Source organism: Lepus europaeus, chromosome 17 (assembly GCF_033115175.1).
Source record: "Lepus europaeus isolate LE1 chromosome 17, mLepTim1.pri, whole genome shotgun sequence".
Classification (NCBI taxonomy): Eukaryota; Metazoa; Chordata; class Mammalia; order Lagomorpha; family Leporidae; genus Lepus; species Lepus europaeus.
Window position 1 is genome coordinate 68,480,792 of NC_084843.1, and position 70,260 is coordinate 68,551,051.

Below are 70,260 nucleotides of genomic sequence, written 5' to 3' on the forward strand. Positions count from 1 at the left end.
ACTGCAGCTGCCCAGCATCAGGAGGGAAACTTGGAGGAAAAAAAACCTCAAAACTCAAAATGCAGAGTTCAGTTCCTACTGAATGTGTATCCCTTTCACACCATCATAAAATTGAAGTCATAAATTAACCTGCCATACGACAGAATCTCACTGTCATAGCAATGAGAAAGGACCAATAATCACAAAGATTGCAAGAATTTTAAGATAACACAGTCCCCTCCTTGTTGGCGCTGATTCAGATTGAAAGGGGGCCAGGGTTGAGGGATCTGGCACGCCCTCCCACTCCTCTCTTGCTTTTGCTCTGTGTTGTGGAGTTGGATTCTATACCTCTTGCCCTGAAGTTCTGGGTGGTTTACGGCTCCCTGGCTAGGCAGAAGAAGGATAGCACGCTTTTCCCCTGCCCTAGGATTTAGCCTAGAGCCTTGGTACATTAGTCAGCATTAGTCAGTCATATAGGGGAGTGTGTGATGCTCAGCCATCTCTACTCACTTTCCCACTTCATCCGGGCGCTTCCACCTCTGGACTCCCCAGTGCCTTTTGCATAGTGAATCCAAAATTCTCGCCGCCTTTTCTGATTCCTGCCTTTGCAGCCCAGGGGCATCAGAGTCCACTCACACAGAGACGATCACCCAGGGCTGCTCCCACACAGGAGCCTCTCAGCGAGGCGAGCTGGGCTCTCCAGAGGATGTTTTCACCAGGGAAAGCTCTCACCTACAACTCAGTGTGTCTGGGAGCTAGTTGATTAGCTGTGCTCGCCTCTGACATGGGCGAGAAGAGGGGTAAGGTGTGTGCTAATGTTTGGCCAGAGGGAGCCCAACAAGGAGGATGTTGTCCCTGAGCTCCATCCATGAGCCCAGCAAAGCAGCTTCAGGGATCTCTGCAAGAACCCTGGTGTTTCAGCAGCTGGGAACATGATACAGGATGGTGCTGTACCACAGGCTGACAGCTGGTGGCGCAACCACGTCTTCTCCACTGGGACCTGCAAGCGACCTCCACCCCACTCCGTGCACTGCAGCCTCTGTGGCTGGCCTTGGTGTCTTGAGTTACAGATCCCCTTTGTACTTTCGAGAGGATGTGTGTGACACCATCACAAAGATGGTAAGTCAACCGTACAGTCTTCCCAAAGCAACTGCTTCAGAGAAAAGTCCAGTCTTTCCCTGCTGATGATGAGAGAAGAAAAAAAAAAAAAAAAGATTGCATTTTGGAGATTCCCCTAGAGGGAGCCCAGTGAGAAGCCCTGTGGTGAGGGAATCCTGAAATCCCCCTGGGCGCAGAGATCTGTGAGGGGCAGACAAGGAGGAGGTTGGGGGTGGAACGCACAGGTCAGGTTTGGCAGGAGCAGAGGATCCCACCAGCACCAGGGGCTTCCTGGACGGCGAGGACTGCGGGATTCGGCCCTTGGTCACCCAGGAGTAGCGTGCATCTGTTCCTGGCCCTTCAGGGTGGGGCACAATCCAAATGGGCATAACCACCAGAGCAAAAATAGAGAGGAAAGCAGGTGTGTCCCAAGTGGCAAAGGGTCTCGTGCATGGAGTCTCTCTGATGACAACCAGCAGAGGGCAGCAAAGGCCACAGTATCTGGCACACTAGGGCCAGGGATCCCCAGAAACCCATATGAGATTCACTGCTTATGTCTTGGATCCAACCTCAGATTCCATGGTCAGATAAGGAGTGGCGATGGTGACCTCTAATCTGAGCCTTGCCAAGGGAGAAGGAGAGCATTAGTGCCCAACAGTCTTTGTGGAGCCCCAGTGTCCTAGAACGCAGCCCAGGGCCATTTGGGGTCATTTGCTGCATGGACAAGCACCTACACTCCTCACCCAGAGGCCCTGGAAACACCTACTGGCCAGCAGAGTTGTGCAGCAAGTCCCAGGCTAAGGAGGTGGGGTCCAGGGACTGCGCCCTCCCCCAACAGCGGGACGCTGTGACTCAGGCACCAGGCCTGCTGGTGTGCATACAGACCCTCAGCACCTGCTCAAACACGCAGAAGGGTATAGGCCAACAGCCCCAGGTCCACACTCACGGTTCCCCTGTCAGCTTCTCATAACCCAGCACCTTCCACGCTCTACCACTCCTCGGAGCCAGTCCAATCTCGGCTCTGCTCGCTAAAGACATGGGAGGTGGTAAGACCCTGGAAATGTATAGAGAAGGATTTGAGTCAGCAGGTAGGCTTTGTTGTTGTTGGAGAGACAGAGAACTCCTATCCACTCCCCAGATGCCCACAACAGCCCCAGGCCTGGAGTTGAAGCCAGCAGCCAGGAGCTCCATCTAGGTCTCGAACCTGAGTAGCAGAAGCCCAGCTGAGCCATCATCATTGCCCCTCAGGGATTGCACTGGCAGAAATATGGATTAAGGCGAGGAGCTGGGTATTGCACCTCGGTGCTCCAGTATGGGATGCAGGCCTCTTTGCCCCTAGGCCGAATGCACTCCCAGCAGTTACTGGCCAGTCGAGGGAAGCTACTTGGGGTCTGATGGTATAGAGTTAAGCAGGACCCTCTTCACTTTATATGGGGCCTACCAGGGGTGGCGAGAGACAGGCAAACAGCTACCATAGTGACTGGCTTCCCAGGGCTGTGGTTTCCAAAACCGGCCAGACATCTGGGTCACACGAGAACCCCCATGAAATGACAAATTTCAGTCATTTGTAATCCACTGAGACCAAGACCCTAATGATTTTATAAGTCATCCCAGGCAATTCTCTGAGGAGCCTCATGAGAGACCAGCTCTCTGTCTCTCAGGGCAGGGCAGGGTGGACCATGCAGTGGGCTAGCCTTGTCCATAGCATTTGTTGAGTTAATAAAGGGACTACTTGGACCTGAATTTCTTGGAAGTAAATCACCCGTGTTTGCCTGGGCAAACCACTGGCTCCTAGTTGGATGCACTGCGAACACAACCTCACCAAATAGGCGGCCAGAGGGGGTGGGCACCCCCATCCAGGTGGACCCATGCCCTGAGCACCTCCTCTCTACCAGCCACTCAGGATTGCTATGACAACATCACCTTACCAAATCCACTTCCTGGCACTCCAGCCCAGGCCCCTTGATGACATCTGATTCTTTCTTGGGTAATAGAAAAAAAAATCCCTTATCCCTGGCAATTTCCAAAGTACAGGTCACTTACACAATCACAAGTACGGGGCCTTCCGGATCACAGGCCCTGCCATGGCACACCGGCCTGACCCTGGACACTGACCCATCTCTGGGAGCCACAGAGAAGGAAGACGGGCTGGGCCCAGGTGGGAAGCCCGTTGGATGGATGTGAATGCTGAGCTGGGACCCTGAGCCCCGGGTCCCTGAGGTATGAACGTGGCTTAAAGTGACAGCAGCAGAGCTGAGGACAGCAAATAGTGGCTGTCCTATAGGAACCAGCTGCTGCAGTCCAGGGTCCAGACCCAGGGCGGAACGTGGGCCTCGAGTGCCGCAAGCTTTGGTAGGTGTTTTCCGTCTGGCACAGGAAGCAGACGGCGCTCACACTGGCTGCTGTCTACTTCCACAGGAGAACGACTGCTTGCAGACTTTAATCCAAAGTCCCCGGGGCCGGCGCTGTGGCGTAGCGGGTAAAGCCGCTGCCTGCAGCGCCGGCATCCCATATGGGTGCCAGTTCGAGTCCCGGCTGCTCCACTTCCGATCCAGCTCTCTGCTGTGGCCTGGGATAGCAGTAGAAGATGGTCCAAATTCTTGGGCCCCTGTGCCTGTGTGGGAGACCCGGAAGAAGCTCCTGGCTTCGGATCGGCACAACTCCAGCAGTTGTGGTCATCTGGGGGGTGAACCAGTGGATGGAAGACCTCTCTCTCTCTCTCCACTTTCTCTCTGCCTCTCCTTCTCTCTCTGTGTAACTCTGACCTGCAAATAAATAAATACATTTTTTAAAAAAAAATCTACAGTCCGCATCCTGTTGCAAGTTACATTTGTCATTCTAACTTACCCAGACTGGCATTCCACAAAATTTAGAAGTAGCTGATGTGTATTTAACTCCCCAATTAGTTGATTTGTTTGGATCAGCTGACAACAAACAATTGTTGCATCCACTCATCAGCTAAAACAAAATGGTACAAAAACCAGTGACAGTCACACATGAATTTCATTGAAAATGAGAAGCAAATGAGAGACAAATGAGAGGCAAGGTAACCAGTTGGGACCGGCCACCGATCGGGACTGACACTCCTTACCACAGTGCGGCCCCCAACAGCGGGTTACACAGCTTTTTATAGTATTCTGTCCACTAGGGCCCACAATTTCAAACTGGGCCCCTGGTATGCAGGGAACAATAAAAAGAAAACCCCAATGCGGTTGTAAGATAACAGTTAACAACAACAAACCCAGTAACAGATACAAGATATGGTTGTAAGATAACAGTCAAGGACACATTTCAGTCAAACCAGTTCCTGGGAATTTGGGCCACGTAGTTTCACAAGATCCGCCCTTAGCCATTATCAAGCAAAGCTAATTTGTACAGAAGCGAGAGATCTGCAACTAGCTGTTAGCCACACTCACTCCATTTTGGTTCTGATTTTACACTATGAAGGCGGTTCACAGATCCTCTAGCTTTGCTCCTAAAATGTGCCCTGCCGTGTGGCTTTCCCTGACTACGGATTCATCCAGATTAGAAGACAGAACCCTTCAGAGGCCAATTTACAGGGGAAACTGTGGCCCTGGAAGCCAACCTGCCACTCAGGTTGGCATTGGCAGGGAGCTAACTTCAATGTGCAGTCGCCTGATTCTCAAAGCTGGACACCCCACTCCCCCACGCCACGTCTACTGCAGTCCTAAAGACCCGGGCCCTCTTCCCCTGGGCATGGCCTCCGAGCCAGAGCCCAGGTCGCAGGGGGGTTCGGAACTGCGGCTCCTCTTCCTGGAATGCTGTGAAGAACGCCCTTTCGGGTCTCCCTCAGTGGGGTAGTACAAAGCGTTTTGGTGCATCCCGTGAACGGCCTGAAGCAACAGCCAGGTCACAGACAGGCTGGGCCGCCCTGGGACATTGCTTAGGCCAGCAGGCTCGGCATCCGATAGTGGCAGCCCTTGGAGCCACGGAATTGAGTCTCCTGGTGCCTGAGATCTAGTACCTTCCCTGTTGCAGGTGTGGCCTCCGTGGCTCACCCCCACGGGCCTGGTGTCCTCTCTGTCAAAGGAGAGGACTTAGGCCTGGTGCTGTGGCATAGTAGGTTAAGCTTCCGCCTGTAGCGCCGGCATCCCATATGGGTGCTAGTTCAAGTCCCTGCTGCTCCTCTTCTGATCCAGCTCTCTGCTGTGGCCTGGCAAAGCAGTAGAAGATGGCCCAAGTCCTTGGGTTCCTGCACCCACATTAGAGATCCAGAGGAAGCTCCTGGCTCCTGGCTCTGGATTGGCCCAGCTCTGGCCATTGAGGCCATCTAGGGAGTGAACCAGCAGATGGAAGACCTCTCTTTGTCTCTCCCTCTCTCTATCTGTAATTCTCTCTCTCAAGTAAATAAATTAAAAAAAAAAAACTTAAAAATAAGTAAATAAATAAAGGAGAGGGCATGGCTTGGTCCTTTCCAAGGCCTGACTGACTCTGTGTTGTGTTCCCTGCAGGGCAGAAGTTTTACCCAGGAAAGACCCAATTCTTTTCTATTTTATTTTATTTTTATTTTTCTCTTATGTATTTATTTGAAAGGCAGGGTTACAGTGAGAGAGAGACAGCGAGTCAGACACAGAGATCTTTCACCTGCTGGTTCACTCCCCAATTGGCTGCAATGGCCAGAGCTGTGCTGATTCGAAGCCAGGAGCCAGGAGCTTCCTCCAGGTCTCCCACATGGGTGCAGGGGCCCAAGGACTTGGGCCATTTTCTACTGCTTTCCCAGGCCATAGCAGAGAGCTGGATTGGGAGTAGAGCAGCTGGGACTTGAACCGGCGCCCATATGGGATGCCAGTGCCGCAGGCGACAGCTTTACCCGCTACACCACAGCGCCAGCTCCTCATGCTACTCTTATGACCGACACCAGGAGCCACGGCTGGCCTGCCTCAGCTGATGAAATCCAGGTCCCATTTCGGACAGAGGCCTGCCCAGGCAGACCCTGCTGGACTGAGCGCCTGTGCTCAGGCCCCAGGGAATGCTGAGAGGGCCACAGGCAACGCAAGGCAGAGCTGTGCGTTTTCTGGTTAGGCGGGGGTGGGGTGTGGGGTGTGCTCCTTCCTTGTGGACCCCCAATTCCCAGTGCCGCCAGGTCCCCTCAGCCCGGACCACGCCGGCACATGCGTCTTACCTGAATTGGCTCTGCCATCTCCCTTTTGGCCTTTTGGTCCTGGAATTCCAGGAGCCCCTGTCGCCCCGGCTTCCCTGGGGGGCCCTGTGGGCCTCTGAGTCCTCGACCTGGTGGAGAACAAGGACAGTCCCAGGGGCTGTCACTTGTTCTCTTGCTCCTAAAGCTCAATTCTTGGTTGACACTGGTCCCAGGGAGCTGGTGGTGGCCCAGAGGAAGTTCTGTCCTGGGGGCCCGGGGTCTCTTCACTACTGACAACCTCACATCACAGGTGTGGACATGTGGAACCCTAGGGTGCCACAGGGCACCTATTTTTTTTTTAAAGATTTATTTATTTATCTGAAAGTCAGAGTTACACAGAGAGAAAAGGTGAGGCAGAGAGAGAGAGAGGTCTTCCATCCTCTGGTTCATTCCTCAGATGGCTACAATGGCTGAAGCCAGGAGCCAGGAGCTTCTTTTGGGTCTCCCATGCGGGTGCAGAGTCTGAAGGACTTGGACCATCTCCTACTGCTTTCCCAGGCCATAGCAGAGAGCTGGATGGGAAGTGGAGCAGCTGGGTCTAGAACCGGTGCCCATATGGGATTCTGATGCTTCAGGCCAGGGCCACAGCACCGGCCCCTGCAGTGGGGGAAATTAAAGACTGACACCACTGCCCCACGGGCCTCCTTTCTCGTTCAGAACATTTACCAAATGGCATCCTTGGGTATGTCCCAGAGCTGGGGAGGAACTGTTTGTAGACAAATTTAAAGCTGACTGTGGGCGTTTGCACAGCTGTTCCCTTAGCCAGCCCAGATGCTCCCTCTCCGACTTTGCGTGGCTGTCATCACTCAGATTTCAGCTAAAACATTATCTCAGGAGAAATGGCTTGCCTGACCATTTAATTTTTTTAAAAAAATTATTTATTAATTTATTAGAAAGGCAGAGTGCCGGCCCCCTGACCATTTAATTTTAAGGAGCCATCCTGTAGCTAAATTCTGATTTTCTGATCTGCTTTCCTAAGTGAAAGTGTTTTACTTGGTTTTATATTTATTTATCACCTCAAACCTTTAGAATGAGAACTTGAGGAGAACAGGGCTCCTGTTCTCCAGTGGTGATAAGCTCACCTAGAAAAGTCCTTGATACCAGAGTCAACGTCGGATGAAGATTTTTGGAGGGGCCAGCGCTGTGGTGTATCGGTAAGGCCACCGCCTGCAGTGCCGGCATCCCATATAGGCACCAGTTTTAGTCCCGAATGCTCCACTTCCAATCCAGCTCTCTGCTATGGCTTGGGAAAGCAGCAGAAGACAGCACAAGTCCTTGGGCCCCTGCACCTGCGTGAGAGACCCAGAAGAAGCTCCAGGCTCCTGGCTTCAGATCAGCACAGCTCCAGCCATTGCAGCCAACTAGGGAGTGAACCAGCAGATGGAAGACCTCTCTCTCTCTCTCTCTCTCTCTCTGCCTCTCCTTCTCTGTATAACTCTGACTTTCAAATAAATAAAGAAATCTTTAAAAAAACTTTATGGAGCAGGTGAATTTTCCAGCGTCATGTCCTCAAAGCACCCTCCTTCCTTTTCTCTGGCTAAAGCTCACATCTCTGCCTGTTTCCCCAGCGTTTTCAATCTCCCGAAGGCAGGAGATGTGTTCCCGTCACTTCCTTGTCCCCAAGGGTGTAAGCCAGGGCTGGGCTCGCAGAAAGGATCTGCTGAGAGTGAGGAGAGGAGCCCACACCTGGGCCAGAGGAAGAGCCCAGACCAGTCCATGGCTCCTCCAGGCCTGGGTGTCCAGGAGCGCCCATGGCTGTCGCCTGCGCCTGATCAAGTGGCCCAAGTCCCCGAGGTGACCTGCCTTCCCACGTTCCTGCTCCTCAAACCACTTCATCTCACCCAGCAACTCGAGAGCTTTATTTGCCCCTGGCGAGAAGCGGGCTGAGTCACTTCCCTTTGATGCTGTGTATGATTGACAGATCAGCATCTTGAGGGTTGCCGACTCAAGTCACCAGGCCCACTCCCACTGCAGGGAAACTTGGCCAGGAGCCCAGGGGGACCCCATCTAAAGACAACCCTTCTCAGAGCTGTGTTTCCTGGTGCCATTGACATGACTGTGAAAGGCCTGTGGGCTCAGAGGGCAAAGGCATAGAGCCCTCACAGCAACCAGGCAGAGCTCCCAGAAACACGGGGATTTATATAAAGCCAGGACCCCAGCTTTGCTATAGACTTACAGGAGGCGTGGCCTGGGGGGAGCAGAAGGGGAAAGAGAAAGACACCTGTGAGCAACAGCACAAGGCGAAGGACGTGAGTCTAGGGCGGAAAGATTCTCCGTTAGGGAGGTCTGCTGTCTCAGAGCTGGGGTTTGAATTTGTGCTGCTGCCGCCATCATCATCAGCATCATTGATGCTATTTATACGAAGGTGAAGCATTGTATTTCAAGTGTCCCAGCTCATCACAGCCCAGTGCACTGTGGAGTGTGAAAGCAATGGAGAGCTTCACCCCTAACCCCAGACAGCCCAGGATTTTGTCAGATGGAGATCGGGTAGATTGGAATTCACCTTATAAATATTACCAGACACAAATGGAAATAAGAAGAGAGTGGACAGAAAGAACACACCTCAGATTCCACCGAGGATTGTGAATGGCACACTACAGATAAATGAGCAGACAGTCAGCTCTCTGTATCCAGAGGTTCAACCAAGTGCAAATCAAAGACACGAGTACGGCCGGGCCCGTGGTGACTACATCTGCACTGAACAGGTATAGACTGTTTTTCTTATCATTATTCCCTAAACAATAGAGCATAACTATTATACGGCATTTAGGTTGTACTGGTACTGCAGGTAATCTAGGGATTATTTAAGGTATTTAGGAGGATGTGTGCACCTAGCACACCATTTTCTACAAGGGATAAGAGCATCTGCAGACTCTGGTATCCACAAGCGGTCATGGACGCAATCCCCCGAGGACCCTGAGGGAGGGACGAGTGAATATTTTAAAAGATGCTATCATTGGGGTCCATGTGGTGGCCCAGTCGGTTAAGCTGCCACTCCCATGTCGGAGTTCTAGTTTGAGTCCCCACTGCTCCACTTTTGATCCACCTCCCTGCCAATGTGCCTGGGAAAGCAGGGAACGATTACCCAAGTGTTTGAGACCTGGATGGAGTTCCAGGCTCCTGGCTTCAGCCTAGACCAGCCTTGGCTATTTTAGCTATTTGGGGAGTGAACCAGTGGATAGAAGGTCTCTCTGTCTGTCTTTCCCTCTCAGTCTGTCACTCTGCCTTTCAAATAAATAAGTAAATTTTTAAAGGGAAAAAAAAGATGCTATAATTAAGAAATAAATAGGCCAGCACCATGGCTCATTTGGCCAATCCTCTGCTTGTGGTGCCAGCACCCCGGGTTCTAGTCCAGGTTGGGGTGCTGGATTCTGTCCCGGTTGCTCCTCTTTCAGTCCAGCTCTCTGCTGTGGCCTGGGAGGGCAGCAGAGGATGGCCCAAGTGCTTGGGTCCCTGCACCCGCATGGGAGACCAGGAGGAAGTACCCGGCTCCTGGCTTCGGATCAGTGCAGCGCTGGCCATAGTGGCCATTGGGGAAGTGAACCAACAGAAGGAAGACCTTTCTCTCTCTCTCTCTCTCTCTCTCTCTCTCTCAGTGTCTATAACTCTCTCTCTCACTAACTCTGCCTGGCAAAAAAAAAAAAAGAAAAGAAAAGAAAAGAAAGAAAAAATCAATTAATGAACTAGACATAACATTCAATTAATGAACTAAGGACACAACTATACAACCAGTAATAATAATATAATAATACCCTGGTTCTTTGCAAGAAAATATTAATTTATCAATATGACTGTGGTAGTTTGAGGTTTCTGATTTTTTACTTCCTCCTCATTAACAATTATATAACCATGCTCTTTGCCAAAGTACTTTCCAGAGGCTCCCATTACAATGTGTGGAGTAAACACCCCAGCCCCTGTGACACCAGGCTGAGCCATGTGACTGGGGCGGACAGAAAGGCAGTAGCAGCTTTCCAAGAGCCTGACAAGGCCTCTCGTGTTTGTTTCCCCATCGCGGGGAGGGGTGGTGGAATATGTCCCTGGTAAACACCAGCGTCAGGACTATTACAAGATCCGGAACAGCGACAATCTTGCCTGAAAGCCCGAAGTCCATTCACTGCCGCCGAGTCCAGGTGACCTCGGCAGAGACCAGCAAAGCTCAGCAAACCCGAAGACCCAGAGCAAGTCACGACCCTCTGTTGCTGTAAGCACCTGACGGCGATTTATTGCTGTACCAGCCGATCCATGTGATAGCGATAAGAATATGAAATATATAAGAAATAAGCAGACCAGGAAGGAAAATGGAAACTTACACCTACATGGACAGTACTGACATTATAAAGTCACATTATGCAATGGTTTATTTGAGAATTAGAGGAATAGGTAATGTCAGAAGGCACTTTGGCATTATGTAAGTTGTCTGAAGCTACTATGTCATTAGTCGTAAAGTACTGAAGGTGGACACTGGCTCAGAGGTCAAGATGTCCACGTCCAATATCAGAGTGCCCGGTTTTAATACCTGCCCCTGGCTCCGTCTAGCTTCCTCCTGATAATGCCGACTCTGGGAGGCCGTGGGTGGTGGCTCAAGTGCCACCCACATGGGAGACCTGGATTGAGTGCCTGGCCCCTGGCTTCAGCCCAGTCCAGTCCTGGTCCTTGTGAGCATTTGGGGAGTTGATCAGCTGGTGAGGGAGTTCTGTTTGTGCATGTGTTTGTGGGCGTGTAAGTGTGTGTACCATGTTTTATTTTTTAACATTTTATTTCAGAATAGTTTTAAATTTACAAAGCAAAAGTCGTGAGGCAGTTATACAAAGAGTTTCCTTATACCCATCACCTCATTTCCCTTGTTAATATCTCCTATCTTTGTCACAATCAATGAGCCACACCCAGCTTCCCCTGTTATTTAAATTCAAGCACCTCTTATCACTTCTGTAACATGACACACAGCTCCTGTATATAAATATACATGGAAGCAAAAAATTATTAACTATTCCCACAGAAAAGATGGTTTTAAGGTGAGTTTTGCCAAATCTTCAGAAAAAAGACAATTCTTTTTATTCTTTAAAGATGTGTTTATCTGTTTATTTATTTGAGAGATAGAGTTACAGAGAGAGGGAGAGACAAGAGGGAGAGACAAAGGTCTTCCATCTGCTGGTTCACTCTCCAAATGGCCGCGATAGCTGGGCTCGGACCAGGTCAAAGCCAGGGGCCAGGACCTTTTGCCCAGGTCTCCCACGAGGGTTCAGGGGCCAAGCACTTCGGCCATCATTCTCTCTGCTTTCCCAGGCGCATTAGCAGGGAGCTGGATCGGAAATGGAGCAGCCGGGTCTCGAACCGGTGCCCAAATGCGAGGCCAGCGTTGCAGGCGTTGGCTTTACCTGCTACGCCACAGTGCTGGCACCTCTTGCTTTCTTTTAATTAGGAGGAAGAATTAATCATTTGTGTGCCGAGTCCCAGGCACTCGCGGCAGAGAAATCAGATGAAGAACTGGCACGCATGAAAAACTGAGAACCACTTCTTGTCATTCCTATGTGGGTTTCTGGGTTTTGAGCCAGAGCTTCCTTTAGCCCAAGAAAAGAAGTGAAACTGGTGAGGAGAGCGCTTGAAGGCGTGAAGGTAGGAGGAGTGGGGCTTCCCTGGGGGTTGCGTCCTAAGGAGGCACACAGGCCCATCCCCACACACCCCTAGAGTACACAGCCTGGTCCCATCTGAAGCAGACCTGGGACTGGGGGCCTGACAGGGACCTGGGACTGAACCCCGAGGGGCACGTCCCATTGTTGAGCAGAACACACCCAGGTGGCTGAGTGGGGGTGGAAGCCATAACATCACCCCCACGAACACACCATAAGCGCCCAGCCCAGGAATTACCTGGGCGCCAGCCAGCAACACTGATGGCCAGATAGTCTCCCAAGTGTCTGTGTAGCTCCCATCGCTATATGCACCCGAGGGAGGAGAACGGGACACCCTTCCCTCTGGACAAAGCGAGCACACACTGAGGTCGACTTTCCCCATTCCTCAGGCTAGCAGCGGCTCGGAGCCGTCGTGAGTCTGAGCTATAGAAATACAGGCACGTGGTGCTTCTTGGAACACATTCACGATTTATTACCCTTGAGTCATCTCTGTCCAGCCCGAGGATGGGGTGGTTAGGAGCATGAGCTCCAGGTCAGGGTAGGGAGTCTTGAACTGATGCTCTACCACCTGCTCTCCATAACAACATTCAGAACCTTTAACTCCTTGAAGCTCCAGCATCATCAGATTTTTTAAGTGGGGAAAATAGCACTGGCCCTGTGGCATTGTGAAAAGATTTCATAATATTTGATACGATGCCTGTGAAGGTGGCTTAGTGAGTGCAGTGAACGGCCTCTTTCGGTAGCAGTATTTATGGCAGTGGGGGGACAGTGATCACTACAAGAGCAAAGAGTATTTTATCCCCGTTTGGTAGACGAACAAACAGGTTCAGGGCAAACAACTACCTGCAGGTGCCTTATCCACCCCAAGACTCGGCCTGACACTCATTATGATATTGTAGTGAAACATCGGGCTGAATGAATTTATGAACAGAGGACGCAGAGCCGGTGGCGTGGTGAGGGCCGTGACTACCTCACCAAGGTCTGGAGAGGGTCGGGGGTTATGTTCGTAAGCAGGAAGTCGCCCAGGTTATATGAAGGTGAGCGGACACGTTCTTGCCCCAGAGGCCTTGGCTGGCTGCTTTTAGGTCCAGGGAGTGAGATCCAATACAAGATCCAATCCAAAGACTCAGGGGACTGGGTTGCACCTGCCAATCACTAGGGGTGAGCTGGCCACCACTTTGCTGGGGAAGAGCCTGGGCAGAGGGTGTGCCACCGAGGAGGAGTAGAGGGGATGGAGGCAGGCAGTCTCTGTGTGGCTTTCCAGGGCCCTCCATCCGGGACCTCACTGCTGCCATGTGTAGGTGAAGGAACTGGACAAGGTGAGGACTCTGTCTCAAGCCAAGGCCAAGGTTAGTGACTGCCTCAAGTTCAGTGCTAAGACTGGGCTCAAGGGAGTGTTAAGGCTGATTGGTGATTGTGGGGGAGCAGCCAGAGCTCATCCGGGGCTCCAAGTGGTTAAGGATGCTTCCAAGTCTAAGAACCACAAATAGACTTCGTTTATAAGGAGTTACAGCATCTTGTAGACCAAGGGGCCCCTTGGGAGGGAGGTGGAAAAGCAAGACAGGATTCTGTCTATCTTGTGGCCCAAGTGCTGGCTCAGAACTCACAGATGACCAGCCGGTACTGCAGGCAGTTCTTGTCATTCCACTTCCCATCTGTGTACATCTCCACGCATTTCTCTCTGCCTTGACCTCTGGGCTCCCCTGGGTACCAGTTGGTGTAGTTCACAGGGTGCCCATCCAGGTAGTAGAAGTCTCCAGCAGTGGGGCCCTCGGCCAGGCCCAGGTAGGCATAGGTGTTACGCTCCTTCACGATGCTTGCAATGGCCTCATTCTCCTCTGTACTCCTCGGGACGGCAATGCGGCCACCTGCTCTGGCGCATATCTCTCTGATGGCATCAAAATTGACCGACTGCCCATTGGTGGAGAAGATCTTCTCTCCCACTGCCTTCATGGACCCCTGCAAGCTGAGGACTGCAAGGACAGACGTCTGCATCGGGCCACTGATGGCTTTGTCCCCAGGCCCATCTCCCTAATGAGGCTCTGTGCCAGCAGGTTCTCTCCAACCTCTCTGTCTCCGCCTCTCTCTGTGTCGTTCCCTCCTGCTCCCAACCCTGCCCTTCTAGTCTCATCTCTGCTTTCATCTAGACAGCTGTTCATCCCCTGAACAATCATTGCCAGGAACCGAGATCCAATGCAAGCACGATAGGCAGAGAATTTGCTATCCTAGGACATTGGGACTGAATCCGTCTTTGTCTCCTCTGGACCAAAGACACAAGAAAAGAAAGCACCCTTTCCTTCCCCAGGACCTGCGTGTCCACATTTGTAAGGGTCCTGGAGGCTGCTGCTGAGGATGAGGGAAACTTGTGGGATTCCCCCACCCCACGAGACCCCAAGGGGGTCCTCCTTACCTCCTATTGACTGCAGGGTGTGGTGTCTTAGTTCATGGAGTGTGGCTTGGAGCTCCTCGTCTAGGTAAGCTGGAAACCCTGTGGAGAGACCCCGCCCCCACCCAGGATGAGGGGCCAGCCTACAAATACCCCTGCTCGCTGCTGAGAAGACGTTTTGCCATCTGCAAGCTTGAACTCCACCTTCAACTGTCCAGACCCAGTGCCCAGACCCCAAGGTGCAAGGGTCCCCAAAGCTGGAGTGCTTCCCCACTCCCTCCTCACACTCCCTTCGATGCAGCCTTGCACCTGCGAAGCCCGCTCCTGCCCTCCTTCCCTGCTATAGCCATGGAACGACTCTGGGGTTTTCTGACTTAGGGGCCAGGCCCCAGTAGCCCCTCTATCAAGGGCAAATGGGATTATCTCTGCACTCTCTTGGTAGACATTGCGTACTCCTCTGAGAGTCAGAGAAGCCCAGCACACGATCTGCCTGGACCCCTAACCCACCTACCCCAGTGCCTCTGCCCCCAGAAAGCGCCTCCTCTGCCTCCCAGTGCTGCCCCTCTCCCCACACCTGTCACCCTGTATCTGCCCATCAGCAGCTGTGATGCATGGATCGCTTTCTACCCTGTGCACACTGCTCAGACACACCTGATTTCCAGCCCCCCGGCCCCAGCATTGTAGTTCACTTAGACTGGAGGCCTCTGTGGCTTGTCCAGTCCCCCAGGCCCCGTGTAGCTGACTGCACGCGCACTGCGCCCGTGTCACCACTGCCCATATGCCCCTCACCCTACTCACCTGGAGGACCCCTCTCCCCAGGCTCACCCTTGTCTCCACGCTCCCCAGGAACACCCGGGGCTCCAGGCAGTCCGTCACGCCCAGGGAGACCCGGCATTCCTCCAGGGGGGCCCATGGGGCCTGTGGGGAGAAGGGGGCACAGATGTGTGGGCCCCCATTATTAGCCAGACCCACCCCTCTCTCACTCCACGGGCACCTTGAGGCTAGATTTTCCAGGAGACTCCAACCCAAGGGCCCCGGGAAATACCTTCCAAGCCCCGTCCAGCTGGCTCTTGGGCCCAACCAGATGGGCCTCCTCCAAATGGACTTCAGTCTGTCCTGACACCGTACCTGGGGGCCCAGGGTCTCCTTTGACACCATCTCTCCCATCTCTGCCGGGCAGGCCATGGGTTCCGGGAGTTCCCGGGATGCCAGGGCTTCCAATGCAAACATCCTTTGTGTCGCGCACGAAGTCAGAGGCTGCCGCTGAGATCAGGGTGAGGGCCAGGGAGAGCAGCAACATGGCGCCTGCTCCGGCAGCGTCTCCTGCGTGGAGGAAGGGCCACGAGCTGTTGGCAGCACCGACTTTGCCAGGACGCAGGAACATGGCAGAGCCTGAGGGCGTGTCCGGGTCCACACTAGAGTGCTGGGAAGACCCAAACTATCCAGGGAAAGTCCCAGCATCCCCCGGGGCCAAACAGAGGCCCCTGTCCCCTCCCCCCGGCTTGAGGTGGGATGGTCCCAGTGCAGGTGAGCAGGAGTAAGGAGCCCTGGCGGGTCAGGGGTCTGGGTTCTCCGGAGTCTTCTGTGTGACACCTCACTGTGTGGCCCTGAGTGATTCGCCTCACCTCTCCGGCCTCAGCCGAGTCCCTTGTGCCCTGTGCAGTCCTGACCCCTCCTTGGCAGACTGATAGGAGGAGGAAGGACATGGTAACTCCCTCGCTGACTCACTCACTCTATCTCTCTCTCGGTCACCTGAGATGAGCAGAGATGTCCAGGACCCACGGCCTAGCCGCTGCTTCTCCCCCACAAAGTGGTCAGTGATGGGGAGTCCTCCCCTTCTCAGCCCAGCTCTTAGTTGGGCCTGTGGCCACTAGGCTGTCTCTCACTGCCTATACTCGATGCACTGGAGACTACACAGGGGTTGGGGTGAAACTCACCTGCACACAGACCCTCCAGGCTATGTGGATCTCTCTCTATCCCCAAGCCAGAGTGGACAGTGGACAGGACCATATATAGGATGCGGGCTCCCAAGCTTCCTCCCTACCCCTGCGGGTCCCCTGTCACGAGGGCCTCTACCCTGGAGCGGGCTGGGCAGGAAGCTGCCTTCTTGTTTGCACAGCACATTTCCCCATAGAGCACTCAGGCTGAAGAGTCACTTAGGACCCTTGAAGAGAGCATGGAACCTGCCAAAGAGGAACTGCAGGTGTGTAGGAAGGGGACGCTCCCCCCCACCTCCCCGGGCTGAGGTCACTCGCTCTCCTCCCAACAAGTTTCTCTGCAGTGAAGGGTGGCCGCCCTCCCCGGTGCGGCCGTGTAGGGCCACATGGGCCACGTGGGCCCCATGGGCCCTGCACAGCCTCCCCCAGCCGGCCATGGGGGGCCATGTGGGCCCCGGTTGGGTTTTGTCATGGTGCAGAGGCTGTGACTCAAGCTCAGTGGTCCAGGTTGAGCCGGAGCAAACTGTCCATCCCAGGACTTGGCTCATGGCTGACCACCCCCCTCCCTGGGCTTCCTAACCCCTGCCTCTGGGACCTGCAGTGGAGTGACTGGGCCCATGGGGAGGAGGACAGGAGACATGTCACACGTTCCATTTCCCCCCATTCTGGCAGCTTCTGATGCAAGGAGGCTGCAGGGCAGTGCCTGGGAGGTCACAGGAGAGCAGTGGTTGCTGCCTTCCGTCATGGATGAAGTCTGGTGGCCTGCAATGGTGATTGTGTGAGGCTGTTAAAAGAAGACAAAGTCTTGATTGATGAGATCACCTATTGAAGCCACTCAGTTCTGAGGGAATTTCTAACTGTGGAGATGGTAACCAAGATTAAAAAAACAAACAAAAAAAAAAAAACAAAAAAAACGCCCCCATGACTACTTCTAAGTGGTTTGAAAAACCCTGTGATCCTGTGGTGTGTGGAGACCTTCTAGGGAGTGGATGCTCAGCCCATGGGAGCCCACTCGCAGGGGCAGTGCTGTTTGGAGCACTGAGTGGTTACAGCTGCCCGGATGCTCCACCTGCCAAACACCCCTGATGTCGGTTCTGGGCCCAGTGTGGGATGGAGGCCCAGAAGGAATACTGTCTAGCTCTTTCTGCAAGGCGAGCATTAGCCTAATACCAAAGGCAGAATAAGAAAGAAAACTATAGGCCAGCTTCTCTCATGAATAACAACACAAAAATCCTCCACAAGGGGTGGGCCTTTGCCCAGCAGTTCACATAACAATTAGGGCTCCCACACCCCATATCAGCGCGCTCTGCCCCTTCCTCCAGCTCCCTGCTAATGCCCCAGGAGGCAGCAGCGGTTACTCAAGTACTCGGGTTTCTGCCACCCATGGAGGAGACCTGGGTTGAATTCCTGGCTCACAGGTTAAGCACCACAGTCATTGTTGGCACTTGGAGAGTGACAGGTGGATAGGCATGCCCTTGCTCTATCTCCTTCCCTCCCTCCTCAAATAATTTTGAATATTCAACAAAAGTGTATCAAGTTATCTAACAGTGTGTAAAATGAGTTATACACCCTGGCCAAGTGGTATGTATCCCAGGTATATAAGGCTGGCTCAACATTTGAAAATCAACTGGGGGCCAGCATTGAGGCTCAGTGGGTTAAAGCTACAGTCAAAAGCTCTGGCATCCCATATGGGTGCCAGTTCGAGTCCTGGCTGCTCCATTTCTGATCCAGCTCTCTGCTATGGCCTGGAAAGGCAGTGGAAGATGGCCCAAGTCCTTGGGCCCCTGTACCTGCATGGGAGACCCAGAAGAAGCTCCTGGCTTTGATCAGCCCAGCTCCAGTCGTTGCAGCCATTTGGGGAGTGAGCCAGCAGAGTGAAGACCTCTCTCTCTCTCTCTCTGCCTCTGCCTCTCTGTAACTCTGTCTTTCAAATAAATAAATAAATCTTAAAAAAAAAAAAAAAGAGGCCAGCATTGTGGCACAGCGGGTTAATGCCCTGGCCTGAAGTGCCAGCATCCCATATGGGTGCCGGTTCGGGGCCTGGTTGCTCCACTTCCGATCCAGCTCTCTGCTTTGGCCTGGGAAAGCAGTAGAGGATGGCCTAGGTCCTTGGGCCCCTGCACCCATGTGGGAGATCTGGAGGAAGCTCCTGGCTCCTAGCTTCAGATTGGCGCAGCTCCGGCCGTTGCAGCCATCTGGGGAGTGAACAAGTGGATGGAGGACCTCTCTCTCTCTCTCTCTCTCTGCCTCTCCTCTCTCTGTATAACTCTCTGACTTTCAAATAAATAAATAAATCTTTAAAAAAAAGAAAGAAAGAAAGAAAGAAAATGAAGAAGTGGGAGTAATCTATCCAGTCTTAAGACTTGTAGAGCTAATTGTGTTTCTGTGTGGGTGCAAACTGATGAAATCTTTACTTAGTATATACTGAATCGATCTTCTGTATATAAAGATAATTGAAAATGAAAAAAAAAAACAACCCTGGTGTTAAATTGGAAATTGCATAGAAAATTAATTAATTTTTAAAAAATATCATGTAGGATCTCTGTCTTTAATGTGCTGTACACTGTTATTTAATGCTATAACTAGTACTCCAACAGTATTTTTTCACTTTGTGTTGCTATGTGGGGGCAAACTGTTGAAATCTTTACTTAATATATACTAAACTGATCTTCTGTATATAAAGAGAATTGAAAATGAATCTTGATGTGAATGGAAGGGGAGAGGGAGCGGGAAAGGGGAGGGTTGCGGGTGGGAGGGAAGTTATGGGGGGGGAAGCCATTGTAATCCATAAGCTGTACTTTGGAAATTTATATTCATTAAATAAAAGTTACTTGAAAAAAAAAAAAAAGACTTGTAGAGCTAAAATGACCAAAACGGTGCGGTATTGTACTACTGTGAGAATAGTAATGACCCTGTGTTGTTTTCCTGAAAATTGCTAAGAGAGTAGATTTGCAGTGTTCTCAGCACAAAAACACATACGTAATATGTCAGCTACGCTTCTCGGCCTTTCGGCTAAGACCAAGTGAAGTGTGTCAGCTAACGCATTAGCTCACTGTGGCTCTTCCCCAGTGGAAGGGACACACATGTACACGCACCACGCCGCCCTCTGCAGGTGGAGGAGGAAGTGCTCCTGGGCTTGTGAGCCCTGTGCAGGCCACACCTGCATCTGCATGATGTCAGAGTAACCCCTGGCCCCTGGTGTGTAAGGGATGATTTTGAGTCTACTAACAACGGAGGGCTTGTGGGTGCATCCGGGGTATGTTGCTCACGGATGCAGGACTATGAACAATAAAGACTCCAAGTTCAGGGGGCAGGTGTTCAGCCAGAGGTGCCAGTCGATATTCCTGTATCCCACATCAGCGTACATGGGTTCAATTCCTGGCTCTGACTTGGGGCTCCAGCTTCCTGTGAATACACACTCTGGGAGGCAGCGGTGACATCTCAGCAGTGATGCCACCCACATTCAGGTGGAAACCTGAATTTAAGTTCCTGAGGCCTGGCTCTGGCCCAGCCCAGCCTTGGCTGCTGCAGGCTTTTGAGGAGTGAACCAGAAGGTGGGAGTGCTCTCTCTTTATCTTCTCCTCTCTCTCCCTCTAAAACAATTAAACTACGTTTTTTTTTTTTTTTAATTTACTTATTTATTTGAGAGGTAGAGTTACAGACACAGAGAGGGAGAGAGACAGATTTTCCATCCACTGGTTCACTCCCCAAATGGCCACAACAGCCACAGCTGGGCTGATCCAAAGCCAGGAGCTTCTCCTGGGTCTCTCACATGGGTACAGGGACACAGGACTTGGGCCATCTTCCACTGCTTTCCCAGGCCATAGCAGAGAGCTGGATCGGAAGTGGAGCAGCTGGGACTCGAACCAGCACTCATATGGGATGCTGGCACTGCAGGTGGCAGCTTTACCCACTCCACCACAGTGGCCGGTCATTTCTGCACACCAGCTCCCTCCTACCTAATCCATAAAGCTCTCCCCATTCACGAAAGCAGGTTGGAGACACACTTCTCCTGCCTCCTTATTCATGAGTGAGACTGCGGAGTGAGGTGTGGGAGGCCCCTGAGCGTCCAGCGAACCCAGTCGTGTGGAGGAGGCTGGTGAGGCGGGAATGGGCAGTTATTAAAAGTAAATAGAGCAGAGTCCCACCCCAGCCATCATCCTTCAGTACACCCAGGACACTCAGAATAGGACTCAGAGTGGATGACAGGGCTACCATAACTCTGCATACCTGCCTAGGGCCCACCTGTCTGCGCTCCGTACTCCTGAGTCCTCGAACAGTCTCGCAAAGCCTGACTGGCAGTGGCAGGCAGAGGGACCCTATGACAGCAAAAGGCCTCACAGCCCAGAGACCGTGCGACTCTCATTCTGTGCCTGGGTCCTATCTGTTCCTCTGAAGTTCCCACTCCATGCCTTTAATCCCTGCTATCCCCTGCTGGGCTGTCTTTTCCCCTGGGTCCCCGCCTACTACTCTCTCCTCCATCTGCTACCAGACCCAATACCTGACAGCTTTCAGACCAAATTCCCACCTCCTGATTGCCTGCTCCACATCTGGGGAAATGAGGGCTGTGTTGAAACTACTCAGACGCCTAAATCCGCACAGTCGTGGTGCTGTGCTCCTAACAGGTGCTTTATAAAGCAAATCTGTTGAATGATTGCAGTTTTCATCTCTAGCACCTGTGCCTGGCAGCAGGCAGGCAGAATCCTCCCAGCTTTCAGAACCCCTCTGGCTGGTGCTGAGGCCTGGTAGGTTATGGGTGCCAGTTCAAGTCCCAGATGCTCCACTTCTGATCCAGCTCCCTGCTAGTGTGCCTGGGAGAGCAGTGGAAGATGGCCCGTGTGCTGGGGCCCCTGAACCCAAATGAGAGACCTGGGTGAAACTCCTGGCTCCTGGCTTCGGACAAGGCAGGAGAGATGGACACATCTTGGATTCATTTTCTGATGCAACCAGTGCTGCAGCCCGCACTGGAGCCAGGCATGAAACGGCAAACAAAGCAGACAAGGCCAGACCCCAGGAGTGCCCAGTCCCAGGGAGGCGACAGGCATTAACATGCAAGTGTGGGCATCTGTGAAGAATTAGAAGCTTTGAGGGGCCGGCGCTGTGGCGTATCAGGTAAAGCCACTGCCTGCAGTGCTGGCATCCCATATGGGTGCAGGTTCAAGTCCTGGCTGCTCCACTTCCGATCCAGCTCTCTGCTATGGCCTGGGGAAGCAGTGGAAGATGGCCCAAGTCGTTGGGCCCCTGCACCCACGTGGGAGACCCAGAGGAAGCTCCTGGCTCCTGGCTTCGGATCTGCACAGCTCCAGTCGTTGCGGCCAACTGAGGAGTGAACCAACGGAAGGAAGACCTCTCTCTCTCTCTCTCTGCCTCTCCTCTGTCTGTGTAACTCTTTCAAATAAATAAATAAATAAAAGATCCTGTCAGACACAGCCATTTTCCTGGCTCACCATATGATCCTTCCTTTAAATAAATAAAAAATAAAAAAGCAGCTTTGAGTATCACTCTATGTGATGACAGATGCATTCATAAACTTCCCTGAGGCGATGACCACACAGCTGTGCACGGGTCAACTCATCACACTGCACACCTTGAGTGGGTACGGCTTTCATTGGTCAATGATACCTCAGAGAAGCTCGGAGAAAGGAAAGCTCTGTGATTTGGATTGATTCAGGGTAAGAGCTGTAGAATAATTGTTGCCTTAAAATAACTAATCATCATAGAAAGATTTGTTTAATAAAAAAGAATACAATCTTTGATTATCCAGAACCCAACAACAGCAGTTTGGGGACGTAATTTAGAAGATGTTTGGTGGATCTTTCCAGAGGTTGTTTGTAAGCTGAGCCTGGAAGGACCCAAGGGAACCACTGTTGTGTGGAGAAAGGGGGCAGACAGGTGCCGGAGGAGCCCCTGCACCCACCGGGGAGAACTGGAGGAAGCTCCTGACTCCTGGCTTCGGAGTGGGGCTACACTCAGACACACGTGCTGGCACCCTGTATTAAACACTGAGCAAGAAGCTAAACATGGAATGGAGTAGAAAAGAGAGGTTGAAAAGGAAAGGAGCCAGCGCCGTGGCTTAACAGGCTAATCCTCTGCCTTGTGGCGCCAGCACACCGGGTTCTAGTCCCGGTTGGGGTGCCAGATTCTATCCCGGTTGCCCCTCTTCCAGGCCAGCTCTCTGCTATGGCCGGGGAAGGCAGTGGAGGATGGCCCAAGTGCTTGGGCCCTGCACCCGCATGGGAGACCAGGAGAAGCACCTGGCTCCTGGCTTCGGATCAGCGAGATGTGCCGGCCGCAGCAGCCATTGGAGGGTGAACCAACGGCAAAAAGGAAGACCTTTTTCTCTGTCTCTCTCTCTCACTGTCCACTCTGCCTGTCAAAAAAAAAAAAAAAAAAAAAAAAGAAAGGACTTCTGAGAAACAGAACTTTCATCTACAGTCTACAGGATGAGCTGGAGCATTCATGACAGGAGGGATAGGTGCCAAAGTCTTGGGGCAAGAATCAGGTAGGCCTGTTGGGGGAAGCCAAAGCTTCCTGTTGGGGGTCTAGAGTGTGGTAGACGGTGGGGGTGGGGAGCCAGAGCCCAGGAGGAGGGAGGGCAGGCAGGGGTGCAGGGCGGTGGTAGTCTAGTCAGCCCCTGTGAACTGTGTTCCAAGGGCACTGATATACTAAAGGATGATGCGTGGGATGGCAATCTGGCCATGGTTACTTCTAATAACCCTGCCTTTTCCCACGTCAACAGCAACCTCCATGTGGCTGAACTTCCTGGACACTCGCAGGCCTCCCCTCCCCTCACTCACCAGTCTGATTTCTGATTTCACAGTCGATCCCCCCTTTGTCTTGGGAGCACTGTCTTCACTCGGCTTCCCGGGGCACCCCAGTCTTCCGGGTTTGCTCCTACCCTGCTGGGCACTCCTTTACTACTTCCACATGTCCCTTAGTGTTGGACATTTGCCTCGGACGTTGGTTCTCATTCTTGCTTTCTCTATTTTGTATTTTACACCCAAAGAGCCCTTAATCCACAGGCAAGTGCTCCAACGCATTTCCGTGTCTTTCTGTTCAGACAGGTTCTCACAATAATTGTGTTCTCTGTAATGCATGCTATTCCATCGCCTACCCCATCGAGTGGCTCCTCTGGGCCTGACGTCTGTCGCAGACAAGACTGTGAGACAATTCTGCCTTAGCCATTTCCTCTTCCCTCCTCTCCGCCGCGCCCTTACATCTCCCCTCCATCTCTGCCCTTCCTGGCACCCAGAGCAGTCTGCTCAGTCAGCGAGAGGGAGGAGCCGCCCAGCCTGCACCGCGACAGCCCCACAGCTGACTCCTGCCCACACTGCCCACAGGGAGGGGACTGTGCAGGTCCCACCTCCCCACCAGCTTCAACCAAGTGCTCTGGGACCATAACCCTAAAGACCACTGCAGAGAGAGCCTTCTAATGAAGTCTCACACTCAAAACCATGTGAGAGAGAAATGTACATCCACTTAAAGGTTTGGCTCCTCTCTCTCCAGACCAGACTCCCTCCCTTTCCCTCCACTCAGCCTCAATCACGTATTCAGCCATTTGACAAACACGGTGCGAGTGCTCATCTCATACAGTTTCGCCGTGGACGAGGTGTGGAGAGGGACTGGTGAGTAAGAGACAAGGAACAGAGCAGCAGGGCCCGTGGCTCATTTCTGACCCTCTGTGGTCCCAAGGGCCTGTGTGAATGGGTTTCCTAAGAATCCCTAGCTCAGTGAGATGTGGTGAAGCCCAAGTACAGCAGTACAGTGGCTCAGCGCAGGAGCGGTGGGTCGGGGGAGCCTCGGTGCCACAGTGGAGCATGCCATGTGGACAGGAATGGAGGGGCACTTCCCTGGGCACCTCATAACCCTGGGGGCGGGGGAACCCAGGTACTGTGCACACAGAGGGGGCATTTCGGGGTTTGGCAGACAAAAAAAAACCGAAGTGGCTCCTTGAGTTTTTATTCACTATTCCAGCAGAAATTAACAACAAAAAGGCTTTAGTTTCATATAAACGGTGGTGACCAAAAAAGACCTTGTTTCTCTCTAGGGGGTAGGGAAAGTATAAAATTCCAAATTTTCACTTCCAATATGGCCCAAGTTACAGGAACTCGGCCACCTGCAAACCCATCACTCCCTCTGCTGGAAGGAGTTTGAAGTCTCCTAGCAGCCAAGAGCCCCGTGGACAGATCCAAGCACTCATGTCACAACCAAGATCTGGGTGTCACGGCAACTCGGGCTTGCTTTGCCACCGTGAAGAGTGTTTTCTCTGATGGACAGAGAAAGCCTAGGGCAGTTGTCATAAAGGCCAAGGCACAGAGGGACGCTGCCTGCTCCCAAAATCAGGCTTTCCGGGCTGCCTCTCCCAGCCAGAATCAGCCCCGTGAGCCACGGAGAGCAGCTCCATCCCCAGTGCACTCCTGGAGCCCCTGGCCCTCCCAGTCTGAGCCTTTGGTCCTGGGAGCTGGGGACAAGGTAGAGATGCTGTCGTGAGGGGCCCGGGCTGGGGAACAGGAGCCGTAGGTGGCACTGGCTAGGGGTGGGAAGGCAGGGGTGCGTACAGCTTCCGAGAGCCTCAGATGCCAAGGACCACTCAGGATCCGGGAGCAGATGTGCCCCTCAAAAGCCAGCTGGCGGGGCAGAATGTCCTCGTGCCACCTCTGCCAGCGCGTCTGCCACCAGGAGGCGAGCCCAGCACCTGGGCACTATTTAACACTACGGATCTGGGCCGGAGGACCCTGGAAGGGGCATCCAAGGGACCTGCCCACTTATCCCAAGAGATTCACCCTCCATGTGGTACAAGGAGCCAAAGAAAGAGAAAGGACGAAGGACCCGGGATTCCAATCCCTTGTCTAAAGTGCCGGCTGCCTGTGCTATGAAGAGTTACTGTCCCTGCTCCAGGAGGCCCAGGTGTGACTGAACTTGACTTGGAGTACCTCCACCAAAGTTCCAAAATCCCAGCCCTGCATGTCTCTGGGTGGCCACAGGGCTGGGACTGTAGGCCACTGCTGCTCATCCCCAGCCCTAGCCCAGCCTCCCGGGCCAGGATGCCCAGCTCGCCCTGAACCACCTTGCAGGACAAATGTGGCCCACGGAAAGGTCCTCCGGCTCACGGCCGGAGACCGTGACCATGGCCCAGGGTTCCCTGAGAGCCGCCAGGTTAATCCCATGACTCCCAGCAACCCCAGGCCTTCAGGACAGAGTCCACAGCCTCATCTCACTGTGTGTGTTACAGCTCACGCCTGTTTCTGGCAGAAGAGGGGGCACGCGGGCTCCTGCCCTGGTTCATGTCTGGCCTCTGATACCTGTGGCCGTGGGACCTTGTGAGAGTTACCCAGTTGCTCTGTGCCTCAGTTTCCCTCATTTACAAACAGGGACAGTGAAAGTGCTGCCTCAGCCTGTTGCCGTGAAGAAATGCGATCAGTAATGTGTCAGGGGCCCTGCGCGCTGTGAATGCTTAGCAGACTTTGGCCCTGTCCTGTCTCTGCCAGACGCCGGGCCTGGGAGGGGCTGTGCACCAAACTTTGGCTCAGAGGCACCGGCCACAGGCGTGAAGGGGATGCCCAGCTCCCCCGCACCAACCTGGGCATGCGCCAGGGGAGGGAGGAGGAGCTGGTCGGTGTCCTGGCCCGAGCAGGAGGTGAGAGGGGGAATCTCCTCCTGAGAGGGGTGGTTTGACCGCTGAATGGACCGTGGCCTGGCCTGAGGGAGAGGTGGGGGACATGGCGACTGTCCTGGGCTGACACCAGGAAGTCACCTGCCTCCTGTCCCTCATGGCCACAACAGGACAGCGTGGAATTTAATGGGCCCCGGGGAAGGTGAAGGCGGGTGAACAAGGCACATCCTGGGAGGAGGCACTGGGGGGATCTGGGGGGGGGTGGATCCTGGAGAGGGGAGCACGGCGCCCTGGATGCGTCTGGGCCCAGACCGGGCCTGGCCGCCCCCAGCTCTAAAACACAAGCTTCTTGGGGACTTCCCAGGGGAACTCGCTCCTCCCAAAGTGGCCGTAGCATGCCGTCTTCTGGTAGATGGGCTTCTTCAAATCCAGATCCCTGCGTGTTCGGCAGAAGAAAAGCTCACTTTAGGATGGGAACGGAGCGGGGTTGCCTGGGCCGCACCACCGTCCAGGCTTATGGCTCAGGAAGCTGAGGCTCACAGACACGCCAGGAAACAGGACGAACCCCGCTCTTACAGCGGCTCCCTCCTCCCCAGTCCTCTGGCCTGGCCACTGAGTTCCAGAGAACAGGGCCATGGGAAGAGACAGCTCCCAGCCACCTGGCCTTGTAATTACTGATCTCAGGTCCCCCTGCCACTCTGACAGCCCCGCTGGAGCCAGGGTCTGCTGGGCCCACAGGGATCAGGTGTAGCCTCCTCCAACCAGGAAATGAGACCCTTCTGTTGTGACTGGCACTGCGCACGGCCAAGGGCGGCCCCCTGCCCCCAGCCCCTGACTCTGAGAGGCTGGCGAGTGCTTTCTGTGGCTCCTCAGGTGAGCTGAGCGGCGGGGAGCTGGCAGGGAAAGGGCAGGATGGCGACATCTCACCTGACGATCACTCCTGGCCGGAGGTCGAAGTTCTTGTTCACCACATCCAGCAGCTCTTGCTCTGTCTTCTGAGAGGTCCCGTAGGTGAAGAGGGAAATGGACAGCGGCTCAGCCACACCGATGGCGTAGGAAACCTTCCAGAGAGCACCAGAGTCAGGAGCCGTGCAGGGGCCGCCCTCAGAGACCTTGGCGTCCCCAGGAAGGGGCAGCAGGGACCGTGCACGCCTTGCCAACATCCTCTCTGCACCTGGTCTGCCTAGGGAGCCCTACTGTCTTCCCAGGGCAGCTTTTTGGGTTGTTTTAGTATGCACCTCTCTCCCTGGCCACAGTGTCCAACACAACACAAGCAATCACGTTTGGCAAAGTAGGTGGCTTTCCCATCATGCCAGTTTCTCCTTAACTCAAGGCAGCGCTGGGCTGAGGCCCTTGGCTAGCCAAGAGGGCAGGGGGATGGGGAGGGGGTCACCTACCTGGACGAGAACTCTGCGGCAGAGCCCTGCTTTCACCAGGGACTTGGCTACCCAGCGGGCAGCATAAGCCGCTGAGCGGTCCACCTTGGTGTAGTCCTTCCCCGAGAAGGCCCCTCCACCGTGAGCTCCCCAGCCGCCATAGGTGTCCACAATGATCTTACGGCCAGTGACGCCTGCATCCCCCTGCAGAGGGGAAGAAACGAGAGGAGATGAGACCCAGAGCCCCCAGATCGCTGGGGAAGCGCCATGAGGGCTGCTGGACTACAACTAAGAAAGGCTGCCCCAGGCTGCCTGCAGGCATTTCACAGAGTGCCCTCTGCTGGGAGTCAGCCAGAAGCCCTGGGTTCTGATCCCTGCTCAGCCCCTAGCCAGCTGCAGGAAGCAGGCAGCCTCACTGGGAAATGCAGAAGATGGGCCAGAAGCTCTCTGGGGAGCCAATCATTTTCTAATATCTGGTTTCGAGTCTGCAATACTGGAGAAATCCAACTGCAGATGGAAATTCTAGTGAATAATTATAATTTGGGGCTGTGGCTCTGGCTAGTTCCACCTAGGAAACACCATGATGCTCACTCTCCAAGTGTGCTCTGGGCGACATCAAGCTGTAAGAGACATCTCAAAAGGGTGGAGGATTTGGGGGAAGTCTGCTTACCCGATCCCCGCTTCTAGAGACGCACAGTTCACACTGGTATGGCTAGACTTTGAGAAGCTCTGCGAGAGCCAATAGTGAGCTTTGCCTTTCGTTCACCCGTGTTTCTACATAACACTTGCTCACAACGCCCATTATGAGGCTCAAGCTGTGGCAAGGCTTCCACAGCTGAGGTCCCCTGGCAGCTCTGCCAATCTCTACCTCCCCACTCCTGCCGGACAAGACAAAGTAGGCAGCAGGGGTCTCCATATTAAAAATCCCTCCCCACTCGGTGCCCACAGGAGCCCAAAGCAGCCTGTGGCAAAGACCTGGCAAGCAAGACTTGGAACGGTCAGCCACAAGCAAATGCCGCAGTGGGAGTGAGCACCTGACCAGGGCACGGCAACGTGGCCATGGGAGATGGCCAGAGTGGAAGGCCAGGCAAAGCTAAGTGGGGGAATCCCGGGAGCACGTCCCCAGTTCCTCGCGTACTGACAAACACCAAGCAAGCCTCCCAGAGAGTGCACTAGAGGTATGGGATCCAAAGTGCAGACTTCACATTTGGTCACTGGCCAGTCCCAGCTGAGCCACCCAAAGCTCCCTCTTGTGGTCTGTGTGCTTTGAGACACAAGCAAGCCCAGCCACCGAAACAAACTGGGGTCTTCTTCAGAGACCAGGGCGCACCTGGGGACCTCCAATGACGAACCGCCCGCTGGGCTGCAGGTGGTAAATAGTGTCTTCATCCAGGTACTTGGCGGGCACCACGGCCTTGATCACCTGCTCCTTCAGGGCCCTACGCATGTCCTCCAGGGTTACGTCTTCATCGTGCTGCACGGAGATGACGATGGTGTGGATGCGCACAGGGATGACCGCACCGTTGTCCTGCACGTACTGAACTGTCACCTGTCCATCAGAAGGGCAAGGAGACACGGTGATGCTGAGGCCCGAGGTGAAGGCACTTCCCTGCCAGGCCCTGGGTAGGAACCAGTCCCGAGCCTGCTGGCCAGCGTGCCTATTGGACCCCAGATCCCCAGGAGGCAGACAGGGCTCCCAGGAGCCAAGTGGGGCCTCACTCATCAAGGGATCTTCAGAAAATTAAGCTCACACATTATTAGACTTGGAAAGCTTCTCCATGCTGTGGGATGACTTGGGCATTAGGCATAACTATTCGCATGTGTGGCCACAACTTGGGTTTCTTTTTGATTGGGAACCCACGAGGCTCCTCCCTTCTTCCTCAGAGGTATCTGGGTGCAGACCGATGTGCCCCTGGACAAAGCCCTCTCCTATCCCTCCTCGCCCCAAGGTACCCCTGCTCTTGCCAATGACCCAGGAATCCACGAGCCACATGCAACTGACAAAAGCAAGGTTATCTTGCCAAACAGAAGGCTTTAGCCTAACGGATATTTGTTGGCATCAGAATCCTCTGAGAGAGAAGGGGAGGAGCCCAGGAGGTGGTCTTAGCACCCTCAGTGGAGCACCCCATGGTACATGGGACCTTGGACAGGGTAAGAGGGACCCAGCCAGCGTGGTTGAATTAGAGCAGAGAGTACCTGAGGGAGGGAACCTGCTGCACTGCCCTGCCAGGTCAGGCCACACGTCTGCGTCTACACTCACTCCCACCTCCGGGGGCCAGTTCTACACCCAGTCTACTCGTTACCCATTAGTATATAAGACACCACTTTACAAATGTGAAAACCAAAGTGCTGGGAGGCAAAGCCACACAGCACAGAGAACCAATCCCTGCTCGGCCTGACCCAAGAGCTGCCACTCCCACTGCAGCGCAGACAAGACGCTGTCCGTTACTGACACACTGGCGAGTGCAGGAGTCCGACGCACGGACTGATCTGCTTTGGTAACCAAGGGAAGCAGCCCAGGCACTTTGGGTCTGTGGAACAAACAGGAAAGAGCTGGTGAGGATGGCAGATGAGGCTGGGAAGAGAGTGCGCTGGTTGAGCATGCCAGAGAAGAGAAGCTGAGGTTCCAGGAAGTTAATGGCTTGGTGGAGATCACACAGCCAGAAGAGCTGGATCTGACTGGGAGCTGTATGGCCTGATGGCCAGGGACCCTGTCCCACAAGAGCCAGAGGGCTGTGCTGGGCCGCAGGCCTGGTGCTGCCGGATGCGGTGCGGATCCACCATGGGAGTGCCCAGAGGGTCTTAGGGGCATGCAAGGGTACAACGATACCAGGTGGTCCAATAGGCACGCTGGCCAGCAGGCTCAGGACTGGTTCCTACCCAGGGCCTGGACAGGACCAGGGGACAGCAAGCAGGGCTTCCCTGGGGCTGTGCCTGCAGCAAAGTCTCTGCCCACCAGAGCCCTCAGAGAGCCAACAGGCACTGGGTCTGTATCAGAGCGCTCCTCTGTCTTTCTTGGTCCAAAGAGCAAGGAGGTATGGTTCAGAAGCAGGCAGAGAGCGAGCCCCAGCCAGGAAATGCCTCACCCTGGCAAGATGGGCAGAGGAACACGGACATTGCTGTTAGGAGCTATCCTCAAGTGCTGGGCTGTGTACCCATGGGATCCCATGAGAGGCTGTGAAATGGGGGCAGGGTAGGGGTGGTGGGCCAAGAGGGGAGTTCCCAAAGGGGACACCCTGGGCAGGCCCTGGGACCCGTCGTGCCACGTGGGGGCTCAAGAGAAGGCTCCCCTGGAGACTCCCCACTCCACGGCAGCCAGTCCAACGCAGCGTCCTTGTGGGGCTATGGAAGTGGGTGGCAGAGCAAAGGGCTCTTATCTCGTCACGTCAGCAAGATGTGGGGAAAAACACACCATGGAAAACATGGCTCCGACCAGGTACAAAAATAGCCACCCAGTTCTTGGTATCAGCAGCGAGAATTTGTTCAGGTGGAAAGACCCATCCTGTTCACAGTCCGCACCCTGGCGAGAGGACGAGAATCCTTCACAAACAGGGCTGGACGAGAAGGCCCTAGCGGTCATTCCTGGCACACCGCCCCTTGCACAGACGTGGCGCGGGGAGTGAGCCAGGCTGCCCCACAGCCTGTGGCCGGGAGGCAGGGCACGGCATGGCAGCTGCCTTAGCACTTCTCAGAGAATTCTGCAGGAAGGGAAGCCTTGAGGGCGCTCACCTTCTCCTCCTCCCTTTACTGCCTCCCAGTCGGAAACCTCCCATTCCCCATCTAAGCAAAATGCAGCTTAGGCCACAGGGGGATCCTCCACTCCCCGCCGCCGCACAAGGAAAAGCAGAGTTCCAGCAGCTGCCCTGTCCCAGGAGCACCTTTTCTGGAATCTCCACCCTGTCTCTGCATCTCCGCACTGCCCCAGGACACGGTAGGGCAGGGCAGGCCGACTCGTGCGTGCCCCTTCTTTTGGCGCCACCACAATCTCTGTACTTAGCTCCCCTGCCCCACAGCCTCCACGGACACGCACGGAACGCTGATGACTCCACTGCCCATCCAGCGGGTCACGTGGACAACGGCAGGAAGCCTCAAGGGAGGCTCCCGTTAGGCCATGAGCACACTCCCCTCGCTCCACGCACAACCGGCACACAAGCTGGGCTCTGTGCACTTGGTGTGAGAAGGGCGTGCCTCAGAGTCCCACGCACCATGCTGAGATCTAAAAAAAAAAAAAAAAAAAAGATGCCGAATTCCGAGTGCGGGAGCCAGAGAAGAGGCTGCAGGTGGTGGCCAAGGAAGGCACCTGTGAGGAGGTGGGAGCTCTGCTGAGCACTCATGGAGAGGCGAGGACCAGGGAAGGACCCCTCGTCTGATGAAGCGCACGAACACAAACCTGCGGCACTGAGAGTGGGCTGGTGTTGGTCTGCAGAGCTCAGGGGCAGGGGTGCCGGCAGAGCAAGGTGCAGCTGGAAGGCCACAAAAGGCTTCGAACGCCAGAGGACCAGGCGGGCAAATGTCTCCCTCCCCACCCTCCCGCCCCGCCCTGAAATCAAGTATGAAGTCAGCCTGAAGGAAATGAACTGGGGTGCTCGGGGGCGGGGGTGAGCCAGCCCGGCAGGGTGGCAGGGTGGCAGCGCTGGGCTGGGCTGGAATAAGAAAGACATCTGACCGGAAGATGTGGGGCACAGGCAGGCTGGGGACAGAGACGGCGCAGGTTGGGACCAGGGGGGGCTGGCACTCCACCTACTCCCTTAGCCCAGCGCAGAGGTGAGGGAGCAATGGGGCTCATCGCTTAGAGCCCCACAGGCGGGAGATTGGGGAGCTGCGTGTGTGACCGTGGACATGGGATCCGCAAGCATGGACAGAAGGAAGGGTCGTGTGCAGGACCAAGGACCAAGAACTGGAGCTCTGGGAGGGGGCGTGGGGCAGGAGGCTGTGAGGAGAAGAGCCATCAGGATCATGGGCGTTAGCCAGGGAGAGGACGTTTGGGGAGTGAAGGCCACAGGAGGCCTCCATGTGTGTGAATGCTTGCGTCACCACTGGCTTTCGGATACAGGCTCCAGGACAGATTTCAACACTGCGGGGAGCCAAGAGGTCAGGGCCCGTGGGGATGGAGCTGGACACGACCACGTTAAGGCCTTTCTATGAGAAACAAAAATAAGAGAAAGGGCCACGGCAGGACACACACACAGCCTGTGTGTGAGGACGGGCACGGAGCACGCCGTCTGAAACCGGCTCAGAAGTGTTTGGCAGGAACTGGGAAAGTAGCAGAGTTGGGGAATGGTAATGTGACAAGAGAGCAGAACCGCTCTTTCAACTTTTCTGCTTGTGTGTTTGCTGTTAATTTTTTATGATATAATATGGGGAGTATGTGGGGGGGGGCGGCTAGAGCTGAAGATTTCTCAAATAAACAGCTCCTTTCAAAATGGACGATTCTGGGGGCCGGCACTGTGGCGTAGCAGGTAAAGCCTGGCTGCTCCACTTCCCATCCAGCTCTCTGCTGTGGCCTGGGAAAGCAGTGGAGGATGGCCCAGGTCCTTGGGTCCCTGCACCTGCATGGGAGACCTGGAAGAAGCTCCTGGCTCCTGGCTTCAGATCAGTCCAGCTCCAGCCACTGTGGCCATTTAGGGAGTGAACCAGTGGATAGAAGACCTCTCCCTCTGCCTCTGCCTCTCTGTAACTTTGCCTTTCAAATAAATTAATTAATCTTTAAAAAACAAACAAACAAACAAACAAACAGATGATTCTGTGAGTGCCTGGGCAGAACATTTTCCAGGTGGAAAAAAAAAATGAGAAACAAGAGTCAGGAGGGTTGTGGCGCAAGCTGGGCAGGTGCTGCGGAGGCGGCTCACCTGGGTCTTAGAGTCGGGCCTGAGCCAGGGCAGGACGCCGGTGCGCCGCAGATCCGCCATCCGGGCGTTGAGTCTGTGCGCCAGGATGATGGTAAGGGGCATGCACTCCTCTGTCTCGTCAGTGGCATAGCCGAACATCAGACCCTGGGGCCAGGAGACAGCACCTGAGCAACACCCAACCACACAGCGGCGCGCTGCGGTCCAGCACCGAATCGCTGCCCATTGCTGCCTCAGTGCCTCTCGGCTGCTTCTTCCAGGGAACGCTTTGCACTGGACATGTGTCCCTGGCCCCCAGCACTGCAGGAGTGGGGGACAAGCAACCACAGCACTCCACCACACAGCCATGCCCTAAAGTCACTGCCAGCTCACTCCAGGCACGTCCCCCACCCCACCTGCCATGCTAGGGCGACGGGACTGCCCCACAGGGCGAGCCGGCTGTGACACACCAGCATGCCTCACTCACGCTCCAGCCTGGGCTGGGGCCCAGGTGGAGACGGGCTGCCCTGCAGCGGGGCCCATGCAGTCCCGCCCATAGTGCCAAGATACCTGGTCTCCTGCACCAACGTCCTCTTCATTTCTGTCCAGGTGGACGCACTGGGCGATGTCTGGGGACTGCTGCTCCAAAGCCACCAGCACGTTGCAGGTCTTGAAGTCAAAGCCTAGGCCGAAGGGAAAGCGTGTCTGAGCCGAGCAGGGCTGCCCATCACACAGGGGTATTTAGCGCGGGGCTGGGTGGCCTCTAACCAGCTGGGGGGGGGGGTCTGTTTAGGCCCCCCGCTGAGGCCCAGATTTCCCAGCTGAATGTCTATCACGTGGAACTCTTTGGTCAAAGAAAAACCTCCATGGTGCATTTCACTGGACTCAAGTGTGTCTTGGTTAGGAAAACGCATCCATCTTACACAGAATTGCAGGGTGAAAACCCAGGAAGGCCACAGCTGCTCTGGCTGATGAGCAGGTGGCCGACTCGTGGTCCTGGCTCTTTAGACTCTCCCCGAGGCACCTCCCAGAACCCCGAGTGAGGATCACTGCACTGAGGGACAACCAAGGGCCCTGCCAATGCTGTCATTCAGAAGCCCAGCCGCACGCCCCACCTAAGTACTGAATATACTGAACACGCACAGCACACATGAACTCTGGAGAGACTCCCGGGACCAGAGACCTCCCATCCTGCGACATGCACTGGCCTGAGGCAAGGGGTCAAGGCCTCCATCAGCAAAGCGGAGGCACAGAGGTGGAGAGCCGCTACTCCTCAGCATGCTGGCCGCTGGTCCCAGGGATGTCTCGGCTGACGGCAGTCCCATGAGGAGGGGCCTTCCCCCTGCCAGCCCTCACCAGCTGCACTGGGACCAGTTACGCGGCCTGTGAGAACCGGAGCTGGCATTCGGTGCAGCGGTGAAGACCTTGCTGGGGACGCCTGCATCCCATGTCCCATGTCGGGTGCCTGGGTCTGAGTCTCAGCTCTGCTCTGGAGTCCAGCTTCCTGCTCAGGGACACCCTGAGAGGTAGTGGTGATGGCTCAAGGATCTGGGCCCTTGCCACCCACATGGAAGACCTGTTTTCCTGGCTCCTGGCCCAGCACAGTCCTAGCCACCGTGGGCCATTTAAGGAGTGTTCTAGCAGATGGGAACTTCCTCTCTCCCTCCCTTCCCCACCTCCCCTCTCCTTGTCTCTCATATAAATCACACAAATCATTTTACAAATAGGGGTCAGTGTTGTGGCACAGCAGGTCAAGCTACCCCTTGAGATGCTGGTATCCCATACGGAAGTGCCAGTTCAAATCCCTGCTGCTCCACTTCCAAACCAGCTCCCTGCCAATGGGCCTAGGGAAGCAGAGGAAAAATGACTCAATACTTGGGCCCATACCAGCTACATGGTAGACCTGGATGGAGTTCACGGCTTCTGGTTTTGGCTTGGCCGAGCCCCAGCTGTTGCAGCCATTTGGGGAAAGAACCAGAGAATGACGATCGATCTGTCTCTTTCTCTCTCTGTCACTCTGCCTTTCAAATCAATCAATCAATCAATGTCCCCACCCCAGGGTTCAGTGTAGTGACAAACTCACCAACCTTCCTCCTGAATCCCAACAGCCTCCCTCTTTCGGCCTAGGCTCCGCCCAGCACGCCCAGGATGGGCTTATGGACAAACGCGCACACGCACAATCTGTTGTTCAGGAATGAGCTTCAGGTGGGGATCTCTTGCCGAAGACAGCCACTCTCAGGTTGACACAGCCCTTGCTGTGCGAACTTCTTTAGCCAATGGGAACTCAGGATGGGTCTTAAGCGCATTCTATCTCTACTAGGCCTCTCTGCCTAGGACATGCCTCCTCCGGCTCCCCACCTTGTACGCCCACACCCGGCTTGCTTGTTGTAAGAGCCCCTGGATGTTAATTTTGGCTCCTTCAGCACTGGACACCTCTCATTGTGCCATCCACAGCCAGTCCCTCCACCCCAGGAGCATCAGGTCACCTTTGCACACACACACACACACACACCCATGCCCGCTGAGTCCCAGGGAATGTTCTGGAATGTGCAAATCAATAAGCTGGCTTTAGAGAGCTGCCGAATAGCTCTCCTGTTCTGCATTAAAGATTTCACATTTCACCTAATCACTTTCTTTCTAAATAATGGATTTTCCCAGAGCTGAAAACCAAGCAGCACTCCAAATGATTTGGAAAAACAGAAGTCAGGGACCAAGTCAAGAGGTGCAGCGCTTAGAAAGCACAGAGATCCCAATGACTCTGCAGCAAAGAGAAAGAAGTGTCCCTGGGCCCCAGGCCTTGCCTGGGCAGGCATCACTGCCCCTGGCAGTCCACGTGGTGCAGATCTACTGACAAGCATGGGCACAGGGAAACTCTGCCAACTGAGCCCCATCCAACCAGAGCTGAGCTCTCTCTCAATTCTACCTCTAGGGGATGTTACCTCCTGGAAAATGTCTCTGCGGAGCAAGGTCTGAACGTACATAAACAAATTAGCTTTTCCTGGAAGAACAGGGCCGGGGCGGGGGGGGGGGGGGAGAGGCTCTTCGTGGAAGGAAGCTGCTGCCTGTGGCCAGCACACACCACCATGTCCTGACTGGGAGGATTAACTTGCACTCACTGCTCTTCCTCCCAGTGATTCTTGGCACACACCCCAAAATACCTCTCATGTACTGAAGTGACTAACTGCTTGTGAGTGCTCTGGGCCAAGTCAGACCGTGGCTGACTGTGCTTTTGCATGTCTGTGCCATCACACTGCGGTTCATGTCACTCAAGTGGGACACCTGGGCTCTCTCACTTACAAAGTTGAGGCACAAGGCTGGCACTGTGGCACAGCAGGTAAAGCCGCCACCTGCAGTGCTAGCATCCCATTTGGGTACCAGTTTGAGTCCCGGTTGCTCTACTTCCAATCCAGTTCTCTGCTATGGCTTGGGAAAACAGTAGAAGATGGCCCAAGTCCTAGGGCCCTGTACCCACGTGAGAGACCTGGAGGAAGCTCCTCGCTTCAGATAGGCGGAGCTCTGGCTATTGAGGCCAACTGGGGAGTGAACCAGCAGGTGGAAGGCCTCTCTCTTTCTCTGCTTCTCCTTCTCTCTCTGTGTGTAACTCTGACTTTCAAATAAATAAAATAAATCTTTTTTTTTTTTGATAGGCAGAGTGGACAGTGAGAGAGAGACAGAGAGAAAGGTCTTCCTTTTTGCCGTTGGTTCACCCTCCAATGGCCGCCGCAGTAGGTGCGCTGCTGCCGGCGCACCACGCTGATCCGATGGCAGGAGCCAGGTGCTTATCCTGGTCTCCCATGGGGTGCAGGGCCCAAGCACTTGGGCCATCCTCCACTTCACTCCCTGGCCACAGCAGAGAGCTGGCCTGGAAGAGGGGCAACCGGGACAGGATCGGTGCCCCGACCGGGACTAGAACCTGGTGTGCCGGTGCCGCAAGGCGGAGGATTAGCCTAGTGAGCCGCGGCGCCGGCTAATAAAATAAATCTTTAAAAAATTAAAATAAAAAAGGTAGAGCACAGACATCTTTGCCTACCATGAACCACAGAGGTGCCACACATCACCTCCAAACTACTGATATGTACCCCAGGAAGAAATGGCACCTTCTAGTAGTCATGGTCCTATTTGTGAGCCTTGCTTACAAGGTAGATATAGAAGTAGACCTTGCAATTATGTTAGGTTACTACATCTCTCAGACATCTCAAGGAATTAGGAGAGAGCCAGCAGAGACCCTAAGGGGAGTTCTCATTAGAAATTGGAACTGCAGGGCAGGCGTTTAGCCTGGGGGTTAAGATGCCCCACGACCCACATCAGCCTGGTTCGATACCCAGCTTTGGCTCCTGACTCCATCTTTTCACTAATGTAGATCGTGAGAGGCAGCAGGTGATAGATCGGGCAATTGAGATCAAGATTAAGTTCTGAGCTCCCATCTTCAGCCAGGCCTGGCCCAAGATGTTTCAGGCACTTAGGGAGTGAACTAGCAGATAACAATATTCTCATTCTACTTCTCTGTATCTATCTACCTGTCTGTCTATATATCTCTATATCTCTCTCCCTTCCAAATTGAATAGATATTTAGATAGATAGATAGATAGATAGAGATTTAGATAGAGATATAGATAACTGGAGTTGCCTGAATACTGCTAGATAGCATCACAGAACCTTTAGGGGCCAGAGCCTTCCCAAGGAAGGCAGTGTGGATAAAGGGCCCTGAACCTCCCATGGAATGGCACTATACCCAGGCCCTCAGCGCCTGGCTCTCAAAGCCCTGGCCTCTGGATGTCTCTCCAGGCTGTGCTGCTTGCTGGCCTGCCCAGTGTTGGAAGCTTCGATCTGCTTCAGTCCTTCAGTCCTTCCAGCTCTCACGGTCGCCTGGTTATGCTGGCACTTCTCCTTGATTCCCTGCAAGGCCTGTGCCTCACCTCTTCCCGGGGTTTTAGCCACCATGCCACCTGGCACCAAAACTAGCCTGGGCCAGCCTCGCTCCTTCACTGGCTGTGGGCGCCAGCTTTGCAGTGAGTCGCTTTTTCCCATGTCTATAATGGGAAGCAGCACAGTTTGGTGGAAGCCACTCACTGGCTGGGTGGGCGCCTATGCACGTGTCCCTTGCCAAGCCTCCACCCACCTCCTCATCTGCTTAAGAACCATGTCAGTTTCTGAAAGGACTACGACCAGCACAAAGGCACCAGTACCATGTCTGGCAGTGTGTCCCCAAGAGAGGGCAAACTCCCCTAATCAGGTGCTTCTTTTTTTTCCAGAACCTTTGCCAGCACCAAGAAGGCAGTGCCTTAGCCAAAACCTGTCAACAACAAAAGGACGCAGGCTGGTTCACCTGTGCCCAGCCACCCGACTGCCTTACTCCTCCCCGCGCCTTTGACCTGGGGACCCGACAGACAGGTCTAGGACTGTGTTTTTTCTCCCTGCAGGGTTTGTCCTTCCAAAAGACTGAAAGCTCAGGGCCGGCCCAGCACAGCGGGGAAGGCACTCCCAGCAAAGGCCCCTGTGTACCCCAGGCCCAGACCATCTCCCTCACCCTTGGCAGAGTCATCGTAGCCAATGTGCTTGATGGCGTCTCTCACTACTCGCTGGTAGTCCACCATGGCCACGGAGGTGATCTCCCCGCACAGCAGCACCATGCCCGTCTTGCACACGGTCTCTGCAAGGGAAGAAGGAAGAGGTAGTGGCCCCAGTCAAGGGAAGCGCAAACACTTAGGCCTCTCCTGCTGCAGACGGAAGGACTCTCAGGGGCCTGATGAGGAACAGAATCCGGGAGGGTACTAACGCCAACCTAAGGGGTGATGCCGGAGCCGAGCACTGAAAAACCTGTTGTCGAGTGCTTTTGGAAGGAATCAGTCACACTGGGGTTTGACGCCAGCTACTCACTGCTTATGTCATCTTGGAAAACTTACTTCACCTACATTCAGTTTGCTCAACCATTCAGTGGATTTAATAACACGACTGCTACATGGGCTCAGATGAGACAATGGCTGTATAAAGGTGTCTCTCTCATACACACACACACACCCCCACCAGCTGCCAAGTCGCTACTGCAGGCTGTGGGAAGGGGGATCCCAATCAAAGGGTCGAGGCAGACCAGCCTTCTCTCCAGCTATTTACAAGGTCATCTGAAGTCTCCCCTAAGATGCCACCAGAGAGGGAAGGGCAGGGCTGTGCAGTGGACAGCATACGGCGCTGACAGTGAGGAGCGTGGGGCTCTGGTCTCCGTGCTGGGCCACCCTTACTCCCGGGCTTTGACAAAGACCCGTTGCAGCTGGCGTTGCAATGCCATAAGTAATGTGAGCACACTACACCTGGGACCCTCCAGGCTCTGCCGCTGTGCCAAAGGTTTTTGTCCTGCAAGACCCTCTGCCTACATGAGCCTCCAGGAAACAATGAATGATGCAAATGTAAAGGAGGGCTTCAGTGCCGGAGTTCGGCAGTAATGTCCCTTAGGAAAGCTGTTGGTTTGATTGAGGATAAATCGATGAAGATGCTGCCCTCCTGTCTGCTGTCAGATGGAAGGCATAAAGTTTTTTAAAATCTGAATAATATCACAAAGAGGGAGGAAAATGAGGGGAAATCCAGACATCTACGGGCCCGGGCTGTCACAGGCCCCTGTGGAGAGGCTGTAGTCCAGGACCACCCAGGCAGCTGCCTGCTTCCAGCTCTTTCATCTCATTTGCAAGTCACATCTCAGAGCTGTGACCAAGGCATCAGGGAGGCCCTGTACCCCAGCCAATGCCCTGACACTTACGGTGGCCAAGATATCGCAGGACAACTTCTTGCGGGAATGAATTACCAAGCTGTCTTGTGGTAGAAACGCTTTTCCTCCCTGCTTCCTACACAGGGCAGGTCACATAGTGAGGAAACACTGCAGACCGGAGGACAGTGACTCTGAAACTGAGGACCAAGACTGCACTGAGCGTCCCAGCCCAGCAGGAAGGGACTGCTCTTACCGCAGGCCACTTTGGCGTTGGGGTCTTGCTTGAGATGGGCATCGAGCACGGCATCGCTGATCTGGTCACAGATCTTATCTGCAAACATGGATTGGAGCCACATAAATACGAGGTGCAACAAAACTGAGATGGTACAATAGACATTTCTGTCAGCTTACGTATCGAATATGCATTCCTAAGAGGGTATTTTTTTTAAACGTGAGAAACCAGAAATATTTTTGAATTTCCATTTTTTCCCATAAATGTCTAATTTTGGATGACATACATAATACAAAGTCACAGCATTCCCTCCCCCTGACAAAAAAAAAAAAAAGAAGAAATGCAAAGGAGTCTTCAAAAAGTTCATAGAATTTGAGTATTTTGAGAAAAAAATCATGCATGAATTTCAAAACTATTTGTACCAAAACAAGCCTTTTCTTTTCTTTTCATTTATTTATTTATTTATTTATTTATTTATTTATTTATTTATTTTGACAGGCAGAGTTAGACAGTGAGAGAGAGACAGAGAGAAAGGTCTTCCTTCCTTCTGTTGGTTCATCCCCCAAATGGCCGCTACCGCCGGTGCGCTGTGCCTATCCGAAGCCAGGAGCCAGGTGCTTCCTTCTGGTCTCCTATCTGGGTGCAGGGCCCAAGCACTTGGGCCATCCTTCACTGCACTCCTGGGCCACAGCAGAGAGCTAGACTGGAAGAGGAGCAACCGGGACAGAACTGGCGCCCCAACCAGGACTAGAACCCGGTGTGCCAGCACCGCAGGCGGAGGATTAGCCTAGTGAGCCGCGGTGCTGACCAACAAGCTTTTTTTTTAATCCCATCTTCTGTGAACCTTTAAAAGTACTCCCGGGTACCTTTACATTAGCTCAGCGTCTAAAACAACTCATGGACACATTCTTCAACCTAAGAAGTCTCTTATTCCAAAACATAGTCCCTTTAATTCTACCAACTAGAAAAGTCCTGGAAATTGAAGTTAAGATAGTAAGCAGTAAGATTCAGTGCCAGGACGTAAAATCAGATGGGACAAACAGCTGTACTGGCCTGCAGATTCCACAAGATACAATGCACCTATAGCAAGTGCGAGACTCCACCCATAATAGTTCTCCCAGGAAAACCTCCACAATGAACACTGCTTTGCATGGACATCTCTCTGATGGTTTCCCGCTGTCACTCAGCCTCCCCAAGGCTAGAGGTCCTAACAGCTGGGTTTGAAGCCTTGCAGTCAAGGTGGGATTGACAAGGGTTCAACGTGAGCTGGGATTTGATCGTAGACTTTTATTTGCCTTTTACCCATTACTTGGTCTCCCAAGTAGACCACTCAGTGGAATTGTGGAAAAATCCACTCTTGCTTTGGGATTATGCAAAGGGAAAATACTCACAAATTAAGAAATAAAAATGACCTCTATTTAGATATACTGCAGCTCATTTAGTGTCCAAAATACCCATAGTCTGCTCTCTTTTTAAAAATATTTGTTTCATGTATTTTAAAGGTAGAGCAACAGAGAGGGAGACACTGAGAGAGAAAGAGATCTTCCACAGGATAGCTCATCCCCCAAATGGCTGTTACAGCCAGGACTGGGCCAAGCCAAAGACAGTAGCCAGGAACTCCATCCAGGTCTCCCACATTGGTGACAGGGGCCAAAGTATTAGGACTATCATCAGCTGCCTTCCCAGGCACATTAGCAGGGAGTAGGACCTGAAGTAGAGCACCTGGCACTCAAACTGGTGCTCTGACAATGGGCTGTGGGTGTTGCTAGCTGTAGCTTAACGTGTTGTACCACTCCACCAGCCCCTACAGTCTGCTCTTAATAGATTAATATTTTTAAATTTCTATTTATTTTCCTTTTTAAAAAAATGCAGAGAGAGACAGAGAATGATGTTTCATTTGCTAGTTCATTTCTCAAACGCTGTAAATAGCCAGGACTGGGCCATGCCAAAGCCAGGAGCCAGGAACTCAATCTGGGTCTCCTATAGGGATGGCAGGGACCCAAGTACTTGAGCTACTTCCTTCCAGAGTGTGCATAAGCACAAAGCTGGAATTGGAAGCAGAACCAGGACTCAAACCAGAGCACTCAGATAACAGGATGCAGAGTCCTAAGCAATGTGTTAGTTACTGTGTCAAATGCCTGTCCCGATTAATATGTTTTCAGTTAAGAATCCAGATCCAGAATCAAGCAGTTCAGTTCTTAAAAGCAGATAGTATAAAAATAAAGATATTAGCTAATCTACCATTAAAGGCAAACTCTCTAGGGGCTGGTGCTGTTGCACAGTAGGTTAAGCCTCCATGTGTGGCACCAGCATCCCATATGGGCACTGGTTCGGGTCCCGACTGCTCCTCTTTCAATCCAGCTCCCTGCTAATGGTCTAGGAAAGCAGAAGAAGATGGCCCAAGTGCTTCAGCCCTTGCACCCATGTGGGAGATCTGGAAGAAGCCCCTGGCTTCAAATTGGCTCAGCTCTAGACATTGTGGCCTTTTGGGGAGTGAACCAGTGGATGGAAGATCTTTCTCTGTGTCTCTCCCTCTCTCTCTCTCTCTTTGTAATTCTACCTTTCAAATAAAGAAATAAATAAAAAAATTGTTTAAATAAAAGGTGAACTCTCTAATTGTTCTTTCAGAAACTACTACTAAACACATGGTTGCCTTTTTTTAAATCTATGCTCCTGCCAGTGGCAGATCCTGATTGTAAATCAAAGTTTGTCTGAGTCCACACCCCTTCCAATGAATGTCTCCTGTTACTAAAATACCCTAGCATAAACGTGTGATGGCCACTGTGCACCTACCCATCATGAGTCTTAGGGGGTATTCCCATGAGGACCATGAGTGTCTGCTCATTTCTGGACCCAGTTCACAGGCCCCCACCCTGCATAGGAGAAGGGGATGGTCATTAGGGACAAAGCCAGAGCTGAGCGAGGCGTCAAGACTGTGCATGGGCCAAGATCATGCCTGAGGCGGTCCTTTCTGAACTTCCAGGCTTCTAAAATTTCTGCCGATATCATTGCTAGGCTTAAGTTAGCCAGTAGGTGATTTTCGTGGAAGCTGAAGAAAATAACACTAATTTTGCCTTTCTGGTGGAGAATCATAAATCAAGGTGTTACAACAGAATGGCAAGCCAGAGGTCACCATGCCTTACAAGAAGCTGATTTACTTAGACAGTTATAGTGACAGGTGAAAGGGGAATCAGACAAACTCATGGGTGGCCATTAAATAGACCAAAAAAAAAAAAAAAAAACCTGATTGGCTGGGATTTTCATTCTCTGTCCCCTGAGCACATTGCTGTCCTGTACAGTGGGCACGCTGGGGACCACCGGTCACTGTATACGAAAGGAACCCCCCTCCAAGTGGAGCTAATCTTTCTCCTAACCTGCAAGTGATATTTGAAAGCCATGGGCACGTGGACATCAGCAGCACATCTCCAAGCACAAGTACAGTAAGCTGCTACCTCTAGGGCAAGGGGATTTTTTTCCACTGAATCAAGCTCAGCCACATGCACAATGCACGAGATGCTCTAGGTTTTCCCCACAGCACCACTACTGACATTTTGTACTGGGTAAGTCTTCGCGGCAGGGCTGTCCTAAGCATTGTGGGATATCTAGTAGGACACTTGACCTCTATGAAAACAGATGGAGTAGAACATTCCCTGCTTTGTTGTGACAACCAAAATTGTCTCCAGACATTATAATGTGCTCTCGAGGGAGCAGAGGTAAAACTGCCCCCAGCTGACCACTGGCTACAGCATACCGAAGAGATAGTGTGTAGAGATGTCTGAAGCCGAGCTACAAAGTGTGAAAGTTAAATTTCTTTAAGAACAAGGACAAAGAAGACGGGAAAAGGTAGACTTGGTGGTAAAGTGGTCAAACATTTCAAATGCTCAAGTGAATTTTGAGGACGGGTTTCAACACAGAAGCCAATGTTTCCAGCCCCCAGACTGTGGTTCCCACATCAGCAGTATCAGCATCTCCTATAGGAATTTACTAAAAATGCAAATTCTCCCAAGACCTCCTGACCCCGAAGCCCTGGGAATGGCATCCAGCACTCTGGGTTGCTGTAAGCCCCGCGCATGACGCGGATGCAGCCTGAGGCTTGAGACCCTCTGTCCCGCAACTGGAGGCTCTCGACTTCTCAGCATGGTCCTCGCCATCTCCAGGGAAGCCTTGCTCTTCCCCACATCACGGTCCCCCTACCTTTCAGGGACCAAAGCAATGCTTGCACTTTCTTCCTCTTCGGGAAGTCCTCTGGACTTTTCTCTTAGGTGATACAGCTGAGATTCTCAGCACCTGGAGACCTGGCTCAGCACGGCGCAGATGCAGGGCCGCGGGTATCTAAACCGTGCATGCTCTACTTGCAGAACTGAGCGACCTATGGTCTTGTTTGAGCGACATTCTATTGATTCAAATTCTCACTGACAACAGATTCAGATCCTTACTCAAAAAAATAAACGTATAAAAAGTTAAGATCTGATGACACATTTCCCATGATCATACCCTTAGCCAATCAACTGCTTGCTTGCTGTCACAGCCCCACGTTGCTGTACCGCTGGTGGTGGGCACAGCAGCATGGCCCCTCAGCTCCATAGCGTGTCACAAAACTATTCCAGATTGTTTCTCCAGAGATCCCTTACACGTAACTAACACTCGTCGTTTTTTAAGACCTGTAGCAAAAGTGACTCCCTCGGTATACACTGGGGACGGTGGCCTTGCCGATGTGTCCAGGACAACCTACTTACCCGGATGTCCCTCTCCTACAGATTCTGATGTGAACATGAAGGCTCCTTCGTCACTTAGGGAATGGTCGCACAAGCCATCCACCGGTCCGTTCATCTTTCCACACCTCTGCACTCAGCTTCTGCAAGGGAACAGTTGTAGGGCTGCGACTCTGCCTGATTTGTTTTTACCTTTAACCTCGACGGGCTTCAGCACGGTCCCAGGGATCACTTCTGCCTAACTGCCTGCGAGCACGTGAGAGGAGGGTGAGGATGGGTGGAAAGGGAGGGAGTGGACAGAATACAGAGGTGTCACTCCCTCTGGCTGGCCGGAGTTCCCTCCTGAGTGACTCCTATATATGGAAAAGTGAAAGTGCCTGAATAATCATGTGAGAAGATTGGAGTAGTCCATTTCCTGGGGGCGGGGGGGGGGGGGAGTCTTCTTACCTTGAGGAATTTCAGTCCTTAGCTCTGATCCCTCAAACTCTGAGCATCGGCCCAATGGAAGGCAAAGAAGGCTGCAGAGGTCTTGTAGCCCCGAAGCTCCTTGGAGACTGCCCTTCAGCTCTGCAGGTAATCTGTGCGCATATCCAGGGTTCACATCCCACTGTGCTGGGGGGGGGGGGAGGTCTGTGGTTACTCAGAGACACAAACTGGTGAGGAGAAACTTTCCCCAGAGATATGGTTCAGACTAAGATTGCAACACTGTGTGGGTGTGCTGTTGGGCGCTCCTTCCTCCCCCACGTCCTATCTGGATTGGGCTCTCCCCCTTCTACCTCCTCAGGGCAAAGCAGGAACATGCACCTGTATTCTGAGCCAGCTGTGATATTATACAACAGACTCACTTTAGAGGAAAACTTCTGTGAGCCCTCATTTTTCTGCTAACACAAATCATCTAAACTCAGCTCCTTTAAGATGCTAGTAGGCATATTAACAAGCAAGATGTTAAAAAGTAAAGTACCTGGGTAGATAACAGAGAACAATGTCTTTAATTTTTGTGGGCTTTTGCTTTTTTTTTTTTTTTTTTTTTGGAAAAGGACTTGTAAGCTACAGTTTCATTATAGAGAAATTGTCAAATTTCAGTTTCCCAAAGTTTCCAAGTGATATTACATGTCTACATGTTCAGTTTTATATATTTGATAAACATCTTGCCTGTGTTTATACCTCTTGCATTATTTCTGCATTAATCAAAGAAAAGAGTAAACAGAATCCTCTCTTTGGCCGGCACCGTGGCTTAACAGGCTAATCCTCCGCCTTGCGGCGCCGGCACACCGGGTTCTAGTCCCGGTTGGGGCGCCGGATTCTATCCCGGTTGTCCTTCTTCCAGGTCAGCTCTCTGCTATGGCCCGGGAAGGCAGTGGAGGATGGCCCAAGTCCTTGGGCCCTGCACCCACATGGGAGACCAGGAGAAGCACCTGGCTCCTGGCTTCGGATCAGCGCGATACGCTGGCCGCAGCGGCCATTGGAGGGTGAACCAACGGCAAAAAGGAAGACCTTTCTCTCTGTCTCTCTCACTGTCCACTCTGCCTGTCAAAAAAAAAAAAAAAAAGAAAAAGAAAAAGAAAAAGAATCCTCTCTTTAACTAGTCCGTGTAGTAAATGACACACCTCTCCCACTCTCAGATCTGGTGGCATCCTCACACCCACAGAACAACAGGGAATTAAGATCACAGAGAATGAGAATGGGTGGAGAAACCAGTTCCCACTAGAATGCAATCAACCAAAACCCTGCACATCCAAGCTTGGTCTGTGGAAAGCAACGACTCAACTAACAATTCTGGTGACCAAATTCTGCTCCGTGGTATGTTATTCAGGCTCAAATTCTAGAGTTCCAAATCTTGAGTTTTGCTAACTGGTCAGCAGAGTGGCAGTACAATGCCTCCAAGGAATTAAAAATATACTGAAGTGACTTCTTAAAGGAAAATGGCAGAGATTTTTGTCCTACATTTTTACCAAAGGCATTTAACAAAGAGTACGTTAATCTGCTTAGGCACAAGACTGCTGACATTCCAAGAAAAAGGTGACTGGGAAGGGACGGACAAATGAGGAATCCAACTGGGACTTTAGACAACACAGCCTTGTCATTGTTGGTACACAGGACCCCTCCTGTTTGCACTTAAAATATTTCAACATTTCTGTCCCTTTGCAAACTTTCTCTGAGTACACTAGTTTCAAACCTGGAGGCAATATGAGCTAATGTTTAATTTGAACTGTAGATCTGGGTTCCCCTAGTAGTGAGAGCTCTCTGGTAGCCATTATATTCTAAATTTGCCTGAAGAGCAAGATGAAGTTTAAATATCAAGTGCTCATTAGAGTTTGTAGAGCTAGCAAGAGGACAGAAAAGAAAGCAACAACCACCCTATGAATTCTAAAATGAGTAACAGAAAATCATGCTACGAACGGGTGCTGGCAGGGGAGAGGAAAAGGGGATGGCCTATGTAGAGAAGTGGTACTTCCAGAAAAGTGTGTGGGAAGCTGTTGCAGCCAAGACAAAAATTCAAAGTGAGGGATGTGCTGTGGAAGGTACCAGTAGGTGTTCAGTACCCATCTCATGGGTGAGTTTCAGATAACATCCCTGCTAAATTCTAGCATGCCTTATAGTCTTTCAGGAAATATACATTAGAAAAAAAACCACCATCAGGTGGTTAGACGCGTAGGCTTCGGGCTGGCACCGCGGCTCACTTGGTTAATCCTCCACTTGCGGTGCCAGCATCCCATGTGGGTTCTAGTCCTGGCTGCTCCTCTTCCAGTCCAGCTCTCTGCTGTGGCCCGGGAAGGCAGTGGAGGATGGCCCAAGTGCTTGAGCACCTGCACCCGCATGGGAGACCAGAAAGAGGCACCTGGCTCCTGGCTTCGGATCGGCGTAGCTCTGGCCGTGGCGGCCATTTGAGGGGTGAACCAGTGGAAGGAAGACCTTACTCTCTGTCTCTCACTGTCTAACTCTATCTGTCAAATAAAAAAAAAAAAAAGGGAGAAGCAGCAGCAGCGTAGGCTTCAAGCTGGAGTACCAGGTTAGCCTCTATCCTGTGCTGCAGCCTGGGACAGACCTCCTTATCTCTCTCAACTGCTGTTTCCTCATCTGTAGAGCAATTTAAATAATCACCTACCTCATAGCTTTGTTGTGAGAACTACATGAGACCATTCAGATATGAGGTATTGAGTATAGGGCTAGCACACAACAGAAATTTAATATTAAGCAGTCTGTACTCACATACATGATTTTCTTCTAGATAAAAATATATCATATAATACATATATATAATTTTACATCTTTCTGTGTTTTGACAATGTACCATGGTACTTTTTTCACTTCTCTACACACAGATCTCATTTTTTAGCACTTGAGTTGTATCCCACAGTGTAAGTATACCAGAAATCATTTAATCACTCATTCTCCAAAGACTGAATATTTTCAATGTAGCCAATTATTTAATATCCCAATCATTTTTGCACTGAAGATACTTATTCATAGGCATATTTTTGCAAAAGAACAAATAGAAGGCTCTGGCAATGCTAAACTAGCCAAAACATTCCACCTTTGTAATAAATTTTGTCAGTTGAATAAATAGCAATTCAACCAAGAATTATAATAGTAGCTTCAATATGTCCCTTTAAGAAAGAATTGGCAAATCCTGGCAAAAACGGGATTACGGTGAGAGCTGAACTCACAAGGACTTCATAGCCCTAATTTGCCATCAGGAACACAAATTGAGTCCTCGCTGATGCACAGGCTGTCCTGTTCTCCGTTACGCATGAGCTGTCCTAATGAACCCCAGCCCCGCTGATTATCTAAGTCCAACATGTCAAAGGCCCTCAGTTGATCTCATTTCCGTGGAGCAACTGTCCACTTTGAAACTTCCCTGACAAACCCCTGAAGAAACGTGGCTTTGGAAATGAATCTCGTTTTCAATCAGGTTTACCCCTTCTGAATCACTGAATGCAGCATCCGATGAAGAACTGTTTCCAGCAAGCAGTGCGTGTGAGCCGCACTGAGCAGTTTTCCCAAGGGGCTTTGAGGGCACCTGATACCAAGCAGCACCGTGGGGCAGGGCTAGGGGGAAAACCCTGATGGATATGCAGCTGAGCAGAAAGGGCAGTTTCAAAGACACACACTCTGGAGCAGCACTGCAAGTACTGTTTGCGTGCAAGCACTTCTGAACTTTAGCTAGACGTGCCTCTGACTTACACGGCATAATAACTGTATGGAATGCTTTCAAAATGACCTACTTTTTTTGCTGTCATAATCTAATTTAAGTACGAACATTTTCCATATTTGCCATCCTGGAACGTGAGTAATTTACTTATGAAAGAAAGATAACATTGATCCAGATTGTACATTTTTAAAATTTCAGATAATCTCAGCAATGTGACCTCCATTGGGTACAAAGTCCAAGTAAGTGCCCCGTATACAACGGCTACTCTGAAGAAAGTAGAAAAATCTTCATGGAACAAGCAATGCCCGAGTTGGGCCACAGAGAAATGACAGAATTTAGAAAGGCAGGAGATAGGGAGACAGGAGCCTCTGGAGGAGAGAACATCACCAGACAAGAATCCATAGCTGGGGCCGGCGCTGTGGCACAGTGTGCTAAGCCTCTGGCATAGGCATCCCACATGGGCGCCAGTTCACGTCCCTGCTGCTCCTCTTCCGATCCAGCTCTCTGCTATGGCCTAGGAAAGCAGAAGACGATGGCCCAAGTGCTTGGGCCCCTGCACCCGAGTGGTAGACCCAGAAGAAGCTCCTGGCTCCTGATTCCAGCCTAGCCCAGCCTTGGCTGTTGCAGTCATTTGGGGAGTGAACCAGGGAATGCAAGACCCCTCTCTGTTTCTCCCTCTTTCTGTCCGTAACTCTATCTTTCAAATCAATAAATCAATAAAAACTTAAAAAAAAAAAAAAAAAACAATCTACAGCTGGTGCAGAAGGGCAGGGCCACAGCTCCCTCTGGGAGGGTAGGGGCAGATGACTGGACAGGACGGGGAGAGACGGGCAGTCGAGGGCTCCAGGCAGTTAAGCAGCTCTGCTGAGAGGCGATGAGATGGCAGTCTCAGTCTGGCAGGAAAACGCAAGCTAGAAGGCAGCAGGGAGCCTCCAAGAACAGAGACAAGTTCATCCTCTTGCCTTGTTTCAGGAGCAGCCTAATGGAGAACAGCCCCTGAGAGGCTCATGGAATACAATGCTAATCTAGATATGAATTTTCATTTTTCCAAAAGGTAGTGCTTGTCTAAGTAGCATCACCCCTTCCTCCAAACACACATTCTCCAGTTTCCGAAGCTTGAAATCCTGGGAGGCTGTTTGATTTCCTGATCATCGATATTCATATCCAATTTTCCACAAAGCCCGTCAATTCTTTTTCAACGGTGCCTTGGGATTCTCCCCCTCCATTTCTATGTCCACACAGCTACCATGGCAATCATCTTTGTCATCTCAGGTTTGAGTCAGACACCAGCTGGCCCCACTCCTGAACTCTGAAATAACCCTTCAGGGGCTGGTACATGTTGCACATACCAGTTACTTTCTGACAGCTACCTAGGCGAATAAGCAATCTCTCACTAACAACCTCACTCAGGGAAGAAGACCATATTTACATAGTGAAAGCCAAATCAATCTCCTAGAAATACTTCTGCTTTGAAATATCTCCAGCAGTCAAAAGATGAACTGTAGCATCAAAAGATATGAATTATGGCAATATCCTATTCAGAAAAAAAAAAGGCCAACAGATAATATACAATAGCCTTTTTATAGAGCTAAAAACAATTTTAAAAGCACACTTTTTAGAAATAGGAATACAAAAAAAAAAAAAAACAAAAACCATAAAGAAGAGCGTGATGTCATTGGAAATGGTGGAATAGAGGGTTCTAGGGCTCCGTCCCTCCACAAAATCAACTAATAAGCCAAAAGCATCTGAATCAACTTTCTGTATCTCTGGAATCAAGTCAAGAACTTACAAAAATCCCAGTGAAGAAAGCAGCTGCTACTGCCTGGTTCTTCAGCTGCCTATCTATAGCATCCGGCATAGTGGTTAAGACACTGCTTGGGATCCCCATGTCCCCATCACAGTGTTCGAGTCCTGGTTCCAGCTTCCTGCCAATGTGCACCCTAGGAGAGGAGACAGCAGATAATGGCTCAGATAGTTGGGTCCCTGCAACCCCTATGGGAGACCTGGATTGAGTTCCCAGTTCTGGGCTTCAGCCTGCACCAGCCTCAACTGTTGCAGGCATTTGGAGAGTGAACCAGTGCGTGGGAGATCTCTCTCTTCCCACCTCCCTCCCTTTGATTTTCTAAATAAATAAATGAATAAAAATGTTAATTGCCTGCCATCCCCCACTTTTCCAATCAGTGTGACTATGAGGAAGGCGGCCCAGAATCCTAGTTCAGGTTGCTAACGCCAGAGTAAGCAAAATGAATCTTATTCTCCAAGAGCTGCAGTTGTGTATTTTAGCTGGCCTGTATGGTGGCTCAAGAGTTCAACACAAGGGCATGATTTTTGCTTTGTCCACCTCAGAGTGTTTCCAGGACCACAGCAGCTCCCTAGGCAGTGCTTACCAAAAGCATTTCAGGGCAAAAATGTTGGCTGCAGTATATCGGGGCAAGGAATGACACTCAGGACAACCAATAAACAGATCAAAAAGCTTTGGAAGAAAGCGGTTGCGGAGAGATACACAGGGGAACAAGGGCTTTTAAATACTATCTACAGGGGGCCGGCACTGTGGCACAGTGGGTTAACGCCCTGGCCTGAAGCGCCAGCATGCCATATGGGCACCAGTTTGAGACCTGGCTACTCCTCTTTTGATCCAGCTCTCTGCTATGACCTGGGAAAGCAATAGAAGATGGCCCAAGGCCTTGGGCCCCCACATTCACGTGGGAGACCCGGAAGAAGTTCTTGGCTCCTGGCTTTGGATTAGCACTGCTCTGGTCATGTGGCCATTTGGGGACTGAACCAGAGGATGGAAGACTCCTCCCTCTCTCTCTCTCTCAGCCTCTGCTTCTCTATAAGTCTGCCTTTTGAATAAGTAATAAAATCTTTTTTTTTTTTTTGACAGGCAGAGTGGACAGTGAGAGAGAGAGACAGAGAGAAAGGTCTTCCTTTTTGCCGTTGGTTCACCCTCCAATGGCCGCCGCGGTAGCGCGCTGCGGCCGGCGCACCGCGCTGTTCCGAAGCCAGGAGCCAGGTGCTTATCCTGGTCTCCCATGGGGTGCAGAGCCCAAGCACTTGGGCCATCCTCCACTGCCTTCCCGGGCCACAGCAGAGAGCTGGCCTGGAAGAGGGGCAACCGGGACAGGATCGGTGCCCCGACTGGGACTAGAACCCGGTGTGCCGGCGCCACAAGGCAGAGGATTAGCCTGTTGAGCCATGGCGCCGGCCAGTAATAAAATCTTTTTAAAAAAATTCAACAGGAAGATGTAACAATTATAAAGATTTATGTACCTGACAACAGAGCACCAAAATATATGACTCAAAAACTGACAGAATTGAAGAGAGAGAGTTCTACAATGCAGTTTCCAAATCTACACTTTCAATGGATCAAACTCCTCTCTTTTTCTTTCAAAAAAATGAAGAAATGTTTTAAAAAATAAAAAATAATCATGGCTATAGAGCCAGCACTGTGGCTAGTGGGTAAAGCTGCCACCTGCAGTGCCGGCATCCCATATGGGCACTGGTTCAAGTCTCGGTTGCTCCACTTCCGATGCAGCTCTCTGCTATGGCCTGGAAAGGCAGTGGAAGATGGCCCAAGTGCTTGGGCCCCTGCACCCATGTGGGAAACATGGAAGAAGCTCCTGGCTCCTGGCTTCAGATCAGCCCAGCTCCAGACATTGCAGCCATTTGGGGAGTAAACCAGTGGATGGAAGCTCTCTCTGCCTCTGCCTCTCTGCCTTTCAAATAAATAAATAAATAAATCTTTTGAAAAAATCATAGCTCAAACAACTACAAAAAAGAATTTTAAGGAAGTAGATAGAACTCTTGAAAAATATTATAAAACAACTAGGTTATATGTGGCATATAACTATATAACAATATCTCTCTATATTATAATACATATATATCTAAAATTCTATCTAAAAATCATAGAACACACATCCTTCAAGGCCAAAGATAACACTTCCCAGGACAGACCAAATGTTAAGCCACAAATCTCAATAAGTTTAAAATTATTGAAATCATAACAAGCATCTTCTCCAACAGCAATAGAATGATGCCAGATATCAGTGAGAAGGAATGCTAGAAAACATACACAACCAGGAAATTAGGTAATTAGGTACACTCATGAACAGCAAATGAGCCAGAGAAGAAATCACAAGTGAATTTTTCAAATATTTAAAGATGAATGACAGAGACAGCATAATATGCCAAAATTTGTGGCATGCAGAGAAGGCAGTACTCAAATTTATATTTAAAGTTGTAAATGTTTAAATTAACAAAAGAGATTCAAATCAATAACCTAACTTCATACCTTATGAAAATAGCAAAAGAGCAAGTTAAATCCAATGCTAGTGTAAGGAAATGAACTAATAGAAATTAGAGTGGACGTAAATGAAATAGAAAATGAGAAGATAACGAAGACAAAAGTGATTAATTGGAAAAAAAGTCAGTAAAATTCAAAGTGTTCAACACATCAAAAGCAAAGAAAGAAAGAGGCTTCAAATATCTAAGATCAGGAATAGAATTAAAGGTATTACTACAGATCCTATGGAAAAATTATCAAAGAATACTATGAACAAGGATATGCCCATAAGATATCCAAGACGAAATAGTAAAATTCCTTGAAATACATAAACTATCCAAACTGACTCAAGAAGAAGCACAAATGTGAAAACAATTATAATAAAGAGGTTGACATGTGGGGGGACGCGTGGTCCTGGGTGAATGAAGTCAACCCTGTTGCTTTCTTTTTCTCTGGGTCCTCCACACTTTGATCTTAGAAGCGCAACCCTGGGAAGCGCACAGCAAAGTGAAATAAGTAAAATGCAGCTTTCTGGATAAAGGATGCAAAGGGGAGGCTGGGAAAGGCAGTGGGCGTGGCAGTAGGGGAAGGAAGTAGCTCAGAAAAACACCATGTAAAGGTGCGCATGCGTGGACCGGACCCTAAGCCGCATAGCAAACACCTCGATATGTGACCCGAAGGACAGGTCATCATCCTGTAATCTCTGTTGATTAATTTAAATCAGCTATGGTTAGATGAAAGATTTTGACTGATTTTAAAACTTTTAAATTTATTGAACATATGTATTTTTTTTCTTGGAAAATGTTTCATGTGCACTGCGATGGAGTATTCCATAAATGTCACAATCAAGTTAGTTGAAAGAGTTGCTCAAGTTTTCTGTAGTCTTCATGATTTTTCGTCTCATTGGTCTACAACTTCCTAGGAGTTGGGTATTAAGGTCTCCAACTATTATTTTTTAGTTGTCTAGTCTTTCAGTCCTGTTATTTTTTGCTTTATGTATTTGCTTCACATATTTTACCTATTGTTAGGTATATGTTTATAATATTTTTTTTTACAGGCAGAGTAGACAGTGAGAGAGAGAGAGAGAGAGACAGAGAGAAAGGTCTTCCTTTTCTGTTGGTTCACCCCGCAATGGCCGCCAGGGCCGGCGCACCACGCTGATCCAAAGCCAAGAGCCAGGTGCTTCTCCTGGTCTCCCATGCGGGTGCAGGGCCCAAACACTTGGGCCATCCTCCACTGCACTCCCGGGCCACAGCAGAGAGCTGGCCTGGAAGAGGAGCAACTGGGACAGAATCCGGTGCCCCAACAGGGACTAGAACCTGGAGTGCTGGCGCCACAGGCAGAGGATTAGCCTAGTGAGCCATGTTTATTATAATTGTTAAATCTCTCTAATGACTTTGATCCTTTTATTCTTTTGTTACTCTTTGACTTAAATATTTTTGGCAAAACTTATTTACATTGTATCACTTTTCCATGCCTCTGTAGACAACCCATAGTTCAATCTTGTTTTTAATCCAGTCTGACAAACATTTTTTTAAAGATTCATTTATTTACTTTACAGGCGGAGTGGCAGAGAGAAAGGGAGAGACAAAGAGAGATCCTCCATCCTCTGGCCCACTCCTGAAATGCCTGCAACAGTCGGGGCCAGGCCACAGCAGGGTGAAGCCTGGAGCCAGGAACTCAATCCAGGTCCCCATGTCTCAAGCTCTTAGGATATCATCTGCTGCCTCCCAGGATGCCACAGCAGGAAGCTGGATCAGAAGAGAAGGCGCTGGGACTCAAACCAGGCAGTCTCACATGGGATGCAGGTGCCCCAAGCAGTGGCCTAGCCCACGGCAGCACTGCTGGAGCATTTGATCCCCTCACATTTCATGCAGTTATAGATTTGGTTGGACTTAGGTCTACCATTTTCAATGTCAATTTTCAAACCAAATGCGCAGAGTTAGAGACACGGGTATCAAGTCACGCTTAGCTTCAATAGACACAGGCACTTTCAAATAGAAATATTGATTTATAGCTATACGTATACATAGGCTGGCATACACACTGATTTCTCCTTATTCTGCTGGCGGAGAATGCCTAAAAGTAGCAGCACCCCAGCAATAATCAGCACCCAGGTCTTGGCTTCTAACATCATTCCCTAATTAAAGGAAAAAGAGCTCCTTGGGAACATAGCTGAACCTAGGACTGGGACAGGAAACGTATGAGATAGACCTGGAGCATCTTTTTAGTGTTGAAAAGTAAGGAAATACTAGAAAAAAAAATGATAAGTGTGTATCGAAGGGGTTCAGGAACCAACTGAAAGAGCGCCTGACAGCCAAAGCTAGAAAAATTTGAGTAATAAAAATAGAATTTACAACCTGAAGTATAAAATAATCCATGCAGTCATACTGCTATAAATTACTGAATAAATAAGTAAATCTGGAAGAAACAACTCTCCCGTGTGAAGAATTCCAAATCATTTATTTTGATACCCTACACTTCAGGAGGTAGAGCACAACTCCCGCTCCTCAAATCCACGCTGCTCATAGCAACTTTGACCCAAAAGGGGTAGCCTGGAAGGAGAGGGGGGAGGAAACCACTGTGTAGTCACCTGGCAAGGGTCAAGGTGGCAACACCGTTGCTGGCCGGTCACACTGGTGACAGTCCGTACCTTTGCTACCAAGTATGGAAAGTGACACTTCACTTTCGTGCTCTCTTCCATGAGCACGGAACCCCAGGCCCATCAGAATAAGCTCAGACAAATCCCAGTGGGAGGACGTGCTACGGAATACCTGATCAGGACGCCTCAGAACTGGGGAGGGCATCAGAACTAAAACCTTGTCACAAACTCAAGGAACCTAAGAAGAGCTAAGTGTAGGTTCTGACTAGTACCTGCAGAAAAACTAAAGAAATCTGATAAAGTCACACTAATAATGCAGGAATATTATTTCATTAATTATAACAAATGAACCATCTTATATGGAGTAGATGTTAATAATAGGAGAAAGTAGATATAGGCTATACAGAAACTCTACCATCTTTATGGTAATTTTGCAAAGTCAAAACTTCCCTAAATTTCCCCCTAATTTTTAAAAATTAAATATTGACCTTGGCCCTTCCCTCCTGCATTCACTGACTTGTTGAACTCGGTTATTTACTGAGCACCTGCTATGTTCCAGGCACTGCTCTAGTCTCTGGAGATACAAACAGCAAATAAAACCCAGCGCTGTTCTTTCTAGCACAGAGCCCAGTGGAAAATGAAAATTTAGTGATTGCTAATTCACAGAAGAAAAAAATACACTACTTTCAACATTTAAAATTATCTTCTTCAGTCTTCATGACAGAGGGGAAAAAGAACCTTTGAGGAATCAAAGTCCTAGGTTGAATCCTACGCAATCCGGCAAGCTGACGACACAGCAGCATGATTTCTGGAAGAGGAGTGCTGGCAGCTCCCGAGCCTAAGAGCAGAAACCCCGAGGAGGAGGACCAGCCGCAGCGGGAAAAACGATTCCGAGTCCAGGCCAAGAGGGCCAAGGCTGACAGCTGGCTTTCTGCCAACAGGTGAGTGCTGGGGGACGGGATGTGGAGAAGGATCCTGCCCTCCGCGAGTGCTGGCCTCGGCAGGGAAGGCAAAGAGGCAGCCTTGACTGAGAGAGGCTCCACCCCAGCTGCCAAAGCATGTGTCCAACCTCCCATTCTTACATTCCACTCGTGCATCCTGTGAGCATGAGTTAAGCACCTACAATACATCATACCTAGGGTAGGTCCTCCATAGGAAAAAAGACCTAATGGACAGCTAGGTGTGTTCCAGGTGCCATTGAGAAACAATATCCATGCAACAGGAAGAACATGTACTTAACCCCAGGAGGCAGACAGTGCATGAAACCTTCATGATTCTTCAACCGGTGCAGGAAGGCTCAGGCATGGGACATGGACTGGCAGACGAGAGGAGAGAAGAGAGAAGAAAAAGAATGATGGCAGAGGCCAGATCATGAAGAACTCTGTGGGTCCCCTAAGTTTAGATTTTGTCCTGATGACAGAACCAATGGAGGGTTTCGAGCAAGCTATGTATATGGATGGGGCAGATAACCAGATATGAACTTCTAGAGAAACCACCCTGCCGGCTGCTGTCATGTGGAGCCTGGACTAGGCAGGGCTGCCCTGGAGGCAGAGGTTACATGGCACAGTCACACACAGGAGTGAGGTTTGATAAGTCCCTGGATGTAGGAAGTAAAGCAGTGGGAATGCAGCCAACGCTGTGGCGTAGTGGGTAAAGCCACTGCTTGCGGCGCCGGCATCCCATATGAGTGCCAGTTCGAGTCCCGGCTGCTCCACTTCTGATCCAGCTCTCTGTTATGGTCTGGGAAAGCAGTGGAAGATGGCTCAAGTCCCTGGGAGACCTGGAAGAAGCTCCTGGCTCCTGGCTTTGGATCGGCGCAGCTCCGGCTATCACAGCCATTTGGAGAGTGAACCAGTGGATGGAAGATCTCTCTCTCTCTCTCTCTCTCTCTCTCTCTCTGTGTGTGTGTGTGTGTGTGTGTAACTCTGACTTTCAAATAAATAAATAAATCTTAAAAAAAAAAAAAAAAGAAAAGGAGTAGGAGGATCCAGAGATGACTTCTGAGTTTCTGGCCTGGGTTAAACACATCGGGGGTCAGAGTGGAGTATTACTAACGATATACACCAGCACCATGTGCTCCCAAGATGCACCAGGCACTGCCAGGAGTTGAATGCTGTGCCCTCAGGGAAGTGTGTGCTCGAAGTAACTGAATAGTCCCTTTTACGTACACTGTCCAGGCCTTCATGCAAGTCAACATCTTACTGAACAGGTAAGGACATACTGAATGCGCATCCAAAAAAATCTAAAGTAGACATTCTTCTATAGAAAAGCAACCCCAAACCCTGATCTTTCTACAAGGAATTTTTAGACCACATGATTCCACATTAAATAAACAAAATTCTGGAGCTTGCTGGTAGCACTAAGTAAACTGTGTTCATTTTACACAAGCGAACACACTCACCAAGATAAATAGGCAGCTGAAGCAAAAATGGGAACAGCGTGGGCGTGTTTCAAATCAGCCAGTAATTTCAGAGGGAAAAGTAGGCAGTTGGGTGGGGCTGAAGAGCGGGATTCCATTGGCTAGCTCATCTCTCAACCAAGGGTGACCTCAGTGAAGGGGAGGCAGGGGAGGGCGAGACAAGCCTGGTTGCTGTTGGACAGAGCGCCATGAATCATGAGTAGCTCCATGGAATTCTGTTCTCAGCTGACTAACAGCTCTGCTGTGCAAGACTTCCAATATTTTTAAAATTAAAAAAGTAGTGTACCAAATCTATGAATCAATTCATAACAACCAATATATTATATTAAGTATACCGTTTGGAGGAATTAGCTAGCACCTCTCAACTCTATACTTCTTCACCTACAACACAGCTAAGATGTATTCAGTGTCTATTAGACATCTGTCAGTATTTCTAAAGACCTACATGCACAAAGTTTCCATTTTTAAATAACATCTCAATGTCTAGACCCAGTGAGTATAGATAAGTTTTATTCTAAAAGCTTAACATTAACTTTAAAAAAAAATGGAAAGTTAAAATAGTATGTGGCTCCATCTAAGTCAGCTCACCATAAACTCAACAACACAGAAGATCAGGGAAACGCAAAGATTGACAGGGAACTGGATGAGCCCAACCACACTTTACTTAATGGTTAAATCATTGGCCAAAGGTTACATAATACAGCCAAAGGCTGTGCAGAGACAGAGGTAGGTCACCTTTTTTTCCCAGAATGCAATTTCCTTACCACAAGAACTCCTACCCCAAGCAATGAAACAGGGAATTAGAACATTTTAAAGGCAAAAATTGTATAAAAAGAAAATGACAGCCACAAATTACTCTGACTTTAATTTTCTCTGGATATCTTGTCTTTCCCTTATTTACTCTGTAAAATATTTTTTTTTTTTTGGACAGGCAGAGTGGACAGTGAGAGAGAGACAGAGAGAAAGGTCTTCCTTTTCTGTTGGCTCACCCCGCAATGGCTGCTACGGCCAACGTGCTGTGGCCAGCATGCTGCGGCAGGTGCACTGCGCTGATCCGAAACCAGGAGCCAGGTGCTTCTCCTGGTCTCCCATGCGGGTGCAGGGCCCAAGGTCCTGGGCCATCCTCCACTGCACTCCCGGGCCACAGCAGAGAGCTGGACTGGAAGAGGAACAACTGGGACAGAATCCGGCACCCCGACCGGGACTAGAACCTGGTGTGCCGGTGCCGCAGGCAGAGGATTAGCCTAGTGAGCCATGGTGCCGGCCCTGTAAAATATTTTTACATAAACAAATAATATTGTTGAAGTCTAAATATTTTAAGTTAAGTAAGAAACTTATATAATTACTTAAGTAACGTAGGCAAACTGACCATCTCACCTACGCTTTCATTCCAAAAATACACAAAATCTGGCCAAATGTGTTTCATGTTTGAAAATGTGTTCAACTGGAGCTGGCGCTGTGGTGTAGCAGGTAAAAAGCCGCAGCCTGAAGTGCTGGCATCCCACATGGGTGCTTTTATGAGCCCCAGCTGCTCCACTTCCGATCCAGCTCTCTGCTGTGGCCTGGGAAAGCAGAAGATGATTCAAGTCCTTGGGCCTCTGCACCCACGTGGGAGACCTGGAAGAAGCTCCTGGCTCCTGGCTTCGGATCAGTGCAGCTCTGGCCATTGCAGCCATCTGGGGAGTGAGCCAGTGGATGGAAGCCCTCTCTCTCTCTCTCTCTCTCTCTCTGCCTCTATGTAACTCTTTCAAGTAAACAAAATCTTAAAAAAAAAAAAAAAGAAAGAAAATGTGTATAACTGTCTTATTCAGATATGAGAGAGAAGATTTTAAAAACCTGTGTGTGGAAGGCAGCCTCTCGCCCCTACTCCTTCTCTGATATCAATTTTCCATATGAATAAATATGTAGAGAGTCTCGCCATTCACAAAACAACCCACTTAACAAGTGTCAGCTCATTCCGATCTCACAGTGATCCTGATACAGACAGTATTATCCCCACTTAACGGAGTAGAAAGCTGAGGCTCAGAGAGATTAGGTGATTTATTTTGAATCACACAGCTGGTAAGAGGCCCCACACTCAAACTCAGCTCCTCTGACTCCTAAGTATTCTCCTTTGCCTACGTTGTATGGCCTAGCAAAGCCACTGGAATATTTCCCAATTCAAGATAATAAAAAGTAGCTACCTACAGAGTCGGGAGGGAGGGAAGTATCCTTATATTCTTGGAATTGTATCTTTGAAATACATGAAATCTGTTCTTTTATATTAAAAAAATTTTTTTTGAAGAAGTAACCGCCTACAAGTTGTGATCGCTTTTTATAGGTGCTACCAGCTGTAATGTTACCTGCTTCCAGAGCTAAGGGGGTGGGGGTGGGGAGGAGGAGAGAAACTTCACGTGCAGAAAGCTTAACTGTGAATGTTCCACAACTACACTCAAAGGATCCTTGGACAATGAAGCAAACATATCTCTAACTCCATAAGGATCATGTGTACTTTAGTGTTGTGTCCAGGGAATCAGACATCGTAGAGGCAAAAGTGACATAGCGCTCAGACCGGTCTCAGAACCTGCAGCAGGACGCAAAGGCATTGCTAGGACTGTCTGTGTACACCCCAACTCCCCACACCCCAACAACTGCTGCTCTGCCCTCTGATTCCTCCAGCTGCCCCAGCGTCCCTCAAATACTCTGTTTTCCCCTTCCACGCCATCTCCCACAACACACATGTTCTGAATATACCCCAGTGGTCCCTCAACTAGCAGCCTCAGCATCACCTGTGAGCTTGTTAGAACTGCAGAATCGGTGTCTCACCCTAGACTCAGCAATCGTGGTCTACACTTGAACAGAGTACCCAGTAATGTATAAGAAATTAAAATTTGAGAAGCACTACCCTAAGAAAAGGACAAAGCAAGCAAACTCCCTCCTCTCTGATGGCCACACCATCCTGTCCCTGGGCACTAGTTCTGCAGGCTCTCAGAAGGTACGAAGGCCAAGTTCAAATGCTCCAGCACCAGAACACCTGCTCACCTATTCCTCCAGGATATCCAATTTGGATAGCTTTTATGGTTCAGTACAATAGCTTGAGCTAAAGTATGAATGGCTAATACTGCCTACAAACACAGCAGGTTCATCGTGATGGTTCAGATGTGTTGTCCTGAGAAAACACAGTGGGAGCAAGAAAGTTTCAAAGTCTAGGTCTGCATTTCAGTGATGGGTTGGGTGTGTGAATCTCAGAAGCTTAAATAAGTTACAACTTCCGTTCCTGCCTCTGCAAAATGGTGATTGTATCTACCAGACAAAAGGAGTAGAGATAATGCAAAATATCTTATGTGCCATGCCTGGTACATAGCTGGTATCCTCCTCCTTTCACACGAATCAACCATAAAATCAGAGATAACTGAATTCAGGACTGTACTGATGCAAATAAACAGCTGGTTGTTGTCCCTCCTGCCCGGGTGGCCATGCAGGGGACTCTGGAGCCTGTAAGCATTTATGAATCACAAAAATCACATCTGGAAGTCTACTGCTGCTCAACTTCTACCAAATAAGTTCTCCTGCACTAACTTACACTTTGGAGTTCTCAGATTCAAAACCCGTTCCCCCAGATCCTGGAGTTGTGGGGTAGCTGGTTAAGCTACTGCCCATGACACCAGCATCCCATACTGGAATGAGGATTCAAGTCCCAGCTGCTTCATTTCCAACCCAGCTCCCTGCTAATGTGGCTGAGAAAGCAGCAGAATCAGCCCAGGTACTTGGGCCCCTACCACCTATGTTGCAGACCCAGACAGAGTTCCAAGCTCCTAGCTTTGGCCTGACCCAGTACTGGCTGTTGGAGCCATTTGGGGGAGTGAACCAGTGGATGGAAGATCTGTTTTTCTCTGTTTCTCTCTCTCTCTGTTACTTTGCCTTTCAGATAAACAAAATAAATCCTTAAAACAAAATAATTAACAACAACAACAAAAAAAAACCTGATTCCCGTTGTAAAGTGGTTAGCCAGAAAATTAAAGGGCAAAAAAATAAATAATGGCAAAGCTGGAAATATTTAAACTGTGATAGGTTCCTAGGCTTCTTTTTAACCCTTAAAATAAAGTTTCAGCAATATCACCAATGCAGAAGCAATGAACTAGAATTTTATTATTCAGTCTAACTGGTAAAGGGGTGCTTTGCCCAATTTTCAAATTGTCAATCTGATTGCTTGGTATACTTGAAGATAATTGATAACCCTTAAAGCAAACTACAAATCTTAATAAATTTTCCAGAATAATGGAAGACAAAGAAAACCATAAATGACAAATGATACATGTAAATAAAATAAAACAACATTTTTGCCAAACTATGAAACCAGTTAAAAGGTAACTCACCACCTGAGAGATTTCCCAACACACATAACAAAAAAAAAAAAAAAATCAATGAGGGAGAGAGAGAAACAAATCAATAGTGACTATAAGCAAATAACGGGAACATTCTACTGCCAAAAGAGCCCATTATCCAATGAACATGAAAAGACCCGAAAACTCACTCATTATCAGGGGAAATGCAAATTGAACAACAAAGCGGCTATCATATTACACTGCTGTGATGGACAAAATATGCCGAAAGGACACGCCCCAACGGGAACTCCTGGGGGCCTGCTGATGGGGGTGCAGACTCACTCGGAGCGCTTTGGAAACTGACTCAGCATTATCTGGCAGCTTGAGAATGCACACAACCTGTGGCCCAGGGAATTGCACAAGTGTGCCTGATATACCCTAGAGCCAAGTTTTCCAGGACCTGATTGCTCATCAGCAGTAGAAGGAGCAACGGGGAGCTTGTTAGAACTCAAGTACAGACTCTCCAGCCGCAGCCCACACCCACGGACTTACCTGGGAGAGTACTTTAAGAAGCCCTCCAGCGGATTCTGATGTGTGCCGCAGTTTCAGAACCAATCGAGAGAAAACATGTGTGTTGGCCCTTGCCTGTTCCAATAGGAGACTGCGTCAGACTGCTAGGGATGTGGTCCTTGACACGTTCTCTAGGAAGAGGCTGACAGGCTTTGGTTTGCTAGTAGGGGTTGAGCATCAAGGGGGCAGAGTGCAGATGGTCTGATTCCCCTCAGTGCACACATTTCACACAGAGATATATACATGTCTGTATGTATATGTGCATGTCTCCACATACAAAAAATAAAGTATTTAAAGCAGTCCAAACACCCACCAACAGAAGCATGGTTAAAATGGCACATTATACTCACGTAGCAGTTAAAATAAAATACACATGATTCGCACGCATAAACGCTGACTGAAAAGCAAGACGCAGATTAACTATAGTATGATACTCTTTCACATTAAGGTTAAAACTCCGGCCTTTGTGCCCGAGAACGCCGCCGAGGAAGCATCGTCGAGGAAGCATCGTCAAATTCTCTCTTCCCACAGCCGCCATGTCTAAGTCAAGTCCCCTAAAGAGCCCGAACAGCTACGGAAGCTCTTAGTGGGAGGGCTGAGCTCTGAACGACGGAAGAGAGCCTGAGCAGCCATTTTGAGCAATGGGGAACGCTCACCGACTGTGTGGTCATGAGAGACCCGAACACCACGCGCTCCAGGGCCTTTGGGTTTGTCATCTACACCACTGTGGAGCAGGTGCATGTGGCCACGAATGCAAGGCCACACAAAGTGGATGGAAGAGTTGCAGAACCAGAGAGGGCTGTCTCGAGAGAAGATTCCCGAAGACCAGGTGCCCATCTAACTGTGAAAAAGGTCTTTGTTGATGGCATTAAAGAAGATGCTGAAGAACATCACCTCCGAGATAATTCTGAATGGTATGGGATCACAACTTTGGCCGTGGAGGAAACTTCAGTGGGCTTGGTGGCTTTGGCGGCAGCTGAGCTGGTGGTGGTTATGGTGGCAGTGGGGATGGTTACAATGGGTTTGGTAATGATGAAAGCAATTTAGCAAGCGGTAGAAGCTACAATGATTTTGGCAGTTACAACAATCAACCTTCAAATTGTGGACCCACGAAGGCAGGAAATTTTGGAGGCAGAAGCTCTGGCCCCTATGGTGGTGGCAGCCAATATTTTGCCAAACCACAAAATCCAGGTGGCTATGGCGGTTCTAGCAGCAGCAGCGCCGATGGCAGTGGCAGAAGGTTTTGATAACTGACAGGAAACAAAGTGTAGCAGGGCAGGAGAGCCAGAGAAGTGACAAGGAAGCTCCAGGTTACAACAGATTTGTGGACTCAGCCAAGCACTGCAGTGGCAGGGCCTGGCTGCTACGAAGAAGACATGTTTTAGACAATACTCGTGTGCATGGGCAAAAACTTGAGGACTGCATTTGTGACTAATTGTACCACAGATTATTCTAATTTCTGTTCTGCGGGAAGTGGAAAGCATTTCAGCAAAGGGTTTTAATGTAGTTTTTTCTTTTCTTTCTTTTTTTTTTTTTGCACCCATGCTATTGACTGCTAAATGTAATAGTCTGATCCTGAGTCTGAATAAATGTGTCTTTAAGAAAAAACGGGGGCCGGCGCCGTGGCTAACTTGGTTAATCCTCTGCCTGCAGCACTGGCATCCCATATGGGCACCGGGTTCTAGTCCCGGTTGTTCCTCTTCCACTCCAGCTCTCTGCTGTGGCCCAGGAAGGCAGTGGAGGATGGCCCAAGTTCTTGGGCCCCTGAACCCACATGGGAGACCAGGGAGGAGGCACCTGACTCCTGGCTTCAGATTGGTGTAGCTCCGGCTGTAGCAGCCATTTGAGGGGTGAACCAACAGAAGGAAGACCTTCCTCTCTGTCTCTTTCTCTCTCTCACTGTCTAACTCTATCTGTCAAATAAATTAAAAAAAAAAAAAAAAAGATAAAACATTGGGGCCGGCGCTGAGGCATAGTAGGCTAAGCCTCCGCCTGTGGCATCAGCATCCCCTGTGGGCACCAGTTCAAGTCCTGGTTGCTCTTCTTCTGATCTGGCTCTCTGTTTATGGCCTGGGGAAGCAGTGGAAGATAGACCAAGTGTTGGGCCCCTGCACCTGTGTGGGAGACTCAGAATAAGCTCCTAGCTCCTGGCTTCTGATCAGCTCAGCTCCAGCCACTGTGGCCATTTGGGGACTGAACCAGCAGATGAAAGACCTTTCTCCCTGTCTCTCCCTCTTTCTGTAACTCTACCTCTCAAATAAGTAAATAAAATATTTTTAAATAAAAGATAAAACATCACCCAAGAGAAACCATCTTATTTATGCAAAAATAATTACATATTTGTATGAAGACATCAAGGATGTGTAACTGGGATTTATACCCACTTATTTTAAGTGCATAACTGATCATAAAGATAGGAATAAGTGTCAGATAATGATTATCTGAGAGTAAGAAATGAGAGGAATGGGTGAAGGGGTATAAACAGAATAACTGGAAGATTTTATTTTTTGTTAAAGCTGTCAATTGTACAGTAAATGAGTAATATTTTTAAAATCTGGGTTAGGATGAAAGACATTGCTTATGTATTCCATGTACTCCTCTGCATGTTTGTACTACATTATAACCATGTCAAAAGTTAAAAATGTAAAGATGGTCCCTGACCTACAATGGTTCAACTTATGATTTTTTGACTTTATAACGATATGCAAGTGACACACATTTGGTAAAAAAAAATCGGACTCTGAACCCTGATTTTTAATTTCCTCCCAGGAGAGTGATAGACAGTGGCACCATGCTCTCTCCTGATGCTGGGACCAGCAGCCTCAGCCCATCAGCCACACTGCCATCAAGGAAAGCAAAATACACCTCCCAGGATAGTGTTGCCAGTGTTTTTCAGATATTGTGGTTCATGTTTCCACCTCCTACCATGCCTACAAAATGCCCATCTTGCTTCTAGTGAGAAGAGAAGGAACACAATTACCCTTGAGACGAAGCCCAAGATAACTGCCCAGCATGAAGACAGCAAGCCAGTCACGGCTATGGCATGGGAGTGACAGCTTCCACAGGCAGCGATCTTGGCCATCGTAAAGCGCGAGAAGCAAATCAGAGATATAACCAACTTGTCGGCAGCGTTTAATCCAGCATCATTGTGAAGAAAAGAACTGGGTCAACAGATAACATGGGGAAATCACTTGTCACGTGGATGGAGGACCAGGGACAGATGCACATAATGGTAGCCTACTGGGTACCCCGGCTAAGGCAAGATCTCTTTTTGATAGGCTAAAAAGAGTGTGCTGATGATCCTACATAGGATCTAAATGTTTACGGCAAGTCATTGATGGTTCTGATGCTACAAAAGGCATCATAGCATTCATAATGTGAGCATCAGCTGTGAGGTGGCAGGTGCTTATACTTGAAGATGCCAAAGCTTTTGAGGAATTGCTGCATAGGATAATTGTAGATGAGAACTACTGGCAAAAACAAATATTTAATGCCAATGAAATATATTTTTTCTTGAAGCACACGCCAGAGTGTACATACATTCATCACAAAAGCATCTTTTTTTTTTTCTTTTTGACAGGCAGAGTGGACAAGTGAGAGAGAGAGACAGAGAGAAAGGTCTTCCTTTGCCGTTGGTTCACCCTCCAATGGCTGCCGCGCTGCAGCCAGCGCACCACGCTGATCCGAAGCCAGGAGCCAGGTGCTTCTCCTGGTCTCCCATGTGGGTGCAGGGCCCAAGCACTTGGGCCATCCTCCACTGCACTCCCTGGCCACAGCAGAGGGCTGGCCTGGAAGAGGAGCAACCGGGACAGAATCCGGTGCCCCAACCAGAACTAGAACCCAGTGTGCTGGCGCCGCAGGTGGAGGATTAGCCTACGAAAGCATCTTAGACAGGGGTGGGCCTTGTGTTAATATGCCCACAGTTAATATGCTGCTTAGGACCCACATTCCATATTGGAACACCTGGGTTTTAGCCCCTGTTCTACTTACGATTCAATTTCCTGCTAATGCACACAGTGTGAGGTAGCAGGTGATGGCTCAAATACCTGGATCCCTGCTACCCCTGTGGGAGACTCAGACTGAGTTCCCAGCTCCTAGCTCCAGCATGACCCAGTCCCAGCTGTTGGATGTGTTTGGGGAGTGAACCAGCAGATGAAAAATCTCTCTCTCTCTTTCTCTTTCTTTCAAATAAATAAATAAAGCTTTAAAAAAAAGAAGAGTCCAAGACATTGCATAGATTCAAGGCATTCAAACACCAAGTGATGCTCCTTTGTGTGGAAATGCTGCAGTCTCTCCTAACCTCACATTCACAGAGTCCTAGAACCTTCAAGACTGTGAGCAAGTATATGCCTCCCATTCATTATCACCCTAACAAGAAGGCCTATATGACATCAGCATCGTTCCAACACTGATTCTTTTAAAAAAGACTTATTTGAAAGTCAAAGTGACAGAGACAGAGAGATCTTCCATCTACCGGTATATTCCCTAGATGGCTGCAATAGCCAGGATTGGGCCAGGCCAAAGCCAGGAGCTAGAAGCTTCTAGGTCTCCCACTTGTGTGGCAGGGCCCCAAGCATTTGGGTCATCTTCCACTACTTTTCCCAGGCCATGAGCAGGGAGCTAGCTGGATGGGAAGTGGAGCATCTGGGTCCTTGAACCCGTGCCCATATGGGATGCCAGCATTGCAGGCAGCGGCTTTACCACTATGTCACAACGCTGCTCCCTCCTTACCTTTTTTTTTTCACTGTTTCATTCTACAGACAAGAGATTATTGTAACAAAACAACAACCCATTCGAGATTTTTTTTTTTTTTTGTATCTCCAGGGCACCCACAGCATATCATCAAAATAAGTTCCTGATGTAAAAGTTGTGTATTTGCCACCAAACCTAACTGCAGTAATTCACCAATGGATCAAGGCACAACAACTGCTTCCAAAGCATCCTATTTACACATGCCAAACATTTGCTTAGCCTGTTGAAGTGACTGGATCTGGCTGGACGCTTCCAGAGTTTGGGAAAGTTTTTAACATGCTATGAGTACAAACTATCTGCCACGCTGTTGCAGTGTGGAGAGAAATCACACAGGAACAGCACTGGGGAGAAAATTGTGAAAACCTGTGAACACATTCAAAGGCTTTAGCGAGGATTCTGTTATTGATGAGACAGTAAAGTAACAAGATATTAGTGCTTGGGAAGCATCTAGAATTAGACATTGATGGAGAGTCTATTCATGAGTTCGTTGGCCCTGAGGCCAAAGAGCTTTCCAGTGAGGAGCTGTTCAAACGAGAGAAAGAAAGACGTTGACGCACCAAGAAAGTTAACAGCAAAGAGACTGGCAGGAGCACTTGCCACTATGAACAGTGGCACAGGGACATCAATTACGGAGATTCACAAGAGCTGACAGGCAGATCCAGTATTGCTGGCTTACTCTAGAGAGATATAAAAGGCAAAGAAGAAACAAACTGCACGGCCCAAACTTGGTATCTTCGTGAAGAACGCTATGCCTGCCGACCCAGGCACTGGGAATGACGCCCCAGGGCCTTCTAGCCGAGCGATGCGCTAGCCTCGTCAGAGGAAAAAGCAGCCGATGGCATCCAGTAAGTAATTCTAGTTCCTTGCTCCAGACATCCTTCAGGCCCAGCGTGCTTTCGGCAGTGCACTTTAACAGCAAGTACTGTACAACCGTTCTGTCACTTCCAGCACCGCGTTCAGTTTACACTAGACGTTCAAAAACACTTTAAGATAAGCTTTGTGAGATGCCATTGCCCGGCTGTAGCACTAAGTGTTCCAAGCACATTTGAGGTAGGTAAGGATAAGCTGCTATGCGCAGTAGGTCAGGTGCCTTAAGTGCATTTTTTTAAAAAGATTTATTTATTTGAAAGTCAAGAGTTACACACAGAGAGAAGGAGAGGCAGAGAAAGAGAGAGATCTTCTATCCGCTGGTTCACTCCCCAAATGGCTGCAACAGCCGGAGCTGAGCTGACCCAAAGCCAGGAGCCTGTAGCTTCCTCTGGGTCCTACCATGTATGTGGGTACAAGGGGACAAGCACTTGTACCATCTTCCACTGCTTTCCTAGACCATAGCAGGGAGCTGGATCAGAAGTGGAGCATCTGGGACTTGAACCAGTGCCCAAAGGGGATGCCAGCACCACAGGCAGTGGCTTTACCTGCTACGCCACAGCACCAGCTCCTTAAGTGCATTTTTGACTTAGGAGATTCTCAAATTATGATGGGTTTATTGGGTTGTAACCTTATCATAAGTCAGGGGACATCTGTGGTTCACTTGAGAAAACTAGAATCCTTACTTCTGTACAAGAAGGAATCTTTTGAAATGACTACTTCGGGGCCGGCGCTGTAGCATAGTGGATAAAGCTGCCGCCTGCAGTGCTGGCATCCCATATGGGCACTAGTTCGAGTCCTGGCTGCTCCACTTCTGATCCAGCTCTCTGCTATGACCTGGGAAAGCAGTGGAAGATGGACCAAGTGCTCAGGGTCCTGAACCTGCATGGGAGAGCTGGAAGAAGCTCCTGGCTCCTGGCTTCAGATCAGTGCAGCTCCGGCCACTGCAGCCATTTGGGGAGTGAACCAGTGGATGGAAGACCTCTCTCTCTCTCTCTGCCTCTCCTTCTCTCTCTGTGTAACTCTGACTTTCAAGTGAAATAAATAAATCTTAAAAAAAAAAAAAAAAAAGAAGTGACTACCTCAAGAGGCTTTTAAACACTGAAGCTTTGTGACATCTAGTGGTAGCAAAACTCGTTACAATTTAATACATAATTTGAAACACATTTAATTCTACGTTATATATATGAATTCTTGGCTTAATAAGATTTTCACAAAAAATTGGTTTTCAAAAACTTGTGCTTTTGTTTTTTATTTGTGATCCATCTCTAGACCAGTGAGAGCAGCTGGAAGCTCTGAGCTGCTCCCCTAGACCCTGTTTTGTCCTCCCAGCCCAGACCTGTACCTCTCTCTGACCCCCTCAGGCTCTCAATGCCCCACTTTTGTTCCAGGACCCGGACTCTTCCTTGCCCTTCACCCCCATCTGACCAGCTGCCTTGTCCTCCTGGAAAAGGTGTCACACCTGTCACTTGTTTTCTTTGCAGCCCCTATACATTGTGATTGACTTGAGAGCAGGGGCCATGTCTTGTACCTATGTTCCTCTTAAGAATGGAATACAGGGCCTGACACATGGTGGGTATACAGTAAATACAATATACTGAATGGACTTCTACTTCCACAACCTAGGGTCAGATCTTCTTTACCTTAAGCCTAGACTTTGATAAT

The 70,260-nt window shown here is 50.4% G+C and overlaps 2 protein-coding genes and 1 long non-coding RNA gene across 4 annotated transcripts; 1 reads left to right on the plus strand and 2 right to left on the minus strand.

The window, feature by feature from the left end:
• Window positions 1-12,143: 12,143 nt before the first annotated feature.
• SFTPA1 (surfactant protein A1) lies at window positions 12,144-16,305 on the minus strand. Its single transcript, XM_062214504.1, has 5 exons — window positions 16,189-16,305; window positions 15,380-15,574; window positions 15,050-15,169; window positions 14,276-14,353; window positions 12,144-13,838 (listed from the first exon to the last, which is right to left on the minus strand). Exons 1-5 carry the CDS (start codon window positions 16,259-16,261, stop codon window positions 13,462-13,464), a joined length of 843 nt encoding a protein of 280 aa, XP_062070488.1. The 5' UTR covers window positions 16,262-16,305; the 3' UTR covers window positions 12,144-13,461.
• Window positions 16,306-24,131: 7,826 nt separating this feature from the next.
• Window positions 24,132-45,187, minus strand: MAT1A (methionine adenosyltransferase 1A). 2 transcript variants are annotated; one of them, XM_062213905.1, is made up of 10 exons: window positions 45,091-45,187; window positions 44,668-44,786; window positions 39,953-40,030; window positions 38,530-38,652; window positions 33,573-33,685; window positions 33,027-33,170; window positions 28,508-28,726; window positions 27,199-27,381; window positions 26,729-26,862; window positions 24,132-26,237 (listed from the first exon to the last, which is right to left on the minus strand). In XM_062213905.1, the coding sequence occupies exons 2-10, from the start codon at window positions 44,759-44,761 to the stop codon at window positions 26,135-26,137; spliced, it is 1,191 nt and encodes a 396-aa protein (XP_062069889.1). In that variant the 5' UTR covers window positions 44,762-44,786; window positions 45,091-45,187; the 3' UTR covers window positions 24,132-26,134. The 2 variants fall into 2 exon arrangements, with proteins under 2 accessions (XP_062069889.1, XP_062069888.1); XM_062213904.1 differs by lacking the exon at window positions 45,091-45,187 and having other exon boundaries at window positions 44,668-44,983.
• Window positions 45,127-54,973, plus strand: LOC133775583 (uncharacterized). The gene is made up of 3 exons (XR_009868283.1): window positions 45,127-45,216; window positions 46,266-46,443; window positions 54,643-54,973. It is a non-coding gene; the product is annotated as an uncharacterized LOC133775583 (long non-coding RNA).
• The last annotated feature ends 15,287 nt before the right edge of the window (window positions 54,974-70,260 follow it).

Bases quoted from the DNA above. Each gene is read 5' to 3' on its own strand.
- MAT1A (XM_062213905.1), bottom strand. From the start codon at position 44,761: ATGAACGGACCGGTGGATGGCTTGTGCGACCATTCCCTAAGTGACGAA. The intron at 38,653-39,952 runs GTAAGAGCAGTC...CTTCCCTTGCAG, and splicing joins CAACGCCAAAGTGGCCTGCG to AGACCGTGTGCAAGACGGGC. The intron at 28,727-33,026 runs GTGAGCCGCCTC...TCTGATGGACAG, and splicing joins GGCCCGACTCTAAGACCCAG to GTGACAGTTCAGTACGTGCA.
- SFTPA1 (XM_062214504.1), bottom strand. From the start codon at position 16,261: ATGGTCCTGTCCACTGTCCACTCTGGCTTGGGGATAGAGAGAGATCCA. The intron at 15,575-16,188 runs GTGAGTTTCACC...TCCTCCACGCAG, and splicing joins CCTGGAGGGTCTGTGTGCAG to GAGACGCTGCCGGAGCAGGC. The intron at 13,839-14,275 runs GTAAGGAGGACC...CTGTCCTTGCAG, and splicing joins CACCCTGCAGTCAATAGGAG to TCCTCAGCTTGCAGGGGTCC.